The 72,089-nt window shown below is 44.3% G+C and overlaps 1 long non-coding RNA gene and 1 other non-coding gene across 2 annotated transcripts; both read right to left on the reverse strand.

Moving 5' to 3' along the window:
- Nucleotides 1-28,258: 28,258 nt before the first annotated feature.
- On the reverse strand, nt 28,259-38,595 carry LOC147800142 (uncharacterized). The gene is made up of 3 exons (XR_015424419.1): nt 38,077-38,595; nt 29,270-29,521; nt 28,259-28,872 (listed from the first exon to the last, which is right to left on the reverse strand). It is a non-coding gene; the product is annotated as an uncharacterized LOC147800142 (long non-coding RNA).
- Nucleotides 37,283-37,355, reverse strand: Trnat-ggu (transfer RNA threonine (anticodon GGU)). The gene has a single exon. It is a non-coding gene; the product is annotated as a tRNA-Thr (tRNA).
- Nucleotides 38,596-72,089: the final 33,494 nt, after the last annotated feature.

The following is a 72,089-nucleotide window of genomic DNA, read 5'->3' on the forward strand; positions in this document are numbered from 1 at the left end:
ACACGTGCTGATAAGCCTTATCCGTTGTCCCGGAGAAAACGTGACATTCCAGTCCAAAATGATGAGCTAAGTGGCGGTGATCAATCTCACTGCACTCCCCTGCCAGGATTATACTTGTCAATGGGTTCTCAGTCGTCCCTTTTTTCTGTTTAAGAATTTCTCATGAAAAAAATGCATGTTCTCCATTTCCCTGAAACGTTGGGATGAACTTCCCTCCCCGGGACACTTGGACCCACTTCACAGAAAAATGAGGGTCGCACCTCGGGTCACAGATAGCTATGGTATATATTAAGTGTCCTTGGCGATCATAGCGATGAAAGCATCGATCAACCACCCGGAAACCCGTGCTCTTGGAAAAGAGAGTTCCGGGCAACCGCTGCTGAGAATTGGGCGATGGAGATGCAAAGCAGACGGCAGGTGAGGAAACAGCTCCAGGGACAGCTTAAAAATGCACGAATATACGTATACCTGGCTTGGCATGGAGACATTGGCGTAGACGCCTGATCAGTGTTCTCGATTGCATAAACTTCCCGCGTTAACATAATGCAAAGATTAGAACAGGCCTTCTCCAAGGACCTTGCAAATTTATGAAATACACTTGAACCAACGTTTATGCTTCGGCTGATTACAGAGGACATAGCTCTTGTAAAAGGAAGTCAATGGTTGATTTGAGATGGATTCTTGAAACTTAATTTAGGCTAAAACACGATGTGCCAGTCGTTCTCAGGGTCATTCTCATGTTCAATCACGATCTAAATAGCACACCCTGGAATGTTAAAAGCCCCCGAATTCTAATTGGCTACGGACAAAATCAGAAACAGTGATCTGTAAATTCATATTTGCTGATTTTCCCGCTCGATCGTTCTTGGCGCTTTACGCCTTGCAGACGTCCTTGCAAAGAAGCAGAAGGCGCCACACGCACACTGACAATTTATGTGTTTTAAGACTCGTCGCTGCGAGAAATCGCTTCAATCTGGTATCGCAAACACGACGCCTATGGAAATCACTCTGGCTTATAGAGTAAAGGCTCGTTCATACTTCAGGCGAATGTGAAAGCGAATCTAATTTGAAGTCATGACAACTTTGCGGCAACATTTCGCTCGAGTTGAAATGTTTTCAACTTTTGCGAATTCGCAACGTGAATATTTGATCTGACGTCACAAATTCGCTTTCGCGCAAAGTATGTGCTAGCCTTTCAAACATTACAATGGCGACCATTCGTCAGCCAACATTATCATTTAACGGAAAGTTTTGGACGGTCTACCACCTGGACGAGAAGCAAGTTTGTTGTAGCATGTAGCTGGATAATTGGAGGCTGATAAAAACGTGTCTCTCTGCCAGTGATATGCCTTACAAGAAAAGAGTGTTGATACTTATGCAAGCACTGGGCACCAAACAGGGTTCCATAACATCGTTTCCACAATTAGTGTGAAGACTTATCATCAACAGTAATCATCAGAATTCACTTGTGTCATGTGTCACACAGACCAACTTACATAAAAGCAAACGGTTTCGTCCAAACGGGTTGGTATGTGTGCTCTTTTGTAAGGAATCCATTACGTTCTGGTCTGAAATGTCACGAGTGTGTTATACAATTTATTACTTTCTGAGACGCCACCCTGATTAACAAGCTACGATTATATAACAACGGTGAAAATGCCCAATTACGGGTAGTTATGTTGGTGTGTGTCTTCACACAACAAGGCCAGACGTTTCAAGTTATGTCTGCTAAATCTTTGTTCCTTTTCAAGCGTCTTGGTGACCCGTCACGTTGGAATTATAGGGTTGTAGTGTTATTTTTGATTATATGTAGCCGAGTCATGAATGTTTTCTTTTACTTATATATAGCAACACGCTTTATTGAGTGTTATTACAGTGTCCTTACTGTATGGTCATCTGTGCGTCTACAATCTTTGAATCGTAGGTCTTTGCGTTGATAAACACAGTGTCCTCTCCATAATTTTCATTCAGTTATCATCGCTTATTCTGGTTCAGTTACGAATTAAAGTTTGGGAATTTTGCTTAGCATTACGTAAAGTCCATGACAGGGGCCTTGCAACTTTCACTGTAACTTCTGGTATAGAGGTCTATAGCACAAAACAGTTTTAATTTCCAAATTGTGTCACGGTGTTTTGTAATGATGCGACATGTTACACAATCTGGAATGCCCCCCCCCGACTGGGGTAATAGGTTGCACAATCAACAAAACGACAGTTGCCCCCCTCCGAGTTAAAATATGCCAGGAGTGTTTAATTCTAGTTTGGTGTAAGCTATGGGCTCCCGAACTGGACCAAGAGAGGGCGCGTTTTTCTTTGCGAAACTGACTCCTTTGGTAGTAACTGCGCATCGCCAACATGGCTCTTTTCAAACGGTGAGGGGTGCTTCTGCTCGGGGCGGATACTAGAGGACAAGTTTCCAAAGGCAACAGGACCGAGAAAATGGACTTAAGGCATTCAGATTTGTGGAAGGGTCGTAAATGGTACAATAGGCTACAGAGACTCGTGCGACGTATCTTGAAGGTACGCTTCAGTAAGATGGTAAGATTTATCTTTCGTGTACGAATACGTCAAAGAAGGATTTTCCGCGTGGACATTCCTTCACTTTTGCGCAACGCATGATGGTAAAAGCCGAACTACATCCTACCTATGGGAACGAGGTCTCCCAGACTAAGAGATGCCTTTACAAAGTTACCACCACACTCACGTGTGCGTTCTTGAACTTGGAGGAGCGAAGTACCACCCCAGTGATGGCTTTCCTCTCTCGTACAGGTGCTGCTTGGTATGATTTCTTCACGAAAAGCGAAAGACGGATCGCGAGAATGGTGGATAAGAAACATGGTATTGTTTCATCCGAAGAACGAGGATGAAAAAGGGAGTGCCAAAGGTCCTACACTTTCCTGTCGGGAAAAAATAGAATCGCCAGTTTGGACCTTCACTTCAGCAAATCGCTCCAATTAAACAGCAACTTGAAGGTGCTTGACTCCCTCGCTCTGCGCAAGGTTGTGGTTCAACAGAGCTCAGAAGACTGCCATCATTCAATAATATTTTGCCAGACAACCGTGAACGAATGAAAAGTAAATTATATATCATTTCCAATGAGCGAACACGTCAGTCGATTCACGTGTACCGTACACGTGACTGCTCCTTCGGATGGGCTGGTTTCCGAAACAGAGTAGACCTATGTTGTTTTCAGCAACACATGAGGACTGGGAAAAACTTGTAACAAACTTCCCCACGGGAGACCTGTTTTTCTCAGCAAGGATTGTATCTTGGATACTTTGGCTGATGGGGAGGGGGAGTCGCAACCCGATGAAGAAGTCCGGACTACATTGATCCAGTATGCATTCAGAACGCCTTCACGTCAGGTTTATTAGACCGAGGGGACTGCCACCAAGCGTCCATTATCATCCAGGCCTCCTGTCAGCAACGCTCCATACTGCCACTTATGGTCTATTTTCCTACCCCTCCCCCCAAAGTTTTCCCATCGTAAGAAAAGTAACAAAAGGTCCCTCCTAACGCTCCAAGCCGATTTTCAGAAAAGTTTTTATTTTTTGGGGGGAGCACAAATTTCACAGACTTCAACGCATAGTAATTCGTATCAGTAATTCATTCAAACGAAATCCTTTCTTTCCAGTTTGATGACTTATTATGCCTTTTATTTATATGATAAATAGGATTCCATGTGTTGACCGAATCCACGGTTTGCCAAGCACCCAATCATTGTAGGAAAACAGAGGAGAGACTTTTGAATTTTAATCAGTTAGTTTTCAAGCAAGCCAGCGGACAAGAAAATGCGCGGGTACAATCACAGTGCACTACGCACGTTAAGATGGCAGATCTCAGGAAAACTCAAAACCGTCATTGGAATGTGCTCTTGTTTCTGCGTATAAATGAGAGAAGGCCCTTTTTAACTCCCCGCCAGCATTTGAAAGCTTTGCTTTGCTCTTTTGTGTGTGTGTGTGTGAATCGTACATAAGATGTCAAGATTTAAGTGCGTGAGGGGAACGAGGTGACATGTCGACTGCCGTGTCCGTGAACTGAGGGGTTCGGAAAGAACACGCGTAGGCCTGTTTCAAGTCTTTACCCAAACATCACAAAACGCTCGTTTGCAACATGATAATTTTTTCCTTTTGATAGTTTGAAAGATCTGGAATCTGCGAAGATAAATTGGGCGATTAAAAAATATATACCGAGAGTAGTTCCTCGGAAAAAGCAACGATTTGCCTCTACTTTTGTACCCTCATGACAAATTTAAGAGCAGAATCTAATGGAGACCGATGACATATTCCATATTCGGATTTATACACATGATGATTTTGAGCTTTTCTGGAATTGACTCTACAACGCCTGGGGGGGTTACATTGATGTTCGGGGATTGAGACTCGGGTTGAAAAAGACTTCAATGCCTAGTGTTATGCAGGGAAATCTCTATACTTAGCACTGCTCTTTATTATTGCGTGAACAAATGAAATTACTCCTTAAATTGAACAATCTGACTTCCAACAACCGAATACTTTTTCTTAGCTGGCCGAAATAGCTGCCCGCCTCCTTAGTGATAATATTTAATCGGCTCCCTTGAAATAAGCCTCACTCGCAGCATGCAGCGCGTCTGCCCGCGCTAGACACGCCCCGAAAATGAATATCCAAATCTGTTTCATATCTTTGGGTGGGGCTACCGCAGAGTCCGTCGTCACTGATGACTCACGCCTGCATCATAGCAACCGCTGGGAGTCCTCCTGTTTGACACATGCATATTTGGTAAAAATGCTCCGTGCGTTTCGAGCGGTCCGTCTGTGACCAGCAAGTACAGTGTGTATTTCAGCGAAGTCTCTTATCTGATAATTCGATAGAACTGGAAACAGCGGGCACATCATCCAGTTAGTCATTCTTGTCTTCTTTATTTGTCCTGAGATGTGATAAAATTGGTAAATAAACACTGTACCTATTCCCGCGTGCCAGTTATCGTGTTAAAACTGACAGCTTTAATGCGATTCAAAGTATGCGAAACATAATCCTTATAAATCTCATTGACGTCAGTGTAATTTCATGTTGTTCTTTGTTCGTGTTTCCAGCAAACTGATGTGTTCAGCTGATTTTTTTCTGAACGATCCTTGTCATTTACTATGCCGTGCAATTTTGTTTTCACTTAATATGACAGATTAAATAAGTTTACTGGGTCGAAGAACATCTGTCTTTTCTACAATATAAAATAAACACGGCATGAAGTTTGCGTCGTGTTGCGAGTATAGTTTTGGTTTCGGTACACCAAAAAGGCGAAATAGGCAATATGATTTTCAAAAATCGTTGTTGGTAAAAATATTACAATAATTATATACCATTTTAAGTAAAACTTGCTCTTGGAAACGGGTGTTTCTTCACATCTTCATGATTAGCGTTCGATTCATACAGAAAAAACTTGCCCAGTATTGTTCAAACTCTTGAAAATTTTGTTCTTTAAATGAGAAGCCTCCTATTCCGTTTGGGACAAAATAATGGATATCCCAATCACCTCTCGTACGGGCGTCAAGATTTTGTTTATGTTCATGAAAGGGGTCTCTCTACTCGACATCAATCACTTTATACGCTGAGAATGTTCGCGTTTCATATTGTCCCCAAACGCGCCCACGGTAAATTTAGGGTGTCTCCTCTTACGCGTTTGGACTCTGGGAGCAATAATTCATTCTTGTACTTCAATTTGATGTGTACATTAGCGGGTTATGCCAACAGCATCAAATTTAGGTTCAATCGCAAAGGTGTATACTGTGTCAGTGAAAACTCGTCTTAACATTGCGTTACAAATTCGCCTATTATGAACTAATGAATTTCAATTTATAATATGCACAGAACTAAATATGTGCGTTTCACAAAAGTGCACCTCCAAGAGTTTGCAACGCGCTGGCCAATCACAGTGCGTGAAAGCGCGTTTGGAAATGGTCAACAAATTTCGCGCGTTGTGAATCGCCCGTATTGAGCAGTGCAAGCTTCGGTGACGTGACAGTAACAGTGCCCTCAGTCGGGTCAGGTCGCTAGGTTTTCATGTAGTTGATGCAAATTCATGCCGTGAAGGGGGCTTTAATATACAGACACCATGCTGTGTTTGTAAAATAGTGTCAGCTATGAATCCTACTGAACTGAAAATCAGTTGCAATGTCTTTTATTGCGACCTTACTAAAAATGTGCTGCGTGCATTGCCGTTGGTGGCCGTGTTTTGTCGAACTTAATGATGATATTGATTTGCGTGTTCATTTTAATATTTCACTCATGGAAGTGTCGCCTTATGCTATTCGCAACAGCACATCTTTCGGCGCATCTTTCGAACCCACACTGTGCTCGCAGTGTGAATGTAGACAGAATCTCTTCAGTGTCCCGCGGCGATGGTCCCTCCTAGTCACAGTTAAGGGCAGTGTCTCCTCTCTATGGTTACTCTACCTGGTACTTCCTGGTTTATGCCAAAGTTCAGCTGATGGGCAGTGGAAAAGGGGGAAATATTTTCACCGATTCTAACTGTAAAAATTGAACAAGTACGCTATAAATCCAAGCCTTCAATTTCCTCATCATGCGGCTGATGTCCCAAAGTCGATTTTAAGTTCGCCCCGTTAATTAAACAATCAGACGTATATGACCAACTGACAACGATTTGTGTCATACGTGAAGTTTATTCCGCCCTTAATTCTGACTTTTTCTAAATGGGAATTTTGAGTTATGAGAATTCATGTTTCGAATGGAATGTGGTTCGATCACTATAGTCTTTTCTCCGTGTGAGTTGCCGTTTCGCACTCGTAATGTAGGCATACTGCCACTCTGATCTAACCAGTGACGAAGAAACTCCCTGTCTCCTTCTGATACCGGCTACATTTTCCATTGGTTTCACTTCTAGCTGCTCTGGTGGTCGCTACGTGTTAATATGAGCAGTTATTTTCATGTCCCTGGTCCCCTGTGAGCCGAAATTAAACTCTTGAAAACTACAGGCCTCCCCATGGCCGGCCCCAGGCAGAATCCTGATTGTATGCTGTAGTAGTCCAGCAATCATCGGCCTATAGGCGACCGTAGGTTCGCGCTCGAACTTGCTCAAACCAAACAGGCTAAGGATTGGCGATCGCATTTACCGCCCGAATGGTACGCTTCAGCATCACCTTCGGATACGAACTTATCTGCTCCTGCACCAGATTACCCGATTTTTCCTTATTAAGGTGCCCCCCCTCATCACTCTGCAGCTTCACCCCGCCCCGTCCCCCAATCTCGCACAGAATTGGTGTCACAATCATAGACTGGACATCGGCGTATATCAAAAGTATGATCGTGAATGACAATATTGAGATATTCTTCTGTCTCGGCCCTCAATCATAATTGCACCCTCCGGCACTGCCTGACATCCAGGGAATAATTCAACCCTCCCTTGGTGAGCATCCGTTGCTGCTGTTGTATGTCTTTTCCCGTCACTTTTACGCAAACTCATTTTGCCAGTCATCTCAAGCAGGTTTTTCTAGTTAACCTTTCCAGTGATATTAATTATTTTGACTATGTCGCTCACATTATTTCCGGGTGGTCATTGAGACTGAATCTCACCATTGGTCCAGTGTGCAAGCAACTTCTATTCGTCAGGGTTTTTTATCAGGCAGAACCGCATGGAATGTGAAATACAGCTTCTTATTACATGTCTGATTGTTGTTTGTCAGTGATAAATGACGAACCAGGGAAATTGAAACTGGAATGGTGGCCCTGAATGGACACGGCACGGTTGTGAGTTGTTGTCGTGACACTGTTTTTTTTTGGGGGGGGCGTCGTTTTTGTTTTTCGTGTCCGTTTTAGGACTTCTATTTTTCACGAAACAATTGTTGTACAGCATCGTATTCTTTTCTTATAAGAGCATTTTACAAACAAATTTTGACATTTCTTTTTTTATTCAAGGCGTCCCCTTTTTTGAAACTTTTTTTTCAACTTTTTTGAACTTTTACTTCGAACAAAAGCATTTTACCGTTGGAATTGTTTAAGACAGTGTTTTACAGTATTCGGTGATCACGTGTGGCGTGCTACTCTCATTTTTGAAGGACTTAATTCGATAGCGGAAAGGTTTTTTATTTGTTTGTCATTTTTTAATGAATGCAAAACTAATTTCAAAATTAATATTTGTTTTTGGTTTGGAAAAAAACTGAAATAGGTAGTTGTTTATGTTTCCTTGGACGCCGAGTCTGTCCGAAGACATCTTCCCTGTCGGAGTTGCTTTTAAGCATTGATTTTTGTGAGCAGTCGACGGCCGTTTGATAGATGGAAATCGATGAGGTCTTGTCCCCATCAGAATCCATTGTTCAAGCCCGGGCGAGCGTCGTGTCTAGTCTAGGAACTGTCATTTATGCAGGTGGCTTCAAGGGTCTACGACTGATGAATGATTGACATCCAGTGGACAGGGGATCCCTTGACCTTTTGTGATCCCTCAATCACATAAAAAAATAAGAGTGGAAGTTCTGCATAACGAAATCAATGCTTACATCCTGGGATATTTTGAGATTTGGTCGACTTCCGTACCACTGTAATATAACCTCCTGTTAGTCTAAGCCTTTGCGAGTGCCATGAGGCATTTAGTTCGCATACAGTTCATCCCTACTCAATGCATGCATTTTCTGCAGTTGATCAAGGAATTACAATTCATGCTGTGACAGCTCCAATTCCCCTACGCCTATACTTTGCCTCTTTAACCTATTGTCTCTCTGTTGACGTCTTTTTATTCGTATACTTTTTGGGTTTTTTTTTACTCTTCTCATTTCCTTGTAATCAGATTACTGCAGACAGCTTGCCAGTCGAGGACCAATTGCCTGAATTCTCTTGCAGTTATTTCCCTATACGCGTTCATTTTTTTCAGTACTCCACAAACATGCAGATCTTTAAAGAGCGAGGATGTCACCGTGCAACCCGTAGCCGACTCAAGGTGTAGACTTCCCCTTGCATGCCACCCCCGGATTATTGTACCTTGTTTTACATAATAACACTTGGGTATGTGAACTTTTCTTTCACGAGAACCGTTTCAACGATGCTTTATGTCACAGTGATGTTACAAGGCGGAACCCTGGTAACTAACGGCGTCACAAAGCCGTGCACTTTCTCGGATTTGAGGAACAACCCGGTGCCCTGGCGAGTTAACATAACGTGGACGGACTCTGCGCACTTCATTGATCTGTCTGCCCGGCTGAAGGACCTTGGCACTGCCAACTCGGTGCTTGGACTTGCATGTCTCGCCAGTGTAATCGGGGCATGGGCTCCTGTCTCTGGGGGCAGCCGAAGGGACCGTCTGACCATAGCTGTGGGCCAGACGAAGGGGGGGGTTCGTTGACTCAGCCGCCACTACAAGGCCGATCAACGGCTATGGTCAGAAATCACGCGTGACAAGGGCGGCTTGCGTGAAGATGCTGCAGAAACAGCATTCGAGCGGCAGTCGGTTTTTTTTCCCAGACTTGACTGAAAACGCGTCGAGGATCATGGGTTTCTCGGCACTTATCTGAGTAGGGTGGCTAACCCAGCCCACCACAGTGTGTCTCACGTGCCAATTCACTGTCTTCTTTCTGGACTCTCTTTTGCCAGCGGTCCATGTTGACTAGTCGCCCTGAGAGGATCCAGGCAAGCCAAGCCATTTTATGCTGCTACTCAATGTGATCTGGAGCTGAGCTTGGGGGGTCTTTTCTATCTGGTCCCAGTAGTAATTGTTTCACAACTCTGGAGTGATGCTGTGCATTTTGGTTGGGTCGAACCGGTCCAACCGACCCGACACGTTACAAATACAAACCGAATCCGACACATAATCGATCTGTGTCCCCCGCACACTTGACCCGAGGCTGATAAAAATTAAGGTAAAACTGAACCGAATCGACCCTAAACCGAACAAACCCGAATATCCAGCTCAGAAAAAAGGGGCGTTTTATTTGTCCACCTTCTTGTGCCTGAACTTATCCATGTTGCATGAATTCTTTTGGAAACATCATCGCGAAAACTCAAAACTACTGCAATGTAGCTCTTTTGCAACCCTAGTCGTAGACGAAAAATCTTGGTCATGTGTAACTCTGCAATAGTAATGTACGAAGTGAATATCCCAGCCGATTTCGGTTTTCGGTTGATTTCGGTTTATGTCGCGGGTTTTACCACGAAGACAAAGCCAAACCAATCCGCGATTCACATGCCGTATATTACGGTATATATCTTGGAAGACATTAAAGTTACACAAATCGACTTCAGTTTGGTTGGCCCCTTTTGCAATATAAAGTTGTGATCAACGGCGTTCGTGATACGTTCACGTTGCTCCTCAGTTGAATAGTTTCTTGACGTAAGGTGAATTTCAATGAGTGCTCAAGTCCACAGGAAACTTCAAAGATCTTCATCAGGGGACTAATTTATAGGGTTGTCCGATGATTATTAACGACGGTTTGGATAACGATGTGCAACCAAAAAGCAAGGCTTTCCGACAAATCATTTCCACGGAGTAAATTGCATCTCATGCATGTGGTCAAATTCTATACAAATGCAAAACCCAGAAGCACTGTCTTGCAGAAAATGGCAAAAATTCACTCTCTCCCAAAAGAGGGTTATAGTCTAGAAATTCAAGGTTATTTTCTTTAAAAAAACGCAAATTTGTGTTAATAATGGACATTGCATTTTTCTTTCGTAAGAATTGACGACCTTTTTTTCAACTAAACTCATGTCCTAAGGATACATTTGCATTTGACAGATATAATGGGCTGCCCAAGAGATGTCATTACAATAAGCCATGTACGTGTTAAATTTAAATAAAATCTGGTACACTGAGTTCTCTAAAACCACTGTAGCTATGCCTCGTGATTCGGGGCAAACTTTTGCTTAGTTACATAAGAGACGCCTTGCAACAATACACTGTTCTCTAGCGATAGGAACAGCACAAAGGAACCAGTCTATTCCAGAGATGGTGGTCGCCATGCAAAACCTTGCCCCGAATCGCGAGGTATTGCAACAGTGTCTTTAGTCTGGGGACTTCAAGTTGTTGTTTATTTGGCACACACGGACGCCCATTTCTTCCATTACGTTGAGTACGTAACTTTTATTTACTCCACGTCCATTTAGAAATGCGGGCCGCTTTTCGACACGTCGCTTTCCCTTCCGCTGTGCCCTGACGAAGTAAAAGACGGGTGTCACGTGGGTACGGTCGTGCAACATCTTCACAAGAGTTCTGACAGAGGTCCTTAGCTAAATTTGACAAAATTGCAACAGCTCGTCAACCAGTTGTCAGGTGTCTGGAAACTTGTTATATCTGATAGTATGTACATGAGTGCGATGCGTATGCTGGATGGATTACATTTTCAGCTGCCAGCTTACGGCCCGTCAGCATTGCCATAAACGAATGCAGTTACCCGTACATCTCTTTTAAAAAGGTGCAAAAACATTCGTGAATTGCCGTCTTCCCTTAAATAGTTGACGCGGGATTTCTTCCGGAAAGATCCGGTCATCTTGCCCCCAGATTTTTTTCTTTGACTTCCTGGTTTATCTAAATGACGTCATGCAACTGGGGATGACGTCATGCCATTTTGGGAAAGGTGCCATTGTGTCTGGTGCAGTGGCATCCGCGTAGGGTGACGTCCGTTTGATGTATGCTGGTGCTATGTGTGTTTGTTGGGGGAGGGGACCAATACAAGGGAGTGAAGAGACGTAAAAGTTACAAATTACATCAGCGTTTTCCCTAGGCCTCTTTAATAGCGAGAACACCATCTGTAATTCAGTTAAGAATCTGTGCCGTCATATAATAAAAAATGGACCGCCTATGTCATTATCAGTAAGCATCTTATCACCTTCGCTCCAAATCTCATTATAAGAGAAGCAGCAGTGTGCTCCTTCCACTATACTTTGCATCCACTCGAACTGAGCGTCTAGGTTATACGACGTGACGTTCACTCATTTTCTTCACAAGGCAACGTGTCTGGATTGGATTTATAAATTTCTTTTCAACCCTCTTCTAGACGACCCTGGATACACACTTTCAAGTCGCAAACTTCAGCGACAGGCTGTCTCTTTGCCATCCAAAACGCGGTGAAATCCAACGGCTTCGCTCTTTTTAAGAGCCAATGAGGGCGTTTGCCACATGATGAGAACAAATAGCTTACGTGTAGTTGTCTCCTTCCACTTGTCAAGTAAATCACCCTGAGAAAGAAATCTCCGCCTTAAGCTAAACTCCAGATATTTATCCGAAAACTCCGACCCCGACTTCTGCTCACCCTCCCCCCTTTTTAAGATTTGATCTGAAATCCTAAGACCTAATTTTCAGGTTTAAGTGGCCGCGAAAAATCATCGAGGAAGATGATAAGACATAAACCTAACACGCTTAAGAAAATGCGCCCGCGACAGATACCATTGGGAGTAAAGAAACGTATTTTTATACCGTACACTGCTTCACTGAGCCCAGAAGATTTGCAGGACCTTTCCTACTAATATTCTGGCCATATAAGGATGTGAAACTGAGCGATTGCATCGCAGCCGAGTGAAGGAGGCTGTATCTTCCTCGCGGGGAAAAAGATTTCAACGACATAAAGCAACTGTCCAAAAAAAGCTAGGAGCATTCAATTTGCTGTATCCGGTTTTCATTCTGAGACAGTCAAAATTCAATGTTATCTTCTCACCGTTGCCTCTTTGCGGTTAGATACCGGTATAAGATGTTGATATCATGATCTTGGCTGGTTGCCAATCTGACATACTTTTTTAATGTAGTTGAGAGTTTTTTCAGAGCACTTCAAACGTTTTATGAGCGCAAATTAGCGATCTTTATGGCAATGGGTTTGCGTGGGATTTGCTGAGTTCCTTGATGGATTTGGTTTTGAGAAGAAACGAGTGATAACAGCGAAGAGCACATAGTGGATACGTTGAAACGAGCCGGAATTTACGAGAGCGGCTGAAAATGAAAGATTTCAGTCATGGAAGTCATCTCCCGTTGGAAACGTAACGGATGTTAAAGATGTTTTTCGGGAAAAGCATTATTGTTAGATTTGCAATTAATGTGAATGCTACTTTGTCTTCATTGTAAAAAGAAAAACATTGTTGTACCTTTTTTTGTACATGTATTTGTTAAGACTGATATTGGATCTGTTCGTTACTCTGTTTTGATTGCAAACGTTTGCGTCTGCCTGTACAGCTGAGTGTCTTTATTGCTTTGTTTCAAGAGATTAGCAAGTCTTTAAAGCGATCCGTAATGAACTAGTATAATTATGTACAGTGTTGTCGTGGTTTTGATTACAGTTTCCTGAACTTTCTCGTCTTAGTAAAAGCACTTTGGGATGGGGGCATTTGATTTTTAAAGATGTTCTTCTATCAAGCTTACGCGATACTTCAGTACGGGAAAACAGCACAATGAATCACGATGGAGGGCGCTATGTTCTCGCACGGTCCCCCCCCGAGCGTAATGCATTAGTTTTATAAGTCTTTGTTTTCAGCTGAAGCGATAGATGTTGTTTGATCTCGTCCAAGAGGAATTAGCCCCCCCCCTTCGTTGCCGATACAAAGTGCAGCTGTGGTTAATCCCTCCCCTGGGGAATGTGACACCCGTCATGGTGTGGAGCATGAGAATGTGGTGCCATTCATTGGAAGGGTGAACAACTTGGATAAAACATGATATCACGAGCGTAATTTGTAGATATTCGGGAAATACATTAAATGGTGGATGTTTGGCGCATACTGCTGTAACCCTCCTCGGACCACTTGTCTCATATCATTCAAGGGACGGGTATAACCGCACGAGGCTTTAATTTGGTGGTGTGATTTTGTCCCCTACCGGTCGCGAGCGTTTGTCGGTGAAGATTGGTCCGTATTCTCGTCATTGGATGAGTTATTTTGGGGGGCCAGATTTTGCGGGGCCACCTCGGTGGGAACCGAACCCACCACGTTCATCTTGCCTGTGTATGCAGATGTCCTTTGCGCAACCGTTGAGCATGCCTCGTAAATCGAAACCTGATGTGCAATGGTATTCGAATATTTCAAGATGTACTTTGCGTCGGGGAGATGTTATTTTTAATTACAGGTTTTTGCCTTTACCTGAGATATATATTTATAATCACTGTATACTCAGGTATTCGAATGAATGAGATTCGAGGGTTAATAGTGTCCAGATCAAGCGCTCTATCACGAACAAATCCAGATATTATCTGAATGGATGAGTGTCGAAGTGGCAAACAACTAGATGATTCACCGATCACGGGGCCCCTTTTAAAGCCCTTGATGAACGCGATGGTCGGCGAGCAAAGGCCCTCATAGCTCACCACCTGTCTTGGATGGGTTCCCGGTCACGTGCTTAACCCCCTTCTCCACATGTCGCCCCCCCCCGCTTAGACCATTCACCCTTGTACAGTCCTGGGAAGTGCAGACTACCCCAGTCAGCCTCCCTGTCATTACTCACGTTGGGCGAGTCATCATCCTAGTCACTTTTTTTTCTTCAACATCATTCTTGGCAGGCATGACAATGAGGGTCATCGCCACGATGAGCAAACGCCATTGTCCCCCCCCCTCTCTCTCTCTCTCTCTCCAGTCCTTGCTAATCCCTCCCAGGGGGCCCCGAATCCCATTAAACCCGTGACAGGCATCTCGAGGTTCCCTTGGTGATGGTTGCCGCGGCAACGGGACTTGCGTAGAAACCGCAGAGACTGGACGGTTCACTGTGGACGCGCTCCGAATCATCGGCAGAAAGCAATTCGAAAATTCCATCCTTTAATGCCATTGCCTGTATATAAATTTTTCACAGGGACGGGCGATGCATTTTTTTTTCCTGCGGAACAAGATGTAGCTTCTCCAAGTATCAAGGGGGCCTTATCGGTTTGTTCCGCTGTCTTCCCTTTTTGTCTCCTTTAGTGCTACTTTTCTTCTTTGCTCTAAGTCGAATCAATTAGACAGTTCGTTCTTGGATGAAAATTGCTTGCCGATCTGCGGGTCCCTCTGGAGCCGATCTCAGTAGGGCGCACAACTTAGAATTCGCCGTGTGGTTTGCAGGGACGGATGACAGGGCACATTTCGGCGCGCTTGGACTCGCGCCAAAACGGGCCTGGAAAATCCAACTGCTGGATCTGTGCAACCAGCCGGCTATATACACAGATTCCTAAAACGAGAAAATCTGGTCATCACTCTCACTTCTCTCAGCTCTCACCAATTTGAGTCCCATTTTACTGAAAAGACGAGAGCCTGGAACTGTAGGCCCACAACTATATGTACTGAAGATATGAATTATGCATGCGTTGTGTGCAGGCGTGGCATACATGTACATGTACATGTACATAGTGTCCACATATGTGGTGTGCGATGGCGTAGTGTGGATTCGCACACGTCCACACAATGTTTCCCCCTCTCTGAAAAACAGTTTTAGAGGTATTTTGGGGTCAAAGTTATCCGTGGCAAAATGAAGAGGAACAATCCAGGAAATCATCATAAAAAATCCAGCTCGAAGGAGTTATCTTGGTTGGAGAAAAGGAGCATTATCCTCACGTTTCCTTAACCACAGGAGAACAAAGTTATGTCCACACTTTGTATGTAAAACAGGTATGGGTGTGGGTGAGTTTGTTTCTGCATTCAGTTGGGGACCCTTAACAATAGAGGACAATAAGGTCCCCGATTGACAGAGGGTCCCCGATTGACAACTGTGTACAAAACACATGAGTGTCTTCTACAAAAAAAATTAAAGTACAAACAAAAGAGGAACAATAAGGGGTCCCCAGTTGCAGGCAAATACACACTTCGTGGTGTGTGTGTGAGTTTGTATACACATTCAAATCGTGGACCTATAACAATAGGGGACAATAGGGTCCACGGTTGCCGAAGAGTCCACGGTTGGAAAACGTGTACAAAACATATGGGAGGTCTTTTGAAAAAGTTGAAGTATGAACAACAGAGGAACAATAGGGAGTCCACGATTGAAGGCGTTTACACACTTATGTGTGTGTGTGTAGTTCTTCAAGCTGATTTTCTCTGTGTAATTTTGTCTACAGTAAAACGACAATCATTCTAAGGGTGGTGAAGCTTTTATTGTTTGCCAGGAAAATCGCGCTTTGTTCCAGACCACTGTCATTTTGTCTTACGTTTCTGTGTGGTGATAGGGCCTACATGACTGTGGTGCCTCCTGAGAATGACCGATACTGATCATTGCTCTCCCAGAAACAATGCTGTAGAGGGAGCAGACAATGCCGATTCGTGGAATGATTAAAAAGTCGGCCGCGACCCGGGCCAGGTACGCGCTCGCCGTTTGACGTCATCGCCCATTCATGCCCGCAGCGCATGGGATATCGAATTAATATGTCCCTTTTGATGAAGACTCTTCAAGCCATGATCTGAGGCGGTCACTGGGGAGACGATAACCTTTTTCCCGATGCGGTTCTTCTTCTGTAAAGTCACAATTGACCTGGACGGCCAAGATGAACAGCCTATTGTAATTCATGCAATTCTCCCTTTTCAATTGGGTCATTATCTGATCAGTGGTTATCTCATGTTTCAGCATTTCTATCAAATTGGGGCGGTTGTAGGCGGTTATATGTACTGTGCTCGTGAAAGCGGTTCGACCACGCGGTCTAGATTTCACAGACCTCCCATTTTCCTGGATAACACGTGAGGGTCCTTTCGTGGAGACGTTCACGTGGGGCATTGAAATGCGATCATGGCACAATTATTGGATATCACCATTACCATCACGTGGGCCGCTTGAAAACCAAAGCAAGCATTAACCAGCTGTTCTTTTTCGACAATCAAATTATACCTTCAGAGTCATTATGATGAGTCTCAGTATACTGCGAATCGCATATGATGCAAGATATGGGGCGGAGAGAACCCCCCCCCTCGCCTTTGTGTTGGTCATTGTTTGATCGGAATCTCAGGAGTTCTTTACAGACTTATGGGGGATGTGTTCTGTGACAATAGTCTAGAGTGTGTATAGGGATTGGACATGTGGGGGGGTACCCATCGGCCCCATATCGGTATTGCAAATCGTGTATTTTGTTAAGGGTTGGAACGCTAGCAACGATGCTCTGTAACTCGGGAACCGATTCAGCAGTTCATCTGGTCTCTTAAGTGCCATTAAGTCGCAATCGACCATACGGCTATTACCCTAGAAGTCCTGAATCCTCTAGGTTTAATACGGTTTTACCCAAACCCTCGGGAGTTAGGGATATCAGGGGCGTACATCAGAAGATCGTCCCGCGGACTTGTATACCGGATACATACCGCTATCTGGTCTCTCAAGATTACTGGCTTATCTGTGACTTTATGCTATTCCCTCACATCACAGCTTCCTGTTTAAACTTGCAAACCGGTAAGGTTGAAATTAAAACTTAGCGAGGTACACTTTATACTGACGTTATTGGCACCGCGGGCGCTGCGAGTCGGTCACTCCGGTTCACGAAACTTGATGCTGACTTCAAAATCCAGGACGGTCAGTTTAGATTACGCGATTTCCATATACATGTAGTTTCATTTTCGTGTTGACTCTAGTGTCCTGCGATTTCCCCTTTGCTGTACTCGCAGGGTTTTGAGAAGCATCCCAAGTTGTGCCGCTTCGATCGGCTGTGGCAACCCCTATGCAGGTGGAACACTGTATTGTGAGTCATCCATATTTAAGATATTTTTCCTGTCTTTTTACTTGTATGCTGGTGCAATTTGCATAGTTTTGAGCAAAACACATTGCAGAATTATTCTGGGAAGACATGTCATTTCAGTACTAACATTTGCCATAGTATTGGTCGCTTTGCGACCTTAAATGTTGTATTTCTCGTTGTTCATCACGACAGTTGGCCAGTAAAAGACGATTTTCGCAAAATATTATGCCTTGAGCAGAAGCACCCCCTCATCGGTTGAACAGAGCCAGGTTGGTTCTTGTGCTGGTAGCGACACGACCGTATCGCGTTGCAGTTAAGTTCAGGAACAAACAAAGTGCAGGTCCGAGCAAAGGGTGCACCCACGTAAATTGGCCAAAAATATGACCGCCAAGCTCATTAATAAAAGTTATACACTCAAGAATAAAAGAGAGATCTGAGAGTCATGGAATTGGGGATTTGAAGAAATATGGCACTGAACCTCTGGCCTAGACTTAGGGCCTCTGATTCTGAGCAATTTGGATGCAACCGGGTCTGAAAGTGACGCTATTTAGCTGTTTTGCAGAGGCGTGCTTTTTCAAAATGGTTACTTTTCCCGGGAGGGAAACGTCCTTCGTTTCAGGGGTGGTCTGCCTTGGTTGACTCAAGTCATTGGTCAGCCAACCAAAAATTGAAAGGAAAATGAAAGATGACAAGTTTATCATTATTTTTCTGTGCAGCCTGAACACCCGTGAGAGTTGTAAAAATTTTTTAAAGAATTTTGAAGTACAGGGATTTATCACTGGCGTCTATGGGATTTTACTCACTGGTGTGTACCCAAACGGAGCGTCGTTGCTAGAAAAATTGCACTCTCTGTTGGTCCGGCTCGTGATTCATATCTTCGATTCACGATCTGGAAAAAAAAGAGATGACAGCGTCTTCCTGATAAAAACCAGTTCACAGGAAGAGCAAGATACAAGTGGAAAGCAAGCGCACTTCTCAATAACATTGGCTGAAAATGGATGCACCATGGCTTTCATGTTATAAAGAGGATAAGAATGTTGCTTGAAAATGTGTTCCGCGTGCAAAATATCACGGGCAATTTAAGCATGGGCAACGAAAGTCTCGGATGAGTTATTAGAGTGCAGGTAAATCGTTACTTGGTCAACGCAGGAATTCGGACCCGTTTATACGCTGTGAACGCATGATTACCAGCTGCAGCGAAGTGAACTCGAAAGCAGCCAGTAACTCGGGGGGGGGGGCGGAGGGGAAGCACCCAATAGACCGAGCTGTTCTTCCGGCCCACCAAAGGGAAGCGTTCTATACACGATCACTACCGGCGTTGTCAGAGGCGAGCAAAGTCTAGACATTCAAATCGACGGGTAACCCACCCCTTTACTTTAATACACCTCCTGTACATGTCACATGCACAAACTTATGCAAAAGCTTGAGAGACTTTCTTATTATTGTATCATCGCTCCCCTGTTGTGGGGCTCAGGGACATTTTCTCCTTTGTTACCTCCATGGTGGCTCCTTGCAGGAGACACGGCCGTACCGGCCGGTAACGGTACGAGTGCGCGCCGTCCTGACATTTTGCGCCCGTCCTTTGGAGGAACGAGACTTTTCACGGGGGCGCTCCTCTTTTTCCGTTCTGGACGGAACGGCCCTAATCTCCCTTGCCTAGAAATTCCCCAGCCTAATGAATCGAGGGATAGTTTGCCCACAGCCTTGAACCTTGGCGGTTAATTCATGTTTCGCTCTAGTAATGTGCTTGTAACAATTAACTCTGTAGAGTTAGACCTTCTCCTTCGGGAGAAGGTAGTTCTTTGATTCCTCAGCTGATAGTCTCAGCGTCAATTGGACACCGATTTGGAGCAAATTAGACTGTGTCCGAATGACTTGTACGGTTGTGGCGGCTGACACTTCCCGTGGACTTGTGTATGACTCCAAGACGCAGCCAAGTCATCGGGACACGGCCTTCGCTCAGTGGGATTTTGAATAGAGAAGATTGTTTGGCATGTCCCAGAACTCTGCCACTGGCAGGCTCGAATATCGTCGAGCTCTGAATGGACGGATTTGATCTAAACATTCAGAACTTTTGTGCGCCGCGTCTGACACTGTCATTAGAATGTTACGCTGTGTGTTTCGAGCCGTGGCACTTTTCGAATCACGGCTCTACGACAATCTGCCTCTCTTACACAAAATCAAAGTTTGTGGATACATGTATGTCATTATCTTGAGTGGCCACGAGCGCCATTGGTTCGGGCGGTGGGGACGAGGCAACAGTCTTGTGGGCTAAGTTCGTTTTTCCCGAAGTAGTAGTCTAAGATGTCTTCCTGTTGACGAAACTTTCCATATTCCCACGTTGCTGATAATAGGCTCCGTAATTGAAGCTCCTTACACAAAGCCAGTGGCCAGTGAATGTGCTCGACCATTTTTTTTAACAATTTCAAATACATATTACGAAGTCACATAGTCCCCGAAACGTGTAATGGCTCTTTTGGGGTGCCGGTTTGTTAACATTTTCTGCCTAGATACATTAAAACAGTGAAAAACAGACATTAGTTGAGGAGTTTCAGGAAACACTGAACCATAGTGAGAACTTTAATTAATATTTAATGTTCACTCTGCAGTATGTATGTTGTCCACATAGATAAGTCTTAGGATTTCTTTAGGATTGAAATATAAGTCTGATGTGAGTTTTTCTTGCGCCCTTTCAGCGACTGTCCAATACCCACACCAAAGAGTTTGTCCCGCTCACTTGGTCTATAGTGAGTAGTACAGCTCCTAATCCCCTCGCCTGACCCATCATTAACAAAATGAGCTGCCACAGTACATCAAATTTACCTTCATTCTAGTTCTGACCGGGGGAGCAAGACAGCTTTTTGCTATCATTTGCAACGGTGAAGTCATCAGACGTGATCAGAAGCCGACTGGGGCTGTATACCCCTGGCTGGCCGCCAAGGAGGCGAGCAGAGTTTGCGGGTCCTTACAATCAGGGCACTTTGACCTCGTCCCACATCCATGCACTAAAATGCTGTTTACCAGCTTCAGAGCGCATTCGCATTGAGAAGACGATTCTCAGAAGACGAGACCTGGACAAATCCCTCTGTACTTAGCTCTCTCATTTACATTGCATGACAGATTGCCATTTAAACCTCCTGGGAACCGTGCTTCTCCAGATTCCCAAGAAGTTTATTACTTCTTAGGTTTGTGCGAGGCTCCCAATCGGTACAAAAAATGGATTTGAAATTCATAAATGGATTTAGTCAAGTATAGAGGATATCCTAGATCGAAAAACACCGGCGCTTTTCTCGCACGTAGACTGGCCGAAACCAGGTTATTCCATCAACAGGGGTCGTGCACGGCTGACACCGCTGACCTGCGTGATATGAGACGAACGTAATTCTGAACCGTCTAACCAGAAACACGAATGTGCGAGTGTTTTACGAAAGATACGGGTACATATCGGGACTGTATCCCGTTAGTCCTTGACCCGGGAGATCCCAGGACTAGCGACGATCTTGAAGTTCCGGTGAGGAATTCCCTCGATAACTCAGTGGCCCTAATTCACTCGATAGCCACTTCAAAAAATATTCAAAACAGCGATGACAGAACTACACCTCATCACGGATTTGCAATTTCCTTTTGCACCTGTCGCATCACGATCAGACACTCATTACAGCCAATCAGCTTTCCTGTTTTGCGTTTTGTAGCAGTAGAGCCGAATCAAATATCATATTGAAGAAATAACCAACATGGCCTCTTCGAAAGCGAGATCCGCCGACACACACGTACGATGGACTTAATACCCATCTAGTCGAGCGTTTCGATTGCGAAAAGATGGGAACATTACATTCTGGTAAAGAATTTCAGAAGAGTGTGATTTGAAACAATCCTTGTACAAACCTTTGTCTTGTCCAAACTCTGGGAGGGGAAACGAGTCGGCCCATGGGTCATGAGTGGAATTGGACGTTCCTCCACCTACACGGACCTTTGCTTTCTGGCGGTCTTTCTCCTGTGCGCATCTTTCCGGCGAGGTGAGTGTCAACCTGATTGAATTTCCAGTGACCTTAGGCCTCGCACAACTCATTGTTCGGTAGGTTCACCGTTGCTTCGAGGGGGAAGGGTGACCGGCTGCACGTGTGGTGACGCTCCGCTGAGTCACAGGGTTGCCCAGACCAGCTGTGTTATGACGGGGCCAATGCACATGCGGATGACAGCGAAAAGATCTCAGGAACTTTGAAGGTCACGTCTAGTGATATAAGGGATATAACCATATAACAGACCGCTCAGATGGGGAAAAGCCAGTTGGGGGACAGCAAAATCCCAGGTCCTTATTCAGTGGTGGGTGGGGGGAGGGGAATGAAGGTACATGAGATAAGATTGGTGTACTGTTGACGTCTTGGCCTCTAGCGTGGGAGGTACCATGTTGGGTCACGAACCTCGTCCCTTAGAAGTCTTGCGGAGTGAGCAGAAGAAGGTCTTGTGATGACTGGCCTGTTTGCATACAATCCAAGCAGAGCCCATAGAAAGCCTTGCAAAGTCTACAGCATCTCATGATGAACACGACAGTAGTCCAACAGTAGTCCATAGCACGCCAAGCATGCAGTTACTGTCAGAGCTGTAGATAGAGGGAGTAGCGCCAACTTCAGACTTAAGCACCAAAATGGCTCTTTGTTATGTGTGCAGCTACCTTGTGCTAATTGTCCATGTGCACTGACGTATGATCCACCACTTTGGTTCCAATATTTGAGACACATGCCACAATTCTCTATAAACAGTTCTCTCTATGTACAGCTTTTGGTACTTTTACATGAGGACGCCACCATTTGGTGCCCAGATTTGAGCCTGTTGCAGTTGCAGCTGTGCCTACCGACGTTATGGTTCCTTTTTAAGCGGAAAACACGCGTAAAATCAACACGACACCCGCAAACTATCCGAAAGCGTGGTGTTCAATCAGGTTCATCTCGACTGAAACCTAATTGGCCACTTACACCACAAAACAACCCCGGTGCCAGACGTGTGGCGCCCTCAGCCATGCTCGAAATCTGGACTGCCAAAAGCAAGGCAGCTATTTTCGAAGTGAGTGCGTCTGAGGCATGGGGGATACGTGTGACTAGACCCTTTGCACCTTTGCCTTTTTGCTGAAATGAAGAAGCAAATATTGACACGAGGAAGAGTCTACCAGTCTCTGCCCTCCTGTGCAAGAACATCGTGCCACTTTGAAGTCTTTGGGGTTTTGTTTCTTTCTCTAGTGTTTTCCACTTGATATTTCCGGAGACATCGCTTTAACTCTCGCGTAGATTTCTTAAGTTAGCTCATGGTTGGGTCATGACTGTCAACATTTCGGCCACAGAAATAGCGCTTTCACTTCCATGGACATCAAGCTAAGCACACGGTGTCTGGCGAAAACGATGAAAACAATAAATAACAAAAGCGATCACCCCATGTGCTCAGCTGCGCGCGCGGACAAATATTTTTTCCGTCGGCTGTCGTTGGATGCGTACGCTCAGGCTCGCGTTTCAGTCTCGCGATGATGGTAGATGTGCCCAGAACATTCCCATCGCCAGAGCAATGACTCTGCAACCAACGTGGTAGATTATCAGTCATTTAGGGACCTTGGTCGAGTAGTAATCATAACATCAGCCCACGGTAAATGGTCCGTGATCAGCCACAAGTGATCAAGTCCGAAATCAAGTCGCAGGCCGTTTTAATTCAAAAGTGAGCTGTGGCCGGGGTATTCCTCTCAGTCCCTTAGGCAATATTGAATTTACATCGAACCTTCGAACTCGTTGACTGCCTGGTGGATTCATTTATGATTGGCTTGTGGTTGGATTGCATTATTATTGAGTGATGATAGACTTGCATCTGATGTGTGATCGTCTTGGGGTGGACTTGTTGATATCTTAATGATCGAGCGGATTACAACTCTGGAAAATTTGAATGGAATGCTTTTGTGACGATAATTAGCACGTCACATCTCACTTGACAGCCGGGCGATCAGAAGGTTCAACTCGTTCGAAAAATCCGCCTAGGCTTCGGGGCATTTTTGTGCGGCTTTAGGCCACATAAAAAAATACCTAATTGGCGAGCGCCCTTTTTTTTTCAAATGGGAGGGAGGGCGGTTTTTCAGTTCAACATAAATCTTTGCTGGATTAGAAAAAAATAAAGAGCAGTTTCCTCAATGAAATGAGTTTTATTTGTCTTCTTTACCAAAGGGTTTTACACAGGCGAGTCGTTCATCAAAAAAAGGAACCTGGGTTGTACGGCCAGGATAATAGGAGGGTTTTCTTTTAAAAGCGAGGGTCACGGTGATGTAACTCTGCCAAAGTACTGACCCAGCATGCAGCACTGAGAGTTCGAGGCCGTATCCGAATTACTGGCTGTGGCTGCAACAGCATTGTACAAACTGTTGTGGTTGCCACCTTTCGCTGGTGACAGCCATTTCGAAAGCAGCGTTCAAAATCATTATGTTCCAGCTCTGACTGGAACCAGCGAAACCGAAGTAGGGTATTTTCGAAACGAGTGGATTCGGCTTAGACTTCGGTCTTCCCTGGTTCCCGTTAGAGCTTGAACATGCAGTTGGAACCAAGTCTAATCGTTTCGAGGTTGAGTGAATCTGTACACATGTACAAGTTCAGGAGTAGGCGGCAACTTTTGGAAGTATCATTTCCAGAGCGCGTAGCAGAAGATCGGAAGTGGGATCGTCCAGAGGGTCGTTTTTTCAGGTGTTTGTCAAAAAATAATTTTTTACAAAAATGGGGCGGTCGTATTTTTCAGGGGCGGGTGGGGACGATCACAACCTGTTTTTTATGCGGACTTATATTATACTCTTATTTAATTAATGAAAACAATACTGCATCCTTCCTTTTGGGGTTAATTGCGTCGTTAAGACTAGTGTACTTTTTCAAACATTTCTTAGTTGTGCTTTCCCGGCGCTGCAACTCATCACTCGGGGAAGGCACTGTTTAGTTTATGTTTTACTGTTCCGATTGTGAACCCCAAACTTCCTCGTTGAGCACATTTCTGAGGAAAAAATTGGTCGTCGCCTTATTGCCATGCACTCTAACAACAGTGAAATATTCAATGAAAAGAAAATAAACAGCAGCTCAAATTTGATGCCAAACAAGTCAAACATGAAATCAGTAATTATCATTTAACCCTGTTCCTTCCCTCTGCGCGCCAATGTGAGGGAAATTAACACAGCTTAAGCCTGAGGAATGAAGATGATCGGAAACGGTGGGAGGTATGCGAACATTAGAGTACTCGTAGTTACATTTCGGCCTGCAGCATTTCATTTAGGCCATGAAATGAGTCTGTAGTCAATAACAAATTGAAAAATGGACCCAGCGGGGAAAAAATCAATTTCCTGTTTTCTTGGTGGTCCAGTTTTTTCCTGTGTCCTTGATCCGGTTCTAGACCGCACAGGGGAGTCACGTGATGTCAATCTTCCAGGGTCGATGGTCGAACCCACACGACCACGTGACCCACATCCGAGCCCTTGGAAAGTGTCTGAAAACAAGAGGAGACTTTTCATCATTTCTAAACACGAGCCTCGAGTGAACTTTCCACTCGAGTATCAAAACTTTCAACGGATATGAACCGTGCATCAGGTGCAATTTAAACCTGGTATTCTGTGCAACTCGGGAACTCATCGAGACCAGGAAATTGCCTTCGATTGAGTTGTAACTCTAATTCCAAAAATATACTTCACTTTATCATTCCCATGTGTAAAGCGTGTTTCTCAAAATAGTTTTCTATGATTTACTTTCATTTGCAAGGTAGTGAGGCGTGTTTCTTATGTCCTTGATTTTGGATGAGGGGAAAAAAAGGAAGAAATGAAAGCCAGAAATCGTCGTTATGTTCTGAGGCCGTTGGCCCCATGTTTCCGCTCTCTGGCTCGAGTTCCCTTGAGCTTTCCTAATCCTACGGAGACTAAAATCTGAAATAAAAAAGCGAATTCTATGCTCCATTGTCGCTGGTATTGTCAAAGGCTTCGAACAAAGGCGCCAAAACGTGCCGTCGAGCAGCGCGAATCGGATGACGTCAATGCATGGCCCCTAGCAACGACACCTACACGCTCCCCAGTTTCCATAGCAACCCTTATGCGGCTTTTGTGTATTACAAGGAGACTGTACGGGGAGTTTACAGGTTGGGGAACTTAATTTGGCCATCATTCTTCCCCATTCTTTCTGAAATTCTAGAATATATGTATGATTCTATTACCTTATGTAGCCTACCTGTACTTCCAATTTCACAGTTTTGTCGAAAAGTAAATGTCAGTTAATTTTGATTGAAATAAAATGGAATTACAGTTCATCCGTGTTGAAAAACTAGCTGCCCATATTTCATTGCAACCAAACGGTGAATTCTCATTTTCCATTTGTGGATGGCAATGTTTTTCTTGATTTGTAGTATGACAACGAACGCTTTGGTAATTTCGATATTTGTGTTCATTTTTTTCTCTCCCTTACTTTGTTAATCTGGGTTAACAAACCAAGAATGGAGGCTTTGTCCTGTACAGCGGTTTCCTTTCGCCCCGTGCTGCCTAGTCTATGATTGCATATTTCAAACGCATCTCGTTAGTAATATCATAATGCCTCGTGGACGTTGGGCATTCCACCAACGTTCCACTCATTGCGATAAAACTACGATATTTTATTCAATTTAGTGGTCATTAGTAGTACATTTTTCATTATTTGGGGGCTGTTTTATTTTGTCGATATGAATTTGTATGACATTTATGTTCCGTTATGTTGTATTGTGTTGAGTTATGATGTTGCGTTGTTTTGTATTTGTTGCGTTGTTGTATTGTGTTGTTGCGTTGTGTCGTGTTATGTTGTTGCGTTGTGTTGTGTTCTGTCCTGTTTTGTTATCCATATAATAATTAGTATCATACACTATTCTTAAGAGAATGAACTTCATCCTGAAATCGTTCAGACGATGGAACGAAAAATACATGTGATGAAAGTACGCGAAGTGTGTAAAAAGCTGCAGCAGGCTTTTAATTTAATCCATAAAGAAAGGCTTCATGGTAAAAGCTGTATATAAGGAATGTGCAATGTGCCCAGTGCGCTATGTAAAAAGTGTATTTATCCATATCATACGCAACGGTGACTATTCTTACGGTAAGAACACAACGAAGCTAGTAGATTCACAGTGGTGAATATTGAAAAGCGGTGCCTGTTGTTTATTCTCAGGCATGACAGTTTGGGTTTATTTTCCAGACATTGGGTAACTGTCTATGCATGGCTTGTTGCTCCTCTTCATGGATAAAATCGAGTTTAATGCTGTGTCCTTCAGTTTGACCCATTTTACAGTGACATTTGGAAGCCTTGTTCGTAAGGCATTCCACCATGTCAGTTCTTAATACTACGTTCCAATCACAACCGTGAACTGCATGGCGGGACTTAATTACAGACAACAAAATGCGTCCTTCGCACGAAACAGGCCTTCAGCTGAAAATTCTACGACGCTCAGAAAATGACTTACGTCTTGAAATTTTTAGGCAAGTTTAATTAAAGTAGCTGATTTAAGATAATTCAAGGGTGCTGAATCCAAATACGAGTGTCCCCAAGAGCCAAACCTGCACGTTTTGGTTGAAGAAACCTTTAAAGGTGCACACAGCTTAATTATTACACCGTGTTTACGGGCTTCACAATAACATCGAACGAAGCATTAAATCAAAGCAAGGCAAAGTATATGGTGTGTTTACAGCAATGCAATGTATCAAATTGGGGGGAGCCAGTGGCAGTACCAGCAAATTAAAGGAACAGTTTATTTGCAATAAGGAGTTGCCTAAGGAATTTAAGAGACGCTGATCTTATGCCTTGTTTGGGGGATACAAGTTGTACTGAACCAACCACATAATTCATGGGGCTATTACAGATTATACCAGTAGATTAAAGGTGTCTGTACTAGCAAATTAAAGGTGCAGTGCAAGTTGTAATAAAGAATTGCCAGAGAGTTAAAGGGGCATTTGGTTTTTGCCTTGTTTGGTGGGATACAAGTTGTGCTGGATAATAAAAGAAATGGAGGGGCTATATTCAAGTCATAAGAAACTATTACAAATTATACATGTACATGCATTATAGCAATTACAGGTACACTGTAAAAATGTAATAATGGGTTGCTAGAGAATTAGTAAGACGTTTAATTTTTGGGGGGCCATGTTTGGTGGGATACAAGCTGCACTGAGCCGATTACAAAATGATGGCGATCTGAAACGTCATGACAAACCTGCGACAGAACTAGAGGGGGTACCTTTCAAAGACAATGCCTTGGGTGTATGTTGAGATAAATGAAGGGGAAAAAGGAGCACAGTTCAACTTGACCTGTGCAGCGCAGTGAATTAGGCACTGACTTCAGGTCTCTGGTCACAGAAAGTGAGACTCAAGGGCAAGACTGGCTGCAGGGAAGAAAAACACGAACAACAAAAGGCAGTTCAAGGCTAAATGTCTTGGACATTTTTTAGAAAACCTGTATAATTTAATATTTGAGTAAGGCCTTTACACGGCTGTTGTTCTAAATGATTAAACAGTATCTGCAAAATTCCTAAATAAGATAAGGATAAGACTTTCTCATTTCCATTTCTAAAGATGAAAAGATGACCAAAGGTGATCATGTACTGAAAATGGCTTAAAACTCCTCAATTCCAAATGCTTGTCACATGTTAATTGCATGTTTACAAAAGCAGCAGTATTTCACCTTATATGCATGTTTTCTTTTTCAATGCAGCTTACCCTTGACCACAGATTCAGAATGGAAGAATGGGTTCTGTCGAGAAATTGAACCACATTAAAAAGTTCCAAACAAAAATGTTAGGAAGGCAGCTTCACAGAACACATGCCGATGACTACTTGCTTTGACTAATAAACATGAACATAATGATATTGGTGAACTTGATCTTCTTCTTTCATTTAGCTCCTTCGTCCCAGAGCCCCCTCTTCACCTGCAGTGGTTAATACTACTTCAAGCATGCTTTGGATCATGCTGCTTACAACCTTGCGGCTGCACAAGTTTGTGCATGAGGACAAAAGCACATTTTTGAACCTTTTAAAACAAAAGAAGCTGTTACCTGAATATGGGTAAGGTTCACTCAAACAAAAATAAACCAAGGCAGAAGTGAAAATACAATGAAAAATGAACTGTAAGTCAATTCTGCACCCCTTTCCACAGCTTAAATTTAATTGCAATGAAATGATTAACGACACTTCCTGTTTGTGGCATATCTATGGTGCTGAACATCTGTTGCTACCATCCTTTTTTCTTTTGTCTCCCAGTATTTTTTTCCTCACCCAGGGCCTGTGTTGATTTTCTCAATGGTCCACCTGAAACCAGAGCAAGAAAAATGCATACTTGTACATAATTATCTAAGTAAATGTCTTTATGGCTCTCTCAGCAGTTGCATGTGTGTTTTTGAAAGGGGTGAAAGCAAGCATGCATCTGCCTCATTAGTAAGCAGGAAGTCGTGGTTTCGAGTCCCATCCGAGTACGCTTGTGGTTTTTCTCACAGGCCTTTGGGGGCACAAGCCTTCGGGGGCAAACACTTGGTTTAGAGTGTTATAATACACGTCGGGCAGGGCAAAAAAATCCCCAATCCATCCTTGGAAATTTGATTCGCCTACTGCAGAGCGGATCTGTACAAGAAGCATTTTTATGCATTATTGTTCCCCCCCCCAAAAAAAATGTGTTTTGATAGAGTAAGTCTCTGTGCCAGCTTCATACTTGCCGTCCGAAACTCTAATTTCCAACTGCCAGGTAATCCGCCTCTGCTCCACTTCTTTTTCCAGGATAAGATGCATTAATTGGGAGCAATGCATACACTTTGTTGCTCAAATAAGGATGCTGTCGTAACTCGATGTCAATGTGGTGGAGTTTCCTCCGTCTTGTGTGTGGCAGATGACACTCTCGTGCATGGCAGATCGTCCAGCTTTTTCCTTTTAGCTCAAATCCTTGTTGTTGTGATCTTGGATTTTCCTAAATCAATAGTAATTAACAGTGACTTGAAATGAAAGTCTTCCGGGAAAACCGAGGCTGGGTGATTTTGTGCAAAAATTTCTTCCAAAACTGTTGTCAGTATTCACATTACAAGGCAAGTGATGTTAAACCAAGTACACACATAATTTTGGCAATAAGCCTTATCGCTAATACCGCAAGAGTAATTTTGCACGATAGTATAAAGGCATCATGGAAAGAAAAAAGGGGCGAACCCATGCCTTTTCACAGTTGTGCAAAACAGCCATTAGCGATAAAGGCTTATGAGTGATAAATTTGCTTGGTTTATTGTGAACAGAATTAAAGCATGGATAAGGTTCACATTTCCTCCAAAATTTCTTCTATTTTTGACACACACAAGTTACCTAAACGGTGAACCACTCCATCAAGTCCATGTGACAATTCTGGGGTAACCTACTGCTTCATCTGTTTGTAGGAACCGACTACCGGAATGCTGTACATCATCACATATAAATGTGTACAAGACTGGAGTGATATTTCTCTGTATGCACGGTCACAGAAATTTGAACTGAACATGGAAAAAGCTGTTTAGAACCTTAGGTCTATCTCTTCTGTTCGTCATGCTTGGATCGATGCCGTAACCCCATTTGATCAAGGGCTTTTCTGCTAAAACAGCTTCATTCTTGATGGCTACGTTAAATTCTATCGCGTGACTATCCAGGTCTTTCAGCTCGAGTGAGCAGGTGTTCACATCTGACTCTTAAAAATTGAGAACTTGACTTTTTTCAGTCTCGACGACATGCCACACAGCGTGACCTGCGCCCGCCATGTTCCCAACCTCGTGTGCGGATGTGATGCGGTTGTCTCCATGTCGTTCACACAGCAGCATTCATATTGGAACAAGGTTTGAGTTTTATTTTCGCTAGGCAAGGCTCGAAGTTTGAACCCAATTTTCTCGCAAGAGTGCAACTTGTTCCGGGGGACTCACAGGACGTGCTCAGTATGGTGAAATCTGTATGCAAACCAAAATCAGGTTGCCTACAAAGTGAAGACGAAAGAGAACGATAGAATTTTCAGCTGACGGCCTAAAAATTCTCGGAACGGAAATAAGATTTTTTTTGGCAGTTTTGCCATTTGTGTTGCAAAAATAAACTCTAGATAAAGGGGGATTTCTTGCTTAATGCCAACGCTACATCAGGCGTAGTGTGCAGTGTTGGTGAATGTGCGGTGTGTATGACATGAAATCATGAACTTGAAAGAATGAATTTCAGGGGAAACTCTGTTCTCGGATTTCGCGCCTCCTGTCATCTGCGAATAAGAGACGAGAGTGTTACCTTCGGGGACACGGGTCTCACGAGAGCTATCTTCACGCCCAAAGCCGAAAGGCGTGGGACATGATGACGGGACAAAAGTATCGATATTCCGGCCATCTTTTGTTACCTTCTCTTTTACCGTTCTCTCTTTGTGTATTTTTTTTTCTTGAGAGACTTTATTGTCATCTCATATAGGCCGACATTAAGCCAGTTGGACAGAGTATCGTCTGTTTGGGATGTACGCATGTTTATTCAACGAGATGAATACCGAACTCTTTGCATAATAACACTGTCCCCATGAGGCCAGCCTAAAGGCAAACGGTTGTCATGGTCCTGTTCCGTTCATTCCCTCTGCCGACGAACTACGTTTCTCTAAATTTCGTCTTAGATAAAAAAAACCCGAGAATTGCATTTCGCACAGGATGTGTGGATTACGACCAAATGAAAATATTCCCTTTGATAAAAAAGTGGAGTGTGCCGTCCAAACCTGACAAGTCTGGGCAAAGTGTTCAGCTGTTTGGTCCAGTTCCCCTTTGCGGTTTTTCTCCTAATTGTTTTTCTCTCTCTGTCACGTTTTTGTGACACGTTTTGTGACACAGGTACTTAAAAGCTTTCTGAAATATTTCGTCCGCTCCCTGCTGACAACAACAAAAAGGAAGGGGAAAAGGAGAAGGACGGCTCTCCTTGCGGGTAAAATGTCCATTTAAATTTAGCGGGGAGTTTCAAAAGTGAGTCAGTCGTTGAACATGTGCAGTGCCCCGTGGTTATTGAAGGAGAGAGACCAGCAACGAGAAGTCTCACTGTGCCCGTGTGAAGACCAGTCGCTTCTTTTTTTAGTCTTTCTCTTACGAGCGCAGCTACTCCTTCTCCTAGAATTTGATTTGTCTGCGAGGGGAAGAAAGATGCAGCGCATATATTGCGGCACGGGTGCGCACTCTTCCACGGCCTTCCCCCGGCCGGCAACCGAGGACCGGTATGTTGTGAGGGGGTGGCGCGGCCTTTTGGCAAGGTGAAGGTTAGATAGGCAGACCGTGGCGGAACTCGGTCTGGTGGGGCTCACCAGTGGAACGAGGGGAGGGGGCGGCTGGTGATGAGATGAGGTCCCCCGATGAAGTACTGACCTGCTCCCTCGATAGCTGACACAGAGACAGGATCCTGACCCGGAAATGGCATTCTTCCGATTTGTGCTTGTGATTCACTGGACAGCAAAGCCACATTATATAAAGATGGATGGAATCAGCAGCCACAGTTCACATCCAATGCAGCTTCTATACCATAGCCTTGTAGACGAAGCTGAAAATCTACACGATTGGCTGGAAATCTGTAAGGATTTATACCTCTCAACGTGCGAAAGACTCACGTGAAGCAATACGAACAGCATAACGATGTCTGACGATACGACTTTCTTTTTGCATGTCAGTATGGTGGCCTATGAACACCAAGAATTATTGAATCCCATCCAATTAGTGCATCAGATAAAGTACATGTCATTCTACACGTTTTTCCTGTCCGTATTCGTTGCAGCTTTTTTTTCCTCAAGCACGCGTAGTAAAGTGACTTCGCCCCGATCGATTTGGAATACGTGCCGGATGTGCTGTTTGATTTGTAAACCCGGAAAATTTGAATACATTGCAAACTGTCATGATACATTCACTTCTCAAAAGGTATCTCTAATATTTCGTTAAAAAGTGCGTGATTACAGCGCCTTAACTCGATCGTGGCCCCTTTTCTCGTGCCCCCCAAAAAGTCACGACAGTACCATCCCAACTTCCCACACCTCAGACCCGACTTGTTCTCCTGTCGAGCCGTGACGGACACGACAATGATTAGACGTTCATCTACATGTACATACTTAATCATCAATGGTGACTCAGGTTGGACCATTGAATGATCCCTAATGACACATTGAAGTGAATCCAAACGTTGCAACTAATATCCGCGTTTTTTGTTCGTTAAGGCCGATGTTGTTATCCCAAGAGCTTCATAACTGTGCCGGAAACTAATTCCTGTATTCCATGGAGTCTAGACAGTTCGTTGTGTAACGAATGGATTCTGTGTAAATCTGATGAGAATTGTTTCGTTAAAATTTGCGATATGCCAAATCGGATCTCAGTTTGTTACACCCAATGGCGTACGGTCCTCGTTCGTTGCGTGCGCATGTTGGTTCAGTTTGACATGTGGTGCCATACTGCTTGTTCATTTACCGCAAGTAGAGCCGGCAGGGAAAGGAGCAAAATTGTCCCGTTTTGGGGGCATATACATGTACCTACCTACGGTGGTAGGCCATTCATACACGATCACTTTTCTCTAATTTTTGATCTGGAAAGGTCACTAGTTCATTCTTGTTCAGCCCTTGAGTCGAGTTGTCCACTTCCTTGTGGTTGTTGAGGTTTCAATTTGTAATTGTCTAGGCTACTCGTCTGTCGTTTCGTGGTTTTCACGGCGCAGGCAGATCCAAGCATCTTTATCGATTTTGTTTTTGTTCTGGAGTAGCAAGCCTTTAAAGTCATAGCCCTAGATGCAACTCATGTCATTTGGTCTGATTATCAAATGCCGAACTAATGGTTCCGGAGCCACACACATTGAGAAAACTGTCTGTCTTTCTAACTGTACAGCGCCATCAACGCTTTTGTGAGGGTAATTCCATTCATTAGGGGTCCAAACGTGGGGCCTTTTTTGTGTCCCTTTTTCATCTGACCTTTGTTATTTCATTCGACATGGAAATGCATGCATGACCGGAATTGATTTCAAACTATTAATATTTGTCTGGCAGGTAATTTGCATTGATTCATCACTCTCGGAAATAAGAAAATGTGCTCTGAACTTACAAAATCATATGTCAGATGTGACAGGGACACGAACAAAAATGGACCCCTAATCTCTTGAATTACCCATGACGCCTCTTCGTCTTGCTTCGTAAATCTATGCTACAGTCTCTGTGCCAAGCACCTTAAGCGCAACCATAAACCATTTTTGCCCGCAAATAGCATGAGAAGGTTAACTGGCATCGTGTTCAAAACAAAAAAACCCTTTGCAAAAATATATTTTTTTAATGAGTAAAGCTACCTCGTTGGTAGATTTACGCCGACGCAAATGGGGGGGGGGGGAACCAACACACCACATTCCAGGTCAACCAGTCTGTGCACGTCAGCGAGGGTTCACTAGAGTTGAGCGATTTGTGTAGTGGTACCGTGCGGTGCTGAGATCCCACGCCTCAGTTTGTCTGCGGGACAACCTCCATGAAGGCGCCACGCGTGCAGCTGCCAGAGCCAGGAATTTATGGGGGGGGGGCTTAAAGACACCCTCGCTGAGTTTCGTACATGGTACGGCACTTTTAGTTACGTTGTACTCATTTAAATTACGGAAGCAGCACATCGCCTCAGACGTTTTGAGAGCTATTCTGCTCTGGACAAATTCGCGTATGACGTCATACTCCCGATTCTAGCTCCCTCAAAAACGGTGTCTCCGTCAGTGCACACTAAACTCTTCTTCAAGAAGCGTCTGTAAAATTTGGCCTGGCGGCGACCTTAGGGGCAGTTTCTGTTATTTTCTTTTCTAACCATCTATTTCATTCCAACTTGCGGCATTGGTTTGATGCTGGAACCATCTGCTGCCGCTCGGATCAAAGTGCATGGTAAACCTCAACTCCCCGTCAAGTTCTCTTATATTCTACCACGTACTTGCGTTGATGTATTGGCGAAGCGCATCTGTTGACGACCACAAATCGTCGCATATCTTGTCCGGCGTCTGGCACAATCCGCCCGGAGGAAGGTCGTCACCAGGTCGTGACCTCTCTGACCGATCCCCGGGGTCGATGAAGCGACTTGCATGCATCCTACAGGGTAGGGACCTCAAACTCTAACCCATGTGACGGGGGAGGTTACCTCTCAGTAGTCTCATCTCGCTGCAAGTGCAACATCCTTTCAACCACCCGTCACCCCCCCCCGCTTCAGTTGTTAAAGCGCCGCTTTGCCTATTCTACCTCTATCGTTCCCCCCGCGCGTGGGATGTTTTTCGCTGCCCAAATTACCCCAGCGTCACGATGTTGCTCTCATGCAGACAAAGTGCACCTGTCCGTTTGCTGCATGCTCACTGTCGCACGATAATGACACCAGGTTGTCACTGTCGACCCCATCCCATACATCCAACAGAAGCAAACTTTCGCCTGGCTTTCATATCATCCTCCTTGCAGTCGATTGCATCAACGGTATTAAAAAGCGTACCAAAAGAATGACTGTCTGTGATCATCACGAGATATTATGATGGTGAAATTGGGTATGTATCCAGTCTAATCAATAATTAACCGAGGTCACCCCTCCGCGGCTTGAACTAACATTAAGGACTGGTAAGAAGCCTATGCATCTAAGAATGCGCACAGAGATGACCTTCTGCCGTTGATTTGCGGAGAGGGAAAATAATGTTCGTGTGACTTTCGTTTGACCGGGATTTGCCTAGGATGCTTCATCATGAATCCGATCAGTTTGGGGCAGTAACAAAGGCTGTGAAACTGATTGATTCAGCTTGACGAATGTCCAGAAAGAGAGATCTATTTTCGGTCTGTTTATAACGTCATCACAGATGAATAGTGTGGCCACACAATCCTTCATACCGCGTCTCATAAGCTGTACCGGTAAACAAGACCTGTGATCAAACAGAAAAACACCGCATTTGTTTTATTCACGTTACTTGCGTCAAAGATGTTAGGTCTCTGCCGCAAACTCATCAAGCTGGATGAGGGGAGAAGCGAAACTGACGACGTATTCCAGGGCTGCTGAATCGAGCTGTCGAACGGCCGATCCCCTCCTGGTCTCCTTCGGGAGATCCTTAGGGTGGTATCCCAAGGAGATGGGAAAAAGCGGGGCAGTTATCGATCGTGGTCATTTGGTATGCATTAATGAAAGCGTGGAGGTGGTAAGCTAGCTCTCTCCCCTCCCCCCATTCAAAGAGCGGGGAATACGGCACGTACGCCACGAGCAGAGTCCACACCTGCCTTAGCGCTGACAGTCCCCACAACAGTAAATCTGTGTCAAATTGAAATAAAGTAAAGTCGTGCCAATGTGTTGGCGGGGAGGTTTTTGTGCAACTAGTGACTGGGTTCAAACCATGAAAGGTTCCAGCTACACGGGACCCAGAGGTATAAAGCTTGATCTCAGGGAGGCTCTTCCTAAATTTTCCTGCCTGGTCCCAGCTGGCGGTGGCAGTGGGCTCCAGCCACCCCCTCTTAGGTTGGATGAATCTGACAGCACGCATGACTGAATTACAGCAAACAAATACCGCCACAGCACTTGTTCAAAGGCCATTCCCGAAGAAAATTTCCGTTCATCCCAAACTGACGACGTAATATTCCATACCAGGTTGAGTTTACACTTGGCCCTTGTTGGTGATGATCGTAGCAGTCGAGCCTATCGAAGCCCCTGTAGGCTGTAGTGTCACCACACATTTCTGGTGGATCTGAACTCCAATAAAGTCCTTCTTTGTCCCATGCATTTAGGGTAAAGTTTGCCACAGCCTTGCAAAGTTCGTTGTAATCTGACAACTCAGGCGTTTCTCATAAGGTAACATAACTGTCACAATGAGGTCTTCATTGTATTCCTTCCGATAATTGCTCTGCATTATGTGAATTCTTGGTTCTGTAGCCCACCCCTTCACCCTTATCATCCTATCCGCTTCCTCTGGCGGTTTCCTCGGAGCCGGGGTCTCCAGTGGTCATCCCTGATTCTTCGGTGGAAACAGAGGACATTCCGACAGTCATTGTCTCCCTTAGCTAGCCCCCTGCCGCCCCCGGCCGGAGGGCCGTTCAGCCATCTCACCGCCCACACACTAGCAGCGGCTCGGCGCTGACTAGACCTTGCGTCCTCGGAGACAATAAACCGCCAGCTCCCACCACTATATGAAAACCAAAATGAGGAACTCCAATGAAAACGGTCTATTGTAATGCGGCAGTCGTGGGAACTAGTCGAGGAATGAATTCATCACTTAAATGGGATCTTTCCGAAATGAAACAATTAAATTCTGGTGTGGGCACGACTCATTGTGATGCCTGTAAGGGATCCACTGAAAGCATCACTTCTGAAAAGGACCCAGAAGAAACGATCAGATTACGACGTGGACACGATTCATTATGATTCCAGTAATTAGACAGATTGGGATCAGCATGCCACAAGCCATCATTCACACTTGTATTCAGGAGATGACAAGCGATAATGTTTGTCTCCGTCACGAGGTAGACTTAGACAGATACGGGGAGTATCCATGGAACTCTCGGTTCTCGCTTTGTGCATTGTGGACCCTTCCCCTCAGGATTTGAATTGATCGTGTACATGGGGGAAAATGAAGTTAATCTATAGAGTTGATTTCTGAATGCGTGTCTTTGTTCATGTAATGTCGTCCAATTTCCTAATTAAGAAACAAATCATATAGGGAAACTGACCAGGTGCTTATGAATGATTACAAAGATAAACAAAGAAATTGACTGGAGCAGGATTTGAACCTGCGACCTCTGGAATACCGCACCAGTGCTCTACCAACTGAGCTATCCAGCCCCATGTTGGTGGTTCTTCCCATTTGTCAAAAATCTCTGTTCGGGGGGGGGCACTAGCCAGAAGCCATTAAACCTGAAACACCATGTAGCCAGGGATCAGACCCCAACAGGGATCACTCAAAGAGGATACGGCTTTTTGAACATAAATCATGAAACAAATCGTGGCTTTTGTTCATTTTTGTAATCATCCTAACTAAGAGGCAAAATGTCGCAATTGCTTTCTCTATTACGAGCCGTGATGTAAATTTGTGCCTGGACTTGGGGTGGGGGATGCAGATTGGGGGGGGTGATGAATTGCCCGGCCATAGAAATTTTAAAAGGGAGGGGGGTTGCTGACACCATATGACACTATTTAAGGGAGCGATGTTCGTGATATACAGATGTACATCTGTAATGTGTACAGTATTACATTCCTGCAGAATCTTACATCAGAATGGCATATTTATGAATCTTTTATTGTTTTCCCTTATTAGTAGTCAGAAAAATTATCCACACTCCGCTATAATGTTAGTCACGACGAACAAGTGTAAGGTGGGAATGATCCAATAGTCCATCCCCCAAACACAGTGGGGGATATATATATATATACCCCATCCCCCGGGATTTACGCCCATTCCAGCAAGTAATTTCAAGATACTAATCGATGTAAAACCTCTTGTACTGTTCGCTTTCTCTTTGTCTAATTTGATAGGATTACCACTGCTTTGAGGAACCTACTATACCTTTTATGACGAAGTCCATTCCGGCATTTTACAATGAAAGGGCGAATGTGTAGGCACTGAAGGAGTAGTCTGAACCTCTCTGTACCTACACAGTTCTATTTCCAAAGATGACATCGGAACTGCTCACTTCAAAGGGGGCTTGGTGACTGAATGTCATTTCTGTCCCGTGACATTTCTAGATCATCGATGTCGACATCGCGCACGGGTCGTCGGGGCCCGGCCTCGCGTCTGCAATTAATAAGCGGGATTTCGGTCCCTCCTCCCTCCCACGCACAAGATTGGGTGTCGTGCCGGCCGGCTGTGTAAATACCACGGCTGCCAGGAACAACATCAGCTGGAAGGAGGTGAACCCTTGGCGCGTCTATTTTGGGATTACTCTTTTGTGGATCCGTGCACGCACTGTTAAAAAGCCGGTCTCGTCTGCCGCCCGGCCCCGTGTGTTTGAGGGAAAGCCGGGATTGGATCAAACCGATGAATCGCCGGGGTGTCCCGTTGCAAGGGGTTAATTCACAGCCGCTAGGTCAAGGGGATCAACCCGCCTCGATAGGTGTTTGTCTTGTATCGGCTTTTTTTCTTACTGAAGATGTCCCAGTATAAACAATGAGAAGTGTCTGTTACGCATCTTGAGTGTTGTTGGAGATGCTATTTTTGGCTCGATCTTTGTCCTCGTTGATCCTCGTAATCAAGGATCGAACTGACTGTTTGTACGAAGTAGGCCAGCTGGTTTACCCGAGGGTCCAAGAGCGGCCATAGGGTCAGATACAGCTTCCATTCAGTGAGTAAAAACATGATGAAAAACAAGACGTGCAATGAAAGTCATTATGTAAAGTCATTATTAACCGTACTGAAGAGAATACGTTTCTTGACTGTACCGTTTAAACATTGAAGCACTGACTGACTGATGTCAAGTATCATTGGGCTGAATTCGACCCATTTCCAAATTGTTCATATTTTCGCTTCGACCCAGTTATGTTCTTAAGAGGCTCTAGTTGCTGTTGGATTTAGTAGTTTGGGTCTGTACTTCGACACTCTGGATGGTCTGCCGCTTGCCTGGTAACCATGAATCTTTAAAATAGATATCACACTGAATGGGACACGCGAACCAGTGAATCTGTCGCCCGACAGTGCGCCCCCAACAAGTCACACACTTCAAGTGTTAACACACTATCACTCTAAATACGACACGTTGTGTGTTGTGTCGGTACGGTGTGCTCGTGAAACAACCTCACGCAGTCATTGGGTCTGTTTCAAAGTCTTTCTATATTGTTACTAGAATCTCTAACGAATCACTTCAATGTCCATTGTACATGCTCAGCACACTGAAAATACCTACGAAAAGACATCAAAGTATTTGCCAATTTCTATCTCGCCTTGTACCGTCGAAGTCCACTGTCAACACCCATTTACCTGCAGTCAGGATGTAGATTACTCCAGCGTTCGTCGGCAAGTGTTCGGCTGAACGCTGTCAAATAAAGTGTACATTGTCTGTGTTTGTGAAACAGTTGCGCCGCAACGAGAAAAGACAGAGAAGTCGGGTTTGAAATCAACATCGAGCCCCGAGACCAAAGTTGGAGAAAAAAACACCCCGTGGGTATAAACGACACAAACAAATCCTCGAAACATGCTTGACAAATATGGATACTCGATATAGGTGTGCCCAGGTCAAAGTAAATGCAAGATGAAGTTTTCTCTCTTGAATATAGCTCATCATACAGAAAATGTATACACGAACTGACAACAGATCCAAAGATTATTTGTTTATCCTTTCATTTATCCATAAGGAAGTAACAAAAGTTGATAACACGTTCTCATATTACAAAATGGTAAGTTCTAAATAAAAAACCTACAGACTAAGGGAAAAAATGAGCAGAACAATTAATACAGTAAATGTCTACAAATTAACAATAAAACTCATTTTAAAGATGAAAACCTAATTTGGGAAATAATGTGAAAATATAACAGCAAACGGCAAAACAGCTTAAGATAAGAATAAAGAAAAGCTCACTGACTCAAAGTATGATAAATTTTGTTATTCACTGCATATTATGCAGTGAATAACAAAATTTATACGCAAGCACATTATAGCTCACATGAATAATATTTATAGGTTATGTAAGTTGGGCCTTACCAAGGGGGGCTATTGCAAAATTGTATTCATGGGTGCCAATAAAATCTCATAAAACAAACATTATTAAACGATAGCTTAGTTCAATTTAAAAAGAGCCACACGGGAAAAACGCACTCGAATGATGTCAAACTAGGTTATTGAGAGCGCAAAATAGATTACCAGAGAGGGTGCGTCGAAGGGTACGAGTCCGTCGAAGATCAGGTCATCATTCTACCGAGCCACTTCTAAACTCAGGTTAACTTGCGCTATGTTTTAATATTACAATACTTTGTAAGTTTATTTTGTGAAAGTTCCTAGTCCCGTCCACAGACTGATAAGTTCCTAGTTCCGTCCACAGACCAATAAGTTCCTAGTCCCGTCCACAGACCAATAAGTTCCTAGTCCCGTCCACAGACTAATAAGTTCCTAGTCCCGTCCACAGACCGATTCACAACAACAGGAGTTTTTGCAGTCGATCACTACTTCAATTCCCTCCATAAGCCGTATCCTTTGCAGCGACTGCCTTGCCGAGTTTGTTTTTGGGAAAGCCGAGTAGGAAGAAAACACTCCACTGTTTAATCGAGCAGAGCTCGCAGCACTAATAAAGAGCGATTCGGGCGAGAACTCAAAAGCACATCCCCCCGGAAGTCGTACGACAAGATGTTGAAATCAGCGTGCGTCGCGCGCGCACGGGTCAGCGACATCAACCTTTTGGAGAAAACCCCCGCAGCCCTGTGCGAGAGGTTTGCAAACATTTTCTGTTCACGAGTCTAATGACGTGATAACAATGTGGGAAAATTACCACCGAAACATCTTCAAAGCAGAGCTTTGTACTATGCGGCAGGAGAAAATACACGAATAGAAATCACGGGTTTGACAAGAAATGATAACAATATGAATCAAAACGTTGAGGAAAATGGTCGTAAGATTCTTATTTCGTCGCGTGGTAAACCAACGGGGGACAAGTTCGTTTCTTTGGGTCGTTTCAAGTGAAGGTAAGGGGTCATCCACTTTTTTCATCTTTTTCACGAGCGTACAAACTGTGCGCTGGGGGAGGGGGTTAATTGGTTGGGGACGCTTTAGAACATGACGTTATTATCACAGACCGGCCAACTATCACCCCCAGAGAGTGCGCAGGACGATGACGCATCATTCATGTACAAGCTCAGGCAACGGCTATTTCTTAACCACTCGACGATTTTGCCTGGTGTCATACACATGTACAGTATGTGCAAAAGATTACACACACAAGTACCAGGCAAAATTTGCTAATGTTGAAGTCACAGCCACACGTAAAACAGCGTTCGAGCTTCTGGCCGTCAAAGCTCCGCTGCAATAACCAATAAGGTTTGGAACCCAGACACAAGTGTATTGTACAGTTTGTTTGGGTACGCATTTTCCCTCGTGTGGAAAGGTGCCTTGCTGCGTGCTTAAAACACGCAAGTTTGTACATGTAATGTACATATACTGTACATGTACATGTACGTAGCGACGCAGAAAATCATTGTACACAACATAACTGTATACTTTTACCACTTTTTATATGCATTTGTTGCTGACTGCTATTCTTGACCTCGAAAAACGGACACTTTTATTTCAAGAAAAAGGTACCTGTCCATCGTGCGATTTGTCCTTGATTTTTACTTGGCCGAACTGAAAGAAGGAATTACTCGTCCCAGGCAATCGGATAACCACTAATGTCGAGGCCTGTCATGGACGATGTTTTTCTCCTGCTACTATTCTCTGGTCATCTACTGCACATTAACAGCCTTACATTGTGAGTTAGAATGGGTCCCCAGGCACCACAGAGAAATAACTTATTTGTAACTTATAACTCATTTATAACTAATTTATAACTTAGCATTAAGATGTTTTTACATATCAAAAGTTATATTGAATGCCAACAATTGGTATTATGTCTTGAGGTGAATGCAAATGTGAACCATAGACCTTACACACTGCTTTGGGGTCCTCAAAAACCACGGATAATCATTTCGGGGATACTTTCTTTTCTCCAGTCTCACTCCTGAATTGTAATGAACATCTCTCGCAGAGCTGATCTCCCGCAAAGACAACCCTTACCCCCAAATTCTTTGCTCCTAGTGTATAGAATGCGGAGTTGCAGTCCTAATTTTGCGTTATTGTATTTCCTGGCAGACCTGGGCAAAGACAACCAAATAAAAAACTAGAATAGAAAACTTTCCAAAAACGGACATCCCGTTGTCGATCCCCCAAGAGGAAAATACCACAACAATCAAAGTTCAGCTCATTAGTTTGTAATAAAGTTTGTTATTATGAAGAGTATGTTATGAGCCTGGTGCGGAATAATGCAATATCACCCTTTCAAACGGGCAGAGGTTGATAGATAATGAATGAGCCTGATTAGGGAATGCAAAACCAACGAGTGAAAAGCATCAAGAGTCTGGAAATAGAAGAATGTCGTCCCGCACTACCCTGGGAAGTGTCCATATACAGCGATGAAAATGGCCGGTATTTCGAGATTTATGTTGAATCATGATTGACAACTCCATGTTTTTTCCTTTTAAAAAATCCATGCAGAAGCTTTTCGGGGTCACTCGTTTCTTTTCCTGTGGTTTTTTCTCTCTCTCTTTGTTTTTTCCCACAATTACATCCTGGATAATATCAGAGTTCATTCATCACAGACGTCATTCATTAGATATAGAGCGCTGTGGATAGTCATCTATATCATAGTGACATTTCCATTGAATTTTTCTTCCTTTTTATATACGACACCCTGATGGCTGAATGCACTCATGTTATTTTGGGCTCATCGATTTACTATTAACAAATCTGAAGACGGGCCTTGCTTTGTGTTGTCTGCATTTTTACCATTATTCTCTGCTCTCTTAACTCTATCAAGGGAAAAAAGGAAAACAGACTTCGTTGTAAGAATTCTGATGAAGAAACTTTCTTCAGTACAGTGTTTCATGGACAGTCTTCTCATGTCCTCTCTTCCCTATAAACAACGAACAGATTTTCTGCATTATCACCACGTGTAGGTATTATTTCCTTAATTCTTTGTTTTTGACGACGATAAGGCTTTTTTCATCTGTCAAGTTAAAGGTTTCAGTGAGTGAGATCTGTGTAGATTTATTCTCTGTAGGTACTGCTGTCTTTTCCTAAATGCAACCGCGGGCTGTTATTACTGGTTTATGAGGAGTGAAATCTACTGTCGCTTGTCAGCTTGAAGTTTTAGCGATAAATGTGAAAGTGCACAACCGCATCAGCGATATCACCCGTGATCTGGGGATGCCGGGGCCCCTTACACTGTAACATTTTCCCACAACGCCTGGGGGACAGAAGGTTGTAAATGTTACACGGGATGTTATCTGCGACGGATTCACTGCGATTAGAGGGGGGCACATCGGTAAACTTTCGCCCACGCCTCGGCGTCCCGAGGACGCCTTTGACCTTTTAAGATTTAACAAACAAATTCAAATAGCCTGAAGCTTGCTCACGGCCACTTGTCGTGTGTGGTTGTCATCCTCACGCTTGAAATCGAGCGATCCTTGCTTTAAGTGTCCCAATGAGTCCCGAGCTGGACCAAGAGAGGCTGCGATTTTCCTAGCAACACAAAGTCGACTCCTTTGGTAGGAACTGCACTCCGCTGGTTCACAAACGATTATGACATACGTGCGTTACGGTCGCATCGCTACCAACAAAATCAGCACTCCCGACCAACTCGGCTCTTTTCAACCAATGAGTAGATGCTTCTGCTCGAGGCGGATGCCGTCTTGCACTGTGTCGCTGTGTTCGACGGATTGCTCTTTGGGTGTTTAACAATGGACCATTCCTCATAGTGTCCGAATTTCAGCACAGGCCTATCTTGATTGTAAAGTCATGCTTGAAGGGTTTTTATGATACCCCCCATTTTGTCAAAATGAAACCTATAGGGTCTGCTTGATGTTTTCAGACAGAGTGTGAGGCGAGAAGAGTTCTGGCCGTTGATGAGTGATCTAAGGAGTAAGGGTTTGCCGGTTCAATGATTCCTGTTGATACGCACATTAAAGTTCAATAATTGCGTTTCTCGTTGGATATCTTCATCTCGATTCGGTGTAACTTGTCACCAAATAATCATCGATGATCTCACGAAGTGACAAAAGCCTCCCTTTCGCGCAAAACAGACATCCGAGAAAAATGTGTTTTAAAACAATATGACCTATTTCATCCTACATTTTCGACCACACATGTTTCATGGACAGGGGAATGTTGTGCATAGTCATGCAAAGTAAGGTTTGGAAAATGCTAATCCACTCTAATTTGTAGATTTGTCGTTTTAATTTAAACAGTAAAAATTTTTACACTTCGTGAGATTGTAAAACCTGCAGGTCTTACTATTTTGACATATTTTGCGCACGACAACTGTTTTAGATTATGTTACATTCAACACGCGCCCAGGTGATCATGTTTCAATATCGTTGACACTCGTGCATACGACATATACTCGACCCACTGTGTTTAGTCTATTTCTGCCGTGGAACCGAGGAGGTTTTTGTCACTTGGTGAGACTCAAAAAATCCTAGAGACCAAGCTTTTGTCAAATGTTCGTTAAAACTTTACGATAGTTAATAAAGTAAACAACGTTTTGGCTGTAAGTCTGTGCCAACCAGTTCCTTGAATCGAAAGTATCTAAATGGCCGGCCGCAAAAGCTCCAGATCGAAAAAAATATCAATTTTCCAGGTTTTTGACACTTCGTAAGATTATCGACGAAACCTACGATAAATGCAGCATGCCCCTTTTCCGAAAGTGTAGGAAAACGCCCGCGACCCATGCTACAAGATCTGTGTTTCAAGCGTAAGTGTGAATAATAAAACCGATCATTAAATGAAACATTTGTAAAATGTAATTGAGCTTTCTTGCTTAATGCAGGCGATTCACAATAGCGCGCCATCAAGACGCGAAATTTGTCGACCCTTTCCAAACGCACATTGGGTCGACAAATTTCGCGCATTGTGATTGGCCAACGCGTTGCAAACTCTTGGTGGCGCACTATTGTGAATCGCCCGTATTGTCCATGCAGCCAATACCTTCTCGTCTCATTTTGGTCGTTGTGATTAATCTCAATAATAATCTAGAAGGAGAAAGAATTTCCTGAAGGCGTGGAGGGAGTTTCGGTCGAATCCCTCCGTGTTTTCGTATGTGGATTTCAAGAGGGATTCAGCCCAGCTGGGTTAGTACCCGGAAGCCTGGAGAACTGATGACTTCACTAGAGTCGCTTATTGGGCAATTAATGGGTGACAACATTCGAAAGAGGTCATAACATCAGGTCTGTCAAGGTGATGCTTAACGACGTTCATTCAGTGGGGGATACACTGTGCGTTTCCAAGGACAGAAATCATCTGTTTGCATAGTTCATGCACGTCATCTTGGGCGTAGGGTACCAGTGGTGAGAGATTATAAAAACAGTCTGTCGGACCCTGTATAATTTGGGAAAATTACTGTCTTTTTAGGTCCGACAAAAAATGGTTTTTTGGGGTTTGACAGAGGATGTTAGGTTTGGACTTTCCCACGGCAGCTTGAAGCACACTTCCTTCCGGCGGCAAAGTCTTGCCCGGATACAAGCCGTAGGATGTCCGGGTGTCGGGGTTCTCTCCCGGAAACCGCGATCACGCTGGTCAACGTGGCCCAGGGAGGGGACCAGATTGGTCAACTCTGAGGTGTCGACGTCTCCCCTTGGAATGTCGTCCACCATGGCACTTTTTAATTGGCTAGTTCCAAATTACCTCATTTGTCTTAATTTTGGGGCCAATCGCAAGAGCTACTGGCACCTGTGCGAACGCGTGATTCGGTAGGACTATTTAACCCCCCTCTCGTGGCTGTGTCTTCAGAGCGTACTAAGACCTAGGTGCGAGTTCTATCCGAAAGTGCCCCCTGCACTTTTTTGCCGTCCAGTTAGGAAGGAGAGCCGACTCCCCAAAAGCGACTTTCTGTCACGTTCCTAACGTTCTCGCATCATTTTGCCGCGTGCTCTGTCGATACAGAGTACGAAGTCCCCAGGTCACGCTTCGGAGAGCCGACCCGGTTCGCCTCTCCACCCGGCCCGCTTTTCACCCCCTTTTCCTGTTTGGGAACGCCCTTGGGAACGCCACGTCACCTACCCGGACTCGCGGAGACTCGCCCCGGCACTGCGGACATTGGCCACCCAAGCAAGATCAAGTCCTGGAAAGAAGAACCAGCTAAGCCCTTCCCTTTGTTTGACATTGTATAATTTATTATACCTTGTAAACCACTCATGACTGTATTTGATATTTTTTTGTTCCTTGTGTACATACTCCAGTGAGTTTCGCCGTATAGTTTTTCCACCCGAAATCTTTCAGACTCTTTCCCAAGTTTGCCAGCAATTGTTGCAGATCCCTTTGTTCACTTTTTTTCCTCTCAGTTGAGACTCTTTTTTCGGAGCCGTTTCTCTTGTGTGTGCTGGTTCAAATTTGCCCGTTCTTCTGATCTCTTTTCACTGGAGTATTACGCATTGAAAGTTGACATGAATTCTGTAACCGTTTTGCTTGATATCCTTGTATATGAATCACATTAAAGGTGTGCAAATAACAATACTTGTGCCCAGAATGAGGACCAACTGAACTCCTGCTATCTGCGTGATTTTTTTTCCTTTTGAGCAAATTTCCGACTTTTTATGAACCGGCATAGGCCCTCAGACAATACTTGAGGTAAACCTGTGACAAGTCATTGATACCAGTTGTGCTTTTCCACTGCGCTAAAATCAGAGCAGTCCTGGCCATCAATGTCTACAGTTTCTTCCTTCCATCTCGGTAAGGCTAGTATTAACGGGGGAACGTTAAGCGAGACTCGCCCGCACAAAGTCTGTTCAGATCCGTAACCCAATCGAGGCAGCTCAGACAGGACCCGAAATTGCCTGCTCATGGCATGCCCACAATCAGGTATCACGACAGAAGGCCGTGCTTAAGTCGGCTTGGCGATGAATTCGTAATTGGGACTTACTCCGCGGATTCAAATGGAGATGATAGGGATGAGATAGCCGTGAATACGGATCCGTCGTGACTTGGGTTTCATTATTTCGTCTATCTAGCCCCTGGTAATTCTTTGCAATAAACCGCGTACGTTGTAAAATCAAGCCTCCCACGCAAGTCATTTGCAGTGAAATTAGTGCGGTATAGCTCCCGGATTTAGAAATCAAATGAGCATAGAATGTATTCGACTTGTTGAAATGAAACCCTGACAGGTAAATCCCTCGTGAATTACGGGAGGACTCGTGAAACAATGATGTTGAAGTCACGACTACGAATCTAGAAGAATGACAAGGTTCAACATTCCTTTCTTTTTTTTAGAAGAGAATGTCTCACGTCGGGGGGATTTTAGTTTCATGGAGATATTTCATCCACAAGGTTTTGTTATCTTTTTAGCGTCATGAGCTAGCCACTGTATCATAAATGGTAATGTTGCCAAAACGGCAGTATTGTGCTGGCCGTTATACTGTCTTTAATATTTTTCGAAAGGAAACCCTCCCCGAAAATCATCGCCAAAATCCCTCTAACGAGATTTCCATCATGAGCCAGGATAACCTCACTTCCTGACTTACTCTATACGTAGAAGGCTGCACTCGTGATTAAATTCGGTATCATAAAACTCCTCAGATACTACGGTGGCCTCTAAAGTCAACTGAAATTCAAAAGAGAATCGTCTCGGCAGTTACTAGAGAGTCGTGTTTACAGTATACTCCTGTCCATTATGTTCTGAGCACTTGAGTGCACTCATTTGCAGTTTCTCGTTCATCCGTTTTAGCATTGGTGATTGAATTCGATTAGCAAACGTATCCCGAGACTGCAAATTCGCCTTACTGATGTATTGGTCCCGAGCTTTTTGCTCTAAAAAATACACGTTTACATGCCAAAACAGAAGCAGTTGCTCGTAATTCCCCATCCTAAAATTTGGTGGACTGATAATGCAAGGGGAAAAAGCCCCTTTGCCTCGAGAAGGATTTTGACTCAAATGAGACAAATTGATGCTGCCGTTAATGGAAACTCCATCTGGCAAAATACCGCAGATTGTCAGTGGTGTTTCACTCCTGCTCTCACGCTGCCTTCTTGGACCTTAAATCGTGCACATCATTTCCCTCGTCTCTGATTCACGTCGTTCGTTTCTGGTTATCTTCTGTTTCAGCTTGGGCGTAATCAAGATTAACGGACTGAGCCCCCGCGAGACGTTAAAAAGCCCTTACAACAACTTCTAACATCGCCATTCACCAAACACCCACACAAGTTCCCATAATAAATGTCAATTGTGGCAAAATATTGACTCGTACGTGACACCGTCTGAGGCATCGCGGATGATGAGGATGCGACGCGAAGAGTAGTTACCTGACGAGAAAATGCCGGCACTTGCACATGACATGGGACTGCAGAGGGGCAGTAAGTAGTCTGTATACCACACATCCACAAGGAGACAAGTATCTGAGATGGTCATCGGCCCCACACTAGCCAGCTCGTTGTCCATTCTGGACGCGCAGCCCTGCAATGGCATCCAACCATTTGGGGGGTACGGTACGCCGCCTTTTTTTTACGCGTATCCACTGAGCACTCGCCATGCCTTTGTGCGATAGAGTCAAGATTATGGGCTTTATTTTTCCTGACAGTTGTCGAGTTAAAGGATGCAAGATGGATAATTACAGGACTGGTTTATTGCATCTATGTGTGCATGATATTTTCATAGCTCATTTGTACACATTGTGTAAAGTCGTGCGTGTACGGTGGCCTAAGAGTGCCAAACGGGATAACAAAAAAGTATTGCCTGTGTGCAGACCAGCAGACATAGCAACAACTTGTCCAAACAGTGCATTTTGATTTTTGTTGTTACAGATATTGGACCTTCCTCTATTGACCCTGAATCGAATACGTGTATATTCCAGCACATGTCATTTGGTTGACTCCGGGGGAGGAGGGTACCAATCCCTGCCATTTCTACGACCACCTGTTGTCGCATATTTCAAGTTACAAGTGTGGGCCTGTCTCTGCTGTTTGATGTTAGACGAGATATTCGGTATATGTATTTTGGCCTCGGGCACGGAGCACGCAATCAAAGCGCTGCGCCGTGTAAATTTCCAGGTTTCCGGTTGCCAGAGCCTGTGATTAAATCACAGAGCAAAGAACAGGTCGCCTTCCCTTTCATGCCATGGGTACCGTCCGACGCGCACAGGACAAACGCCCTCCCAAGACTCTCAGACAGTGAGCTTGGCACCCGAGCGAGAGGCGGATCTGGCTTGTCGCAACGTGGAAGGATTCGGTATGATCACCGATGTGCCCTCCGTGACACAGAGAAGCCCCTCGGATGGGAATCGATGCGAGGAATGCTGCGTGGACAAAACTCCTCCACCACCTGCCAAGCTCATAAGTTACGGGTGATTTTACATAAGGCCACGTGTACGCGGACACAGCTCTGGAGGGAGTATCTATGGTTTATGTAATGCTCTGGGGTGGAGACTTCAGCCGGGCGCACACAAGAGCCATACTGTAACGCCAATGTTCAGTGTTCATTCTGGACCGATGGCGTAAGCAGATAACTCCCGTGTGCGGCCGATTTCACCAATGATTTTGGTCTTTCGTGGCGCTGCAGAAGATATCTTAAGTTTTTGATAAGTTTTGTCACGCGGGGGAAAAAGTCCTCACCGCTTGTGCCGAACGAAAACGTTCTACTTTCGGCTGGCGTGTAGAGCGCATTCATGGTGGCTGGCGTATGAGATGACTAACAGAATCGCTGTACTCTGTGAGCGAAGGCCGGTTCACACCTTAAGTACATAATTTATCTAGTTCATATTCGTTCTTTATTCAGCGATGTGCAAATCCCACCAAAAGAGCCTTCGTTGTTAGGGAAATTGCGCCCTCCGTTGGTCCCATCCGAGGCGGATGGTCCCAGATACGTGCAATAATCTTGTGCGGTCCATGGCCCTCTTACTCCACTCCGGACTATTCGATTCCACTTATTTAGTCAAACACTGATTGGAAACCTGTGTTATTTTTAGGGTGATTCCATTTCTGTATGGCTGACTGTTTCGGACAGGTGCACTATAGTTCAGAGAGGTTCCACTATTAAATTCGACTATTTATACCCAGTTCGTTCGTTCGTTCGTTCGTTCGTTTGTTTGTTGGGTTGTTTGTTTGTTTGTTTGTTTGTTTGTTGGGGTGTTGGGGTGTTTGTTTGTTTGTTACGGATAAACATTACAAATTGGTGATGCCCACTTGGAACACGTAGCCTTGTCTAATATGAATGCAGGGAGTAATAGTAAACATGACACATACCAAAAGAATGGTAATAATATATACGTAGGGAGGTTCTGTAATAGATCCCTTTTCACGACCAACTCGGCCTTTGAAATCAAATTACTCATGTTCATTTAGAATGCATAAAACTCTGATTATCTGTGGATATATCTGTGGCCATTGGACACCCGAGAACGACATCCTAAGGACTACCCTGTCCTTGGGATGTCGAGGGGATCATTTGTGTCCGGTCAGACGAGGATCGGTCAAACACATTTGTATATCACTGCCCCTACGCTGCTGCGTGAGCCTCAAAATTTCTGGTGATTTTTTCGTGTATTTTAATTATTCTCCAGTATCACCCCTGGATAACAGACCTTTAAAATAATCGTTAGCGCGTGAACGTGCGCATGACCTCCTTTGATGATGAAACTCGTGTGCAGACTTCTGTCTCCACGCAGGCACCATATAGACCCAGAGGCCACATATGAGGCCACATCCCCAGGACATCCGCCGGACATCGAGAGAGTGACTTGCAGTACTTCATTCACACGACGGCAAATCGTGTGGGAACACTGACTGAATGGCCAGCGCGAGGCCTCATTCTGATGAACCTAGCTTTATATTTCTGTGACCCCGTCTGCAGGGTCTACTTTGCGAGGACACACAAAACACCTGCGAACCCAATCCATTGCTTCTTCTTCATCATTAATTCAAAGCACGATCTGTACCTTGAAGATGATTCCTGTGAATATGTTTCCGAGAGACGGAAAGTTGGAAAAACAACATGTGCTCTGATGACGAATGCAATTATTGAATGAGCTGACAGGCAGCTTTTTACCTTATAGTAGACCTATATGCCTGGTCCGACTACCCACGACATTTAGTTTGTGGTCGATGGTCCCCCAGTTTATCCTTCTGGTCGGCTATTCGACCCCATTAGTATATAGGCCTGTATTTTTTTTTTTTACGATGGGTCGGTCCTCTAGTTGTAAGTGATTCCACTTCTAAATGGTCCATTATTTACAGTGTCCATTAGCCGTCCCTGTCTTTATGGATTACCCACCCATCCCTCGCCAAGGCCCAATCTCTTATCCTTCCCCAAATCTCTACGGGCAACCCCTTGTCAACTCCCACACTCCTTGGTATACATGCAGGAGGTCCTGAGCAGAGGAACGGCGGGTCCCGAATCCCCCCTGAACTGAACCTAGGTGCCGATGCCATTCAGATGAAAGTTTTTGCGCTTCATCGATCACTCCAACAAGTTATTCCTGCCCACGCTAGCCGACCGCTTTGCCCAATTACGTACTGGACGGTCTGTCAACTGCAGTGGGCGAACTGCTCCGCTGGCAACATACATGTACATGTACATCGGTTTAAAGGACTGTAGTAGTGACTGTCCCGATATGTATTCATTACTTCAATCTCCGTTTTATGTAGAAACATACCTGTACTCAATACATGACATACCTTTTTATAATAGGCCATTATCTCATGCTTCACAGTTTGCCAAAAAGGAAAAAGAATTATATCCCCGTGATCCTTTGGGAGGCTGTTTATTGCTCAATGAGTTCGCCAGATGGCCGCACTGGTCACCTTATGCACCTAAACATTTCACAACACTGAGCGCGGAAATTACATTTGTGTTAATGTCAACTCAGATGCTTTCTCATGAAGTTCGTTTAATTATTAGGGATTCAGTAGATCTACAAGAGGAAGTTGGGGAAACACGAAACCACCCTCCTCAATCCTTCCCCTGTTGGAGGACTGAGGAGTGTTAGGGTTAATATTGGCACGAAATCAACAACAAACATGTTTGAGACAAATGTATTGCAGCTACACTTTAATGAACACATTTCCCCAGCAGTGAGTGGTGGAGCAACATTCTTTGAAGTGTAAAGCGCCATACATGTGCCGCTCATGTCTTCAATTCGCCATCTTTAATGTTAGGCTGTGCCCCTCCCCCTCCACACGGGTATTCCCGTCTGTACGGCTGGGGGCTAGACACAGCCTGGCGCTCTATCGGCAAAACCGAAGACATTGACTCAAAATTTTCGCTGTAGACACGATCTGACATTGGAAATGGCGAATCAGTAGATGATTCTGGAGTATTTGGCGATCCATGAGTGGTAGTCTTTCATTCTTGCCTCGATTCAACTCACGAAATAACTCCACCTTACCCTTCTCTCAGAAAGCGAGGCACGTGCCAACCATGTGCCTAAATGGCAGAAATTACCTGACGCGCGTTGAGTGCCGCACACCGCGCGTGGGCGGCTAGAGGGTGCTCGGTGTAAACCTACCCACCCCCGAGGGACAGAGAGAAGCGCTCTTCCTGCATTAGATATTATCTCAGCCTCCCCGATGCACCTGTCTAGCCTCAACATCATTTCAATCAGATGGAATGGGGGATTTTGCGTCCACATTGCCCTGCTTACACAGGGAATCGGACGCCCACGCTCGCTGGTACATTCGGTATTGCTGCAGTGGACCGAAATGAGAAATCCCGTTGGAAGGGCCAATGAATATTTTCATCTCCGTTTGATTTCCGGAGAATCAAATTTTCCGCGAGATGCACATTTACTTTCCAATATCTCATCAGCTTCCAGAATTTAGGAAAGTTGTTGGTAAGAATGATACGGTTAGTAAAAAAAATCTTTTCAGATTGATAAAAATTATATGCAAGCTTTTAGTCTGAGTATCTCGTCAGATGAGCTGTTACGGTCTTGGAATGGTATTCATTCAAGCGATAGAAATGCAATCAATGTCGATCAATGTCGATGGTACTTGTTGCCATGGAGGCAGCTTTCCATTTATAGAAACACCGCGCGTCGGGCTAAAAATAGTTTCCTGACTTGATCTTCAGTCGAGTCTAGTTTACTGCGAGTTCAGTAGATTGCACCGGTCAGATAACCTGAGTCTGCCGCACTGACTTGTGTGTATATAAATTAGCTGTAAATCATTATGTCGTCCCAGTGGAGACATTTATTATAGGCCTACACGAGGATTTTACTGATTCAGAAATTTTGGCATGAATATGACTGAAACGAGTGCTCTGAACCATAAACAGAGTATCAAAGTGTGAAATCAATAACACGTCAGCGAATCGCTTGAATAATTATGAAACCTCAAAGTGAACTGAGCCAGGCAGAGAGTTGCGAGATTGTTTTATCAATTCAAAAATGGGACAAAATGGTAAAAACGCCCCTTGGAAAGGAGAGATATTAGTACGGGGAATCAAGTATACCTCCGCTATCACTTGCAAATGCTTATTAGACCAGAATATTTCGTAACGACGAAGAGGCAAGACACCTATACACATGGGAATGGACGGCGGGAAGGGGGTATCTGAGGTGTTCATGACACCCGAAGCAATTAACCCTCCTCGCTAAATTACTGATTGCATGGAGCGTGGGCTGGACATCGTAAATCCGTCGGCTCGTCTCATAATTAAAGGGCGGTACGCTCTCTCGTCTGGGAGCATTCTGCTGTGTGTCCGCTACCATTCCAACATGAATGGCCTAGTCGCACAGAGCTAGAGTTGCGTGAGCTCAGGGGATGTGATTTCTCATTAAGTCAGTTTTCGTTGCTTGTAAAGTTACGTGTTCAGAAAGATCTTTGACGATCTGCTACACGTCACATCCATCACGATTGAGAGCAATCAGAAGGCCTCGTTCCTATTTTTGCTCGATTTTCGTCTCGAATTTTCTTGTTGCTTTTACACGGGAGCCCATAGTTATTTGAATAAGAAACAAATTTATCGCGTCGCCAGTGAAGGAGAACATATTACAGTCAACTAAACGGACACTAAGAAGACAAAACAAAGGACACAAGCTCAAAAACAGCATTTGGTTCTGTCGCGCTTGAGAGTTTAAGATATTGTTTTTCCATTATTCAACGATTGATTTTTACACCATTGCTGTGACACTTTCCAATAAAATAATTATATGCATGTTCGTGTATCCGGTTCGTAAGTGTGACGTCACTTTAGTTTAAACCACGCCCACTGCACACGTGCACTGCACATAGGGTTACATGAATTTATCGCCGTTTACACGGAACCGTGGAACCGGAAGTTAACGCACAACTTCAGCGATTGTCACATAAGAGCCTGCAAATCATGGGGCGTCCGCCTTTGTGACGAAGTCACTTACGAACCAGATGGTGGCCATGATGACGTCATGGTATTCTCACTTGAACCTGATTTTGCTTCTCTTGAGTTGACTGGATCCGTCTGCTACTCGAACCCTTATGCGGATGCGGATTCTGGAACCTTCGTTGCATTGTAGGAACCTCTCTGCATTCCCTTAAATGACACGCCTTGTGCCGCCGCGCGAAACGCATTCCGAGTCACACTGCGAGCTGTGGCATTATTAAGCAGCGCTAACGCCGACTCGTGCGGCCCATAACCCGGGAGCTCACGTTACAGAAAGCGAACGGCTGCAAAGCTCCTCGCCATGTAAATTCGTCATTATGATCATGAAAAGTCAAGGAATTCAGCAACAGACGTGATATGATGTTACCGGTGTTTATTCCCAGTTTGGGTTTTTTTTTTGGGGGGGGGACAATAACGAGCCGTATAGGCCCTAGCTATTCATAGTACTACAACTTGGCCCCCAGACTAACCGTTTTGCGCCCAATGGAAAGTCAGTGATGAGAAAACGATGAAATTCGTCTATGTGTAGATATTCAGGCCGGATTATTATTACCCACTACAGCCATAGCCTGCGTGCTTCTATTAGAACGTACGAGGAACTTTGGCATTTCTGATCCAAGCTGCAAAGCGGCCTATATGCCTTCCGTCAGGATTCGTGCGCGTGCGTAGGAACGCTGTCGGCCATCGGCTTCTTGCATGCGATAATTACATGGCCATTTTGATACCCGTGAACGGCAATTCCTGAGCACTCCAAGTAATAATCATGTTTTGCTAATCTCGTTACGCTTTTAGATCTTGAATTGCTTGACCCATAATGACTTTTTTAACATAAGTAAATAGTTCGACAACCGTCGTAAGGGTACCTATAACATCGACTGAATTACACTCATCGTGCGGCCTGCATGCACCTGGCAATTTTCATGTACATGTACAGACAGGATCTGGCATTGTCGGCTCTCGTAGCATTATAATATTCAGCGATGTTTCAGTTCCCGTCCACAGTGCCAAGTGCATGTGTTTCAGCCATGCACTACAAAAACATAGTGCAATAACGATGGGGTATACATGTACATGTAGTGGTTTTTCCATTATGCTATTGAAAGGTATCGGCTTAACCTGCGCGTTCTTACGTAACGTACCCTGCGTGTGAAATCCAATTATATTATTAATGCAGGGTGCCAAACGATTTTGTGTTCAGTGTTTTCTAGCAGAGCCGTCTATTTTACCAGATGAATTGCCTGCGGCCACGGTCACAACAGGAGGAAGAGAAACCGGCCGCGCCTCCGTATAAAACAATTGCGGTGACTGTCATGAATCGTGCTGGCACTTGTTGTGATATTGGTACGTGCACTGCAGCCCCAGGTGAAACAACCAGCGAATAGCCGATTGGCCATTCCGCATACAAATTTGGGTTTTCACAGAGGACGAACCATTTTGAATTTATCAGGCGTAGCCCTTGTGCGTTTCCCGCTGCATAATAATGAAGTTGGTGAGCGCCGCGCGGTTTGGGGGTTAGGAGCGCTCTGCATACGAAATTGAGGACGATATCTTGTCGGTGTTGGGTTGCAAGCTTTAAGAGAGAGAAGGAGGCGAGAATTGGCGAACCTTTGCGCGACCTCACCCCTTGTACATGCTAATCAGGATGGCCGTGGTGCCTACTTTTGTGCATAAATCCAGGGAGGTGGGTAAGGCAGCTGCAAGCTGCGAACGCTGCAATAACCGGTCATGGAAGTTGAAAATAGACTTAGGCCTATGTTTGTGCCAAATGTGCACCTGCCCTCGACCGGCCTCGATCTGTCCCGGCATAGGCCTATTGCAGGGCTTTCTCACATTTTGTCAGCTTTCAGCTATAGGGCAAACATGGCTGCTGGACGAAATGCTCACTGATCGTTGTGTGTTTTTAGCCCAACCTTTCGAATTCACGGCTAGTCTCATTTTAAACCGGTGAAAAGTAAGTCCCTTGAACACACCCGCCGTGCGACTTGGAATCGCCAGTTTCCGTTGAATCAGCATACTTAACTTGAGTCAAAAATGTAAGGAGAACATTTTATTTACCACGGTACTCTCGGCAGGGACCAATTGTGGGGAAGATAACAGTCATTTGTTTTGTTTTGTTTTGTTTTTGCATTTAGAAGTCATGCAATGGAAAAACAGCGTTGTTGCCATGTCACACTCAAATTTGAGCAATCGCCTTACTGATACACTGATTTCAGAATCTCATCTAACATGGATGAGTGTCCGCCGTTGCACTTCCAAGTACGAGATAAAGATCGGTGGCTAAGTAGTTTCGCATATGTCCCGTCAATAATGCCCTTAATTCGCATAAATATCATTGAACGGGGGCCCTTTTTTCTGCTGGAACAGGTGGCTCGGCCTTCAGTGGATCAACGAGAAATAAATGCAGCTTGGTGTCTTCCTTCCGAGACCTCTCTGTGTAGCGCACCAAACCTTCGTCTTCGGAAGTAATCTTCATTTCCTAGCACTGAAAAAAATGGGCAATTATTTAACCAACTTTCTGCCCAACGTTGTGCAGATAGTCAACCCCACCAACAGTTGAGCAACATGTAGATCATACGTCCTGGGCATAGTTTCCCTAATTCTTGGTCAAATTTAGCTCTTCTAACAGTTGGGTAAAGTTGATGAACCAGTAGGCCTACTTGTGCAAAGGAATTTTAACCAATGATTGGGCAAGTCGTTATTTCCATTTGCTGCTCATATGCTGATCAACATTTAAGCACAATTTGTAATCTACTATTGGTTCACAGTCCTATTTTGGTCAGTAGTTGGGTAATGGATGGCCGACATTAAGCATATTATACACAAATATACTCGTTTTATTATCCCAACTCTTATCCATTTTGTAAAATTGCCAATTTCTGGTCACAGATTATTGCCAAACTATTGAACAACCTCAATATTAATTTTTGGGCAAAATAAATGACAGATCATACAAAAGCTACTTGAAATCAAAACTATAACATCACTCATTTATTCCAAAGTTCAATCACAGAAATAATTTTTATCCACATGATCTGTATGTCAACACTGTAATTACACTGTGAACTTAATTCTTATGTGAACCAGCTGGATTCAGCAAGGTGCATAAACCAAATGATGGTTGCAGTTGAAGTGCTTTGTTAAAGTAGGTTTAAGCAAATATATCTATTAATAATTGACCACTTTAACTCGAGGAACGTTCTCCCTTCAGTTTGCGTCACAGTATTCTGATGATTCTGATTGACACAAAATCACTTTGTATCATTTACATCGATCAATGGTTTGATTAATATAGGTTGAACACAGCAACTCAAACCTCTCTACAGTGATTGTGTAGGCCTAGTTCTTTCTGTAACTTGTTAAAACTCCTCTGGGAACATTGGAACAAGTTATACATCTTTGAAACAGTCGAAAAACTTAAGGAATTAAGAGAACAGGAACACCACATGGATTCCAAAGTAAAAGGTGTATTTCCTTCCTACGGGTCTTGTACATAATATACACTGGTTTGAAACAATTTTCAGCACAGATTTGCGCCACTTGTATGGGACCTTCCGAATGACAGGCATATCCTTGGTGTCCTACAACTGCCGCAGCATCCGAAATCCCAGTCACGTATTTTCAGCCCCTTATAATGAAACGTAATGCACATTCATTGATTTAAAGGATGCAAAACAAAGTCGAATGCTTGTTATTACGAAAATGAAACCAGATTTCAAGTTGTTTCAGAATCCACGCTAAATTGAAATCATATTTTACAAATTAGACCGTGCATTTTCCGAAATTGGCCGGGAAAACCTATATTGTGTTGAAGCTACAATTTACAACGGCCCCTGCGCGGTGCAACCGGGCCACTAAATTAATCTTTATTTACGACATGTTTATGAAACCAACTTACACTAAAACTGGTCTATAACACAGACTTCCTACAACTGAGAACATCTCATCTGAAATCTCACCTGAAAAAACATTTTCCAGCTATTACTGCCCCGTCATCCATGCTTCACTCGAGACTCGTGCTTTGTGTTTTAAGTTGTTGGTTAAATTTGCATAACTCCCGCGTTTGTTTCAAGCAGAGTTCAGACTAAGTATAATGCCCATTTTCCCAACTGTGAGGCACCCGTGACATTTTTACCCACAAAATAATACACAATTCATTTATGCCCATTTGATGGGCTGAAGAGCACCCAACTTAAATGAAATTTATACTTCTCAATTGTGGTCACTCTAAAATACAAAAGGACTCACAAAACAGGCAAAAATCTACCATTATATACATGTAGTTGTAAGACTTTAAAGTTCGCCCAGCAAATCGAGTGGCCATTATTTTTACAGTGTGACTTTTTTTGGCTGTCGAATCTTGTGGGATCACTGCGAACTTTAAGGTTTCGTATAGAGAACTCGCAGAACCTTTCTGAACGAGTTCTTTCGTGAAAGGGGAATTGTGCAGTGTGGATGTGCCGTGCATGGGAAGTTCTTAAAGTTAAACTGCGAAGGTGTTAAAGGTTCTCAGCTGTTTAGTACAAAACATCCTTGTGGTGATTACAAACATGGTTGAGATATAAAAGAAAAAGACTCCTTTTTCAAAGGAGTCAAATTAGTGGTAATATTAGCCATTGAAAATAAAGAATTTACGATCCAGCGCCCCGCCCTGAGAAAATTCCCTCACACTGAATGCCCGGATGTTGATATCATGACGAACAACCTTGCCACGCGTTTCCGTGCAACACGTACAACGTTCGCCTTTTCTTCGAGTAGTGGAGACGTGAGACAGCAATGGTAGATTCTGAAGTTTCCGAGAGCGATTTTGAAACCGTTTTTTTTCAGAGGAAGAGTTTAAGAGCTCTGCTTGGGATGTATCCCAAACTCTTCGTGAAGCGTTTTCTTGTAGTCATCGGCTGTATATGGTCACTGCAGATGACGCTTGTCGAGGACGGCCCATCCCAGTTTGCCCTGCTCAAGCGCACTTTTGCTGTCCAGATTTTCCGTAATGCCGGGTCTTTTGGGAACCTGAGCAGGCGTACACCGTCCTTTGGTGTACTGCTGCATCCTGACACGATTTATCTAGTCGGCATTGTCACTTGCTGTGGCCAAATTTCAAGGATTTTTTTTCGGCACGATACCGGTACGACTAATTCGGTCAGTCCACGCGTAACGCCGGGTCAGTGGACCCTACCTTGAAGATCGGGCTCTTTACGTGACGTCATCGTATTATGTGATGCATTACATTATTCATTCACAGTTTTCGATGGGCAAAAGTGGGGGCATGAAAAAATTGCTTTAAAAAATCGTAAAAATCAGCCAAACCGATGGAAATAAACGAAAAAACAGACACAGTTCTGGTTTTGTTTTCAGTACAGATTTATTTAACACAACAAGGGTCTTGAATAGCAGAGAACCTTTAAAACTGTGTCTATCAGGTGCTACCGGCTTCTGCTTTGAAGTGGTCTTCATTTCAGTGTTTTCCTATTTTCTGTATTCATGACCAGCAAAAGGGACATTCTGATTACTGTGTAGTATACAATGTGCAATTGTTCATGAAAGTCGTACCTTTTCTTTTCTGAGGCCGTTCTGAGGCCTTTCAAGCAGCACGAGAGTCGATCTCAAATTTGAGTATTCGAATATCGATACATCGAGTTAGTGTAGTATTGTATGATGAATATCGATAAGTACTGATAAAGACTGTTGCTTTATAGAAAAAGTCAGTGACATGGAATTATTTGCCATATTTGACAGCTTTGCTGAGGCACTCTCGTAAAGTCTCGCCCCAATTTCCTTTAACTGTTGTTGCTTGGAGACCGGCCAGCCAGAGGCGCAGCCCTTGGCAAACATCAGCCAACTCTTTCCGCTTTGTGGACCTGCGCCCTGATCACTCGTTCCCCCTGGTACCGAGCGTATCTCGCACTGCATGTAGACATGAACCGGTACCGGCTGACATCGCTGCCCTGGAGTACCAGTCAGTTTCGACCCTCCAGGCCACTCCTGATATCCCGGTGTGCCCATCTGTTATGCTGGGTTAGTTAACCTTTTGTTAACCTTTTTTCTCCCGGAAACGTGGCTCCAAACGGATGTAGCTCATCCTTCCGATTCAGCTGCAAAGTGTATCACCTGGAACAGGTAAAACCTGCATCACCAGCAGTGCTCGCAAGATGTGTACCTGTTCTTTGGCTGCAGCTACTTCGTTACATAAGTCAGATGCTTTTTTTTTCCAATGCTTATGGTCATTTTATTGACAGCTTTGTGCTCTTGGCCAATTCATTTAAAATAAAAGGAACAAGGCGCCCCACCTGGGAATTTCTGCAAATAAATGGACAGTTTAGAGAGGGGCAAATCGCTTGTACTCACACAGGCACATAACTTGTTGCCATGAGGGACATTTTTTAAAATCAATCAACAGCCCCTAAAAACGCCAAGAACGCAGCCAAGCCTCTAGTCCTCTTATTAATTAAGGGAAATTGACGGTCCCTTTTTTCGAAAAAAATGTAAACAGACAAGCCAGCTAATCTGAGTAAATGCAATGCATGCATTGAAGATCTTGCTTGAACATTGTGTAATCACTTTAGTGCTTGTAAATCTTGATTTAACTTTTAATTCCTCTATGTTCATATTAGAAGTACATAACTGTACATGTAGAGTGCTCGCCTGTCTTCATTACAGGCGCCAAACTTCCAGACTTGCGTCTTTCGTTCGTGCGTACATTGATGCACTACCGGTACATTGTTATTAGTTTAAGAGGCATAGCGATTTTTCTTTTTTCATAATTCAGGCAGGTAAAATTATGCTTCGCAGTGTATCGATATTCTTTGAGCCCATGTTCTGCAAAGGCAACCTTGCCTGATTCGCAATAAGAAAAACAACGAAATATTGTGCGCAACAGCTAGCGTGATCGAAAAATGGAGAATGCCACATTTAATGAACTTTCCCGTGAGATTTTGTGCCGCCTGGCGTGGCTGGCTACAAACTATGTAACAAGATGCGGCAGTGAAACGGCTGTTCGCGCACAGCGGCTGGGTGGAACTGCACCTGCGCAGGGGTAGAGGATGCGCAGTAGAGACTGAGCAGAAAAACCGGCCTAATTGGTTTCGGATCTGCAGATCTTTTTACGGGAGATCTGCGTGACTCTTACAGGAACACAAGAATTATTTTTTAATTAACAATATGTGATGACGATAGTGCATTTTATGGTTTTTAAATTAAGAACCGAATGGCACACAATTGAAGTGAAGCAATAATCAGTCGAATGTCACGGCATTTACTGTGCGATGATTTGTGGGTAGCACCAATGAAAAACAGGTAGTTTTATAATTTAAACGTTATTGCGGCTAAACAAACGTCTATACGGGTACAACTGAGGCCTATGTTTGACACTTTTTAAACCACATTTGACTTAAGCAGGATATGATGGGTATTTGCCCTTTTAAGCAGACTACGGATGGATGAACCGTAGATCGATTCGCTCTGAAAACTGCCAGTGAAATGTTTTATGTACTTCTTTATCCCCCCCCCATCCAAATTTGCCGCATTGACGTCTGAATGGCGGCGAGTATCGGGCATGGCGTTAAAAAGTTGCTGTTTTTCAAGGTTGGAGTGAATATGAATCCAGCTTCGCGGACCATCACGACTGTCTGGTCCCCCGTCTTTTAACCAGACCATTCTGAATATCGATCTCAAACGTTCCACGCAGCGCGATATCCATTGAGAGACCCCGTGATCTGTGTTATTTCCTGTGCTAATTTATAGCCGGTAAAAGTGTCCTTGGCCAGACTCCTCCTGTGGGTATATAGACTGCTGTTGCCTGCTGCACCCGCCCACCCAGAACCCGCTCGACCGACCAACTGTCTGAAAATTGTCACCGTCATCAACAAATCAACGGCCTAGAGCATAAATCCATTTGAAAGTTGCGTGAACAGCGGTGTGTTTACAAACACTTTTCTCAAGATTTTGTCTTGTTTCTGTTCAAAAATTTTTCAGGGGCCCCACAACAAACAATCGCGTGAGGGAGAAAGCAAATATCAGTTCAAACATCTGGGCTTCAACAGTCAATACAGGGAGGAAAACGAGGTGAAGTGTCATCCCATTAATTAAGTGATGTTTTCGCACCTTCTTTTTTCCAACGAACTGAACTATATCAAACACGGTCCCCAAACCAACATTGTGGATTTTATTGGTAATTTCTTCAAACGATGAAGCGCTGCAAAGGCATATAAGCTATTCCTGCAACATTGCCCTGTTTATTCCTGCGATGTTTGTTTATGTAGACCATTCGTCTTCGTAGTATGATTATATCTACTAAGAATACACTCTTGGAGTGTGTGGTCACTTCCTCAACTTGTTGCATTTTGTCCAAATCAGTTTCTGCGATGAATTAAAAAAATCAACCATCCGCCTCACATAACACCTGAGTTTAATAAGTCGTTCGTCTGTCATTGTTTATCGTGCATAATTGACAGCATACGTCATTGCTTGGCTTCATGCTACACGGCACATGAATGTGCCCTTTAATGACAGGTACATCCTGCTATTGACGTTGGCTGAGCGTCGACGCATACCTTAATGAAGAGCAGCGGGTTCACGTCAGTGTAATTCACCGATTATTGCAGGTTCTCAGTCGGATGTTATTTGGATCCGTTGACCAATCAGAGATATGCGTTTCGTGTTGCCAGCTCCGCGCATCTTGTGAGGCACCAGCGCAACTTCACGTAATTGCTGGCGGTGTGTTTACGACTCTCGTCGCGCTCCGGCGGTGCGTTCATCCGACAGACATAAACGCATTTATATGCCTGTGGTTCATCCATTTCATTCCGCAGCGCCCTCACGTGTCAGCCGGCCTGTTATGACGTCACTTAGTCTGGGCATAATGAAGGCATTTGCAGCATAGCGCTACGCTGTTCAGAGCTAGCTTGGCGCTGCCGGTGCCGCGCATGGACGTTGATTTTTGCACGTCAAATGTCATACGCCGACCCTTCTCGACCTCCACGCATAATTGTTCGTGTAAAGACCACGCACGGGCCTCCGCTGCACAGGCGAACATCAGCAATAATGTGTGAAAGCCCCAGCAAGCAGTTAATGAATGTGTGCACGGGGTGTGTGGGCGTGTTAGGGTGTTTACGAAACAGCATACTTGAACGAATATCATATTAAGCTGTGATGAATGGGCCGCTTAACAGCCGGAGCACAACAAACAGCACTTTCGGATTTCGCAATGGTAGCGCTCAATTCAGTATCACAACCAAGCAAAATACAAACTGCAACACCACAAAACCACCATGCGTACAGCATGCCGAGGCAGAACACATCCGAACACCAACACTGAACACAGAAATGATCTAATATCAACACAGCATCTCTTCGTTTTTTTTTACTTTATCATTCATGTTGCCATAATATCTCAACGATCATTATAAGGTATATAATAAATAAGTTTTTGTCTTTATAAAATTCACAATATACATATCTTGAATTAAACGATATACTTTACAAGCATCATATTTAAGTCGTAACTTCGAACATATACAATTTGCAGTTTAACAATTTAACAGATTGTCATTTTCAGCCCGTCTTTTGCACACACTGGCTACGAAAAATTGTCTTGACCAAGCGGAACACTTTAAAGCACTTTGAGGCATGTGTCAACAGTTTTCAAAAGGGCAGAGAAATTAGTCATAGACTCGACGAAGCAGACAAAAATCATCGCGCTGAGTCATTGCACGGCAGGCAACAGCCGTCGGCACCGAGACCTCTGATTTCAGGAAACGGGAAAGAATGGTAAAACACTTGTTTCTTTCACTGTTGCTGTAGCAACAATCAAATGGAAATTCTGTTTCGCTTTCCCGCCTTTCTCGTGTAAGTAACTGCTGAACAGCCTTGTATACAAAGTCATGTGCATCCGGGCCTGCTGCTGATAGTCATGATTTGTGCCAGCTTCGTACTAAGTTAGTTCAGATCAGTATTTGCACTCTGACCAGAGTTTTTTGTTTCGCTTGTATATTTTGTAAAACAATAATCATAAGTTCCAATCACTAAACATAAGCTGCAGAGGCATAACGAGATAATGGCAAGATTGTTGCCCGAATTTTTAACTGTATTTTGATTATGAAGATGAAAGCTCCTTCAGAAATGCCATCGGCATACATTTGTATACAACTACGAAAAAACCTGTTGAAACAAGTTATTTGTACTGGCCATAGCAAGTTTTGGTTTGCTGCTGTAGTTTGTGAATCAATTTGCAAGTCTACAATTCCGCAATCCTCGGAATACGATTGGTTTTGGCTGCGAGCCAAACAGCAATATTTATTGATGATAAATCAGCCAACGATAATTTTTCATATCCTCGAGTGGCTGGCTCACGCCCCACCCTCAATCGGCTTTGGCCCTTCACGCAAATCTCCATAGGAGTCGACCTTTGGAATTATTGAAAAATAGACGCAGCCAAGGCATCAACAAATCATATTCCGGGTTGCGGAGATGCAAATACCGATAAACCCTTCATACAATACCGAGTTCACAGTGCAGAGTGTTGTGGGGGAGAATTTGGATCAACGAGCGAACGAGCCCCCGGTTTGTACAGTACACGTACACGCCCGGGCAGCTTGCAGGCCGCTCACTGGTACACAGGCTACCATAACACGAATTTGCATTTACGTCTGCCAGTGAGCAGTGTGCCGTCAGTCCATACATCGAGTGCCGGCTGATAAGTATGGACATGTTACACATCCTGCATGTGAAAGGCTTCTTAGTCCTTCTGTTTTTACAGAAGACATTTTTAAGGAGATGTTTGGAAGCACCTGCCTACGTCACTGCTAAGACAAACCAGAGTCCCTACAACAATTTGGTGTTTACACAAGTTTCAGGCGTACAAATGAAGCTCAAAATAGATACAAAACAACTGGGCTGGTTTTGTGTGCGGACGTGTACATGGCAACTTCAAAACACCCGTGAACATGAGTGATCAACGACATCCGTGCATAACAGTCGCTGATCAATTGCGGCAAATTACAAACAGCCAAGGGGTGACACAAATGAACACTAAAAGACAAGTTCGGTTCTTTAACATGTACAGTGTCAAATAATTTTCTTCAGAGGTTTTCCTCGAATCCATGTTGTGGTTTGGAGGCCACATTGTTAGATGATACATCCACAGGGAATGTCTTTGACAGATTTAGGAAAACCTCTGATTAACAAGACTTGTTATTAAATGCCTAGCTGAGCATTAATAAGACAGGAAATTATGAATTCGCAAACAGGGAGATAATTTAATTTTCTGTGCTTTGAAACAAGTACAAAAACATGTTTTGCCTGTCGGCAGAGCGGAAGAACACTTTATAGGTTGATACATTACAAAAACAAGTCTGTCTGGGGAGCAAGCTGGGTCCTTTGCTTAGTCGGGCAAACAAGTTGTCCATCTTTCTCCAGCACTTCCTTCTCAGTTGGACGCAGGTGTTCCTGTGACAAGCTCCGATTCCAGTCTCTCCGTATCTATTTGTTGAATGTGTCTTTCTTCGTTGTAGGTTTAAGGCCTTCAGGAGTCATTTGTAGCGGCTTAAGTTAAGTCTGTCGTCTGCAGGAGTAGCACCATTCTGCGGTGAGTCTCAGGCGGGATAGTCATGCACACACAGCTCGTGCCCGTCGGGCAGCAACAAAACAAAATGTTAATATATTGCACGCACACTATAAAAGAAACACCATAAAACAAAGGCAAAGTCAATTTCTTTGCATGGTTTTTACAGTTGTTGGTATTTTACAGGCCATTGGGAATGGCATGGGATGGTCTGGGCGCGTCCCATGGTCTGTCGCAGTCGTGGGGTGCAGGGGTGGAGGTGTGGACCGTGCAGCACCGGGGCCGGCGGCCGAATTTGTCCAGGTTGTGCAGGAACTCGTGCCGAGAGCGGGGCAACGAGGGCGAGCTGCCCCCGTGCTCCGACTCCAGCTCATGGCACGACTCTTCCTCCTCCTCCTCCAGGTCCGAGGAGTCGGAGCAGATCTCGTCGATCTCGGGCAGGGACGGCATCCGCTGCTGTCTGAGCGAGATGGAGCGGGGCCGGCCGCTCAGGCCCAGTTCCACGGCAACGGGAGCGGTCAGCGCTTTGACCCACTCCTCGCGCTCGGCCCTGGAATCGGCGCCCAGGACCATCACCCGCCCGCCGTCGCCATTCTTCGGAATGACCCGGAAGTCAGTGTCGCTGCCGCTGACCGGCTCGACGCGGCATCCCTTCAGCTTGAGAACGCCGCAGTGCCGGCAGTGCTTCTTGTCCGGGTAGAAGACCACAAAGGGGTCCAGGGTCTTGGCATAGATGCTGACCTGAAGGCGCTGGCGCCGAGGTCCCATCACCAGCACCAAACAGCCTTTCTTGCTCTCGTTGCCAGGATGAAAGCTCATGCTTGCCATGGTCGTGGTGGGTGTGTTGCGCATGTTAGGCAGAGGGAAACGATCACTTCCAACCATATCGACTCTTCGGCGGTGTAAGTCTCGAAATCTGGGGAGATTCCCGATGTTTGAGTGTGATGACGCTTGTGTTGTGTTTAGCATGTGAATCTCTCTGACACACGCTAACAGCTTCGCTGGATTTGCTCACGTATCGCAGGGAGAATCAAGTGACTGCTATTCGAGTTTCAAAACGGTCTGACTCAACCTGTGACTGCGGTCGGACTTATATATCCTAGCAGACACTATTGGCGGATTGTATCTGTACGGCGCGCCTGACTCATATGCAGCCCGTAGTGGTTTGTTTATTGTGAATCAGTCACGAGGTATCAGCAGTCACCGACCGACCTGAGGGCTCCCCGCCCAGATCACGTACGCATGACATTACTATGCATGATGACCCACTGGCGCGCTCGTGGAGCGCATCCACACTGAGTTTTCTACGCTGCTTCCGGACCAACCCGCAATATTTCGAAACGGTGACTCAATTTATGATGCTGCCGCACGTGACACGGAGTGATTTTACTCAGGAGGACCCTCGTTTGGCGCGTGGCCTGTCGAATAGACGAGAGGTGGAGAAATTTCATAGCCTCATCAACGTTTCATTGGAAACAAGCGAGGGGACGGAAATACTGAGGCCCCACCCATCCCAAGCGAGCCTCTAGTGCTGCGGCTAACGAAAGGCCACTTGATCAACCGGATGATCATCAGTGCAACATTTCAAGACAAGCATTTATCGTCGATGACTTGCTGGCTTAAAGCCAACGTGTTCCCCCCCCCCTTAATTAAGGCAGATGAAATTTATCTCCTAAAATAACGTTTAGAAGGCCTTAGTGGATGGTTTGAAGTAAAACTACGGGCATGTGTTTTTTTTTTCGCTGTCATTTGAACTAAACGAGATGAACATCAGATTGCCTCCATAGTTGAGAAGCGTTCAACGGGCGGTGGATGCCACGAAGATGTCGAACTCAAGATCTCATTTGTTCGGATCTTGTGTTACTGTGACCAGCATTCTCTTTTCTTTCTGCCCCACTTTTCCCATGGTCTGTTTTTAAATACACACTTGTTTCTAAATCTTCCGGAACTCCACCCTGCTGGACCTGTTCCTTGTGTCACTGGCTGCCTATCCCCCTCTTGTGAACTTGGTGAATAATTTTTGTCAGCATTCGCGTGTAGCAGTTCACCTGTATGTGGTGTCATTAGGTTGCTATTCCGGGTTCAGAATCTAGATTACATCTTTGCCCGAAACGCAGCGTACCAGCTTATGTCACATTAGTTCACGATGAAGTCAGTTTGAATTCCTTGAAATTTTGTACTTTTTGTGGGAAATCAGTAATCGAACAACTTTGCCATAATGACGGCCGGCGTTCTCGAACTGAGTGCATCATTTCATGTTCCAAGGTTGGCCGCTGATTCATGATACTACGTGACTTCGAAAGGGTGTCAAAACTCTGTGGGCCGCAATGTAAGCAGTAATTACAGTTCGGCGATTTCGATCGATGCGGGAAAAGCTGAAAAGCCGATCACTCGCCATGCCCCCCGTGTGACGTCAGGCCGCGGCCAACTGTCAGTCTCAAAAGCCAGTCAGAAATAAAACATTGTTCCTGCAGAGGAGTGCTTGATTTTTTTAATAAGTCTGCCGCTTCCCTAAGTTTTTTTATTCTCCATGTTCATTGTGGCTCAGTGCAATCTATTCTTTTGTAGTTTCTACCATCTTCAACGAAAAACAAGTGTTAATGTTTTAACGCCTTTTAAGCGCCTTCCAGGCAACATTTTATGAACGTGTTGTGGTGTAAATAATCCAAAGCTGAACACGTTATGGTGTTCATCTTTTAACAAAGACGTGTTGATGTGGACACAATGACACATTTTGGGTATTCATAACAAGACACAAAAACACGTATATCGAGTGCATGTTAATACTCCTTGAACACCATAAAACCCCTGTGTATTTCCAAAAAGGTGTTTAATTTTAAACGGTTATGTTTACAATGACTCAAAGACGGGTTTATAATCGGCGCTGGTCTGGTGTTATTATTCGTTACCATTTTTTTTCTTTATTGTTTCTTTATTGTTTGTTTTGATTTTATACTTACACTCATTGATGGGGGGAGTTTGAAAGGGGTGCCACTGAACAAAGAATACGAACTTGCAGTATTTTTCAACTAAAATACATTTTTGGTTCTGAGTGTCTTGGGAGCCTGTCTCCAAACGCTGCCTATCATGAACCATACACTTGCTTTTCCAGTTGTCATTTGACCTTACCCTTGATGGCGTTGCTGGTCCCCGCCCCACACCAATTTCCCTCCCGAAGAACAATAATTTAGTGCGACTGAGGTCGACGGGCTCGCGATCGTTCAACCAGAACAATTAACAAAGTTGGTGCGAGGGCTTGTGATGATGATGCCATCAATATTTCATGAAAGGTAATCGCACTCGCCCGTATTTAATCCCGGAAAAGGGGGTAAACACTGGCAGGGGCGTGTGCTATCAGTGGCTTTTGAATTGAGTGACTATGATTAATGATATCAACAGCGCGTTGTGAGGCCTAGTCACCCAGGTTATTCTACGTAATAACGGTCGTTCACGTGTGTAGCTATGCGCCGCTCAATAGCAGGGCGAAATGTGATGGTAGCGAACCTGGAAAACGGATCGGATTTCCACGAAGGGATACACGAGGCCTTGAGGGTCAATGGGTTCTCGCGGGCGTGTGTGCTTGCACCTGGCACCGTGACGGTGCTGCACAGAATGTTTCGGGGTTCTTCACGATCCTTCGACCCAGTTCGCAATAATTCGCACGGTCAGGTTTATCGGTAGGAATTGAGCAGCCAACGCCTTTACTTCGAAACCGAACTCGAGGTCATTGTAATGCTCTTTCCACATTTGCATACAGTGTACTGACATTTGAAATCAAAGTCTTGAAGTTTAATCTGGTTTTCTGGTTAAAAACACACCATTTGTTAGCTACGCAAATTGACGATTTCTGCAAGAATTTCCCTTAGCCATCTGGGAAACAAGCACAGGTTTTAGTCAGTTTTAAAGAAAATGATTCCACCGGTATGTTCACCCTATCGCGCCATTGTATGATGGGGAGTGATCACATTAGAGTCGGGCCTTGTGGAGCTACGAGCTATCGGGTCAGCAGGGTGTGACGTGCTTGCAAGAAAGGCGGGTTTTGGTTTGAAGAATGACCTGTTTCCTTTGGTTTAACTTAATTGCCTTCAGTCAAAATCAATTGACAACTCTCTCTAAGGTTAACCAGTTTGCTGTGCAATCATTGAAAAGCGTATACATGTAGGACCTATCTCATGTGGTCGAATTTGTGTCGTCAGAGTGATGCAGGTCATCAAAACGAGGGTTTTTCCCTTCGCTTTTAAGGGCATCGCGCCTTCAGTACTTTTCGAAGCTGTCACAAACCAAAGTTTCCTCGGGCTCAACTTGAACCCACGAAGTCTGCTTTGCTACTGCCGAGGCCTTGCCAACCATCAGTTTACAACCCCTCGAGCTCAGTTCAGTCAAACACCAACAGGAAAAGGTCCGTCTCTGCGCCGCCAACCTGCGACCTGGCAAACGGATCTCTTATCCTGATGCCGGTGCCCCTGAAATAAGTGTACTTTTTGACGCGCCTGGTCCACTCTGAAAGGCTTACAACGTCCTCGAATCGTGCTAATGACTTTATCGACCCGGTGGACATCGCACTTTTTTTTCTCGCTCTCACAGTCACTTCGAAAATAAAGCTTGCCCCCTCCCATTGCGCATATAATACATTATTTTCCCCGTAGGGTCGATGCCATCCTGTTACTTCAAACGACTGTGCACGGGCAAATGAACAAGCCAGCTGTACCCAAGCCAACAAACATGAAACGAGTTCGCTTTACCAAGAATCGGGGGGGGGTATTCAGGGAGCTCGACCTTGCCAGGGATTGGGCTCAGTAATGAGGTCATATCGATCGAGAGACCCTTTACACTGGGATAATGGTGTCCCGCTGGATGACGCACACCGTGTATCTACCAAAGAAAATTCAGCCTAAAGCGAACCCCCCCCCCGTAATCGGATTTCGTCGGAAGTGAAACCAGTCATTCCCTGCATGGCGGCTCTTAGAAATATGAAAGTCGTATACCACTTAAACCTGCTACTTTGGTGCAGCCGAATATTACTTTTTGACACTTTCAATTTGCAGTTTCTCACTGCAAATAAGTCTTATGTTCTATCAAAATAAGTTAAAATAATACTGTTGTTTGAAGTTTCAATGATGTCAGATAATGGAATTTTTTATAGCTCCGTGGTCAGATGTAATAAGTATGTGAGACTTGAGCGGCGCGACTTTTTTGCCAAATGATATAAATTCATTTCAAACTTATCTGCCGGGTAGAGCAAGGTATCAAAATATTGCTCCTAAGTCAATAAGCCAGTAAACTACAATTTAATCAGTAAAGGAAAAAAACACGAAAATTGACCTAATATTGCACGATTGATTATGAGTCAGGAGCATCAACACACAAGTCTTCAAAACATCCTTCCAGGCATAATTGTAACGAGTAATTGCCGGCTTGCCTCCCATCTGCAAAACCCACAACAACGGGCCTGTACCTTTAAAGTACATTTACGTTGAGCACCAATGCATGCAATGTTCCTGATGTTTATGTCCTGTGCATGTGCGTTATGCGTCAGTCCAGACCTCTGCTGTTGTTTTGTCGATCCATTCAAAGGTACGTTGCGTCAGCGGTATAAGCGAGAGTAGGCACAATGCTGCCTGACCTCATTAAGGGATGACTTTCGATGGGTTGGAGATTTGGGGCTACATGGGGATGACTAAAAAGCGGTCGGCTTGCAATGAACATAATTGGACAAACTCTTTTTAAAGTAACATCGGCGCTCTTATAGTTATATGTCTTCAAATTTATTTTGGTTTGTCCTTTTGCCGTTTGTTTGTATTTCACCTCGGGAAAACTCAAGCCACTACAGTATATCTTTGCTGTAGTGTGAGAAAGTGTGGAAGTACTTTTAAATATGAAACAGTTCTTTTTAAGCAAATTCACAGGTTTCATTGGTATTTGTGTACTTCGAAAGGCCAGCACAATAA

Source organism: Acanthaster planci, linkage group LG02, assembly GCF_054643075.1.
Source record: "Acanthaster planci isolate LZ-2023a linkage group LG02, COTS_SCS, whole genome shotgun sequence".
Classification (NCBI taxonomy): domain Eukaryota; kingdom Metazoa; phylum Echinodermata; class Asteroidea; order Valvatida; family Acanthasteridae; genus Acanthaster; species Acanthaster planci.